Raw genomic sequence first — 60,948 nt, 5'->3', positions numbered from 1 at the left:
ACTATAGAAAAATTTATTAATTGCTCAGAATCCTCCTTTTTCTCTTGGTTCTCTTGAAATCCCCTTTCCTCCCACTTCATTTTGTGCATGCATAGCCTGAAGACTTGTATTGTCTGATGGCCTTATGGATCAGACGTGTGTCAATGTATGAAATCAGACCCTGATGTTCTTACAAAATACAGAGAATGAAATATCTGAGCAGTGAGATTATGGGGACAGAGCTGTCTTGTCCTAGGGCTGCAGCAGACACTGTCACCTGCTGAGATGGTCCAGGCAGTGGAGCCGGCTGGCAAGGTAAGGTACAGAGGGGGAGCTTTACCTGTTTTATGGCATTACCAACCAAGCCCTGGGTGATAAGCAGTACTTTTGGTCATCCCACACTTAGTCTGGAGAGGAGGACTTCTGAGAGTTGTTTTGGAGTCCCATTGCTCCCCCTGTGCTAAAAGACTTTCACCTTCCACCACGCAGCTGTATCACTGCCCCTCATTGCCAGGCCCTCCCTGGCTCAGGTGGGGACAGCTATTGCCCTGACCCAGGACGTCTATTGTCCTGACCCCACAGCCTGGGTGACAAATGCTTGATAACAGTAGTGACAGGCTGCTGGAAGGGTCTGGGGAGTGGTGTGTAGCCAAAGAGAGGGTCTGAAATTATCATCTTGATAAATCATTTCAGAGCCCCTCTGCTCTTTAGTAATTTCTAGATATGCCCAGAAAAATACACTCAAATCTATTTTGGCTTCTTTTTCATCCTATTTGCCTCCCTCGCAATGACCTCTGTTTCCTTTGGAGTGAATGCATTTAGCACAGTGGGTGATATTTTCTCTTCTACTCATCTTTTCCTCATTTTTCAGCCTGCCCTGGAATGCAGGATTAGAGCTTGTAATGCAGCATTAGGAGCCTAAAAGGTTAATATCCTGCCTCCCCAAGTCACTTTTAGGCTCACAGGATTTAATGAAAGACTCCTATGCCCCTCCCCTGCTCCCCCACACCCCCAAAAATAAAGGATTTAGGAAACAGGTCAGGGTCTTGTCAAGGGTGAGAAAGAGGGAGGAAAATAATGATAAATAAAGTAAATAGAGGCCAAGCCCTGTTCTTCCATACATAGGATTCAGGACCCTTTTTGCATTTGAGACATCCAGCAATTATTAGTTAATCCATTTGGCAAATGCAAGATGGTGCATAGATCAATTCTTCCCAGCACATTTTTGTATGTGTGTGTGGGGGGGGAATGTTTGCTGACTGAATTAAGGGACAAGCAAAGAAAATACCCTCCTTGTTTCCCTCAAGACAGCAGAGTAGCCTGACAAAGCCACTGCCTGCAGCCTTGGGAGATGGAGGCTGCTGGGCCTCTGGGTGTCTGGGAAGGCTGGAAGAGTAGTGGTGCTGCTGGGGAGAACGCCTGTCTGCACCTTGGTCCCACCTTGGCCACCTCAGTGTCCGACAAAGACAATTTCTTGCCATTTCATCCACCACTGGCCACAGCTCTAGGCAGGCTTAAGTGGAAAGCAAGGGGAGAAAAGGGAATGTGTTGTAAAGGAGGAGGGTGGGAAAGCACGAGAGGAGCTGCTGAAGCCACCTTGAATGGTAACTTATGGACTTGATTCTGGAGGGCTTTGGACTGGCAAGGATAGCTTTTACATGGAAAGCTGAATCTACACAGGTGAGATTTCTTTTCCTGTTCCCTGGGGGTCCTGGGAAGGCCCATGCTACCCAGAGCACCCAGAAGGGACGGGCAGTGTCAGATTCCCTGCTGCTGCTGCATCTTGTTGCCCTGAGGTGTGGGGTGGCACCTTCACCCTGCTTTGCTGCTTCTTTCTGTAAAGGAGCCCTCACTCACTCAGGACCTAGGACTACAGTTGTACATGTCTTTTGGAAAGCACATTTCACACACTGTTCTGAGCCATATGTTAAAATGAAACATTGAATTTGGAGCTGGCATGCTGGTCTGAATCATAGGAAATACAGCCCTGAGTTTTTTCTCTCTCTCTCTCTTTTTTTTTTTTTTTTTTTTTTTTTTTTTTTTCCCATCCTACATAGATACTTTTAGTGTGGTTTTGTATAAAATCAAGAAATTGAATATTTCATTGTCTAAGGAGCTAGTCAGATGAGCCTTGCAGTAAGCCGAGGAGCTGTACAGACCAGAAGGTATGAAGGAGAGAGAGGGATATGGAATACAATTCTGCTCCATGGAAAATATCACAGATGGGTTGCTGACTCTTGTTTTTTCATTCAACCTGTTTCCCCAGGCACTAACACACAGCAAACTTACTGGGAAACTTTTTCAGACTCTGATGGGGAATTTTACTGTGAATTTAGCAGACACTTAGACAGTAGCTGCCTGGAAATGTAAAAGTTTTTCTAGAATAAAATGACATTTTCTCATTAAAACCAAACAATCAAGCAGCACTATGAAAGGAGAATGTGTCCCACCAGCAAATTCTCAAACAGTCCTGAGTGGCAGGCAGGAAAAAGCATTTTGTGTAGGTTTTATATGGTCTACTGGGAAGTTATGATTCTGCCAAATCAGACACAGATTAAGGGGAAAATCTCCAGTAAGTGACAGTATCTCCAATGCATAATAATTCCATAATAATAATTCAGATGGCTGTGACTATTTCATGAGCAATTTCATAAAATAAGGAGTGTCCTTTCTCCTCCTCTGGACTAGATAGCCTTTGTGCCTATTTTAGTATTTGAATTCCTATACTATTCTCAGAAAGATGGATCTAAATGATCAACATCTATCTGAATATGTCCAGTAAAGTTTAACACTAAGTAAGAGTAGGTGTTTGGAAAAATCTTAAGCTGATATTTCAGGCTCTTTGCTTTTTTTCTCCTCTTGGTACATTATTTTAACATGGAGAATATCCTCTGGCATAATCCCTAAATTCAGCACTGATGTCTAGAGCTTTATAAGTGATAGATAAATTAGTAGATAGACAAATCAGTAGATAGACAAATCAGTATACTTAGAAGTGCCTGAGATGTTAGATCCATGTCCCACAGACTGACATTTATCATTGCCCTGGGTTTTTATGTAGCATGCATTTCTCCATGAGAATAGTCCACAGTCACATTTAGTTATCTGAGTTATATGTCAGCAGGTACTGAGGCAGTTCGTTTTACACTAATTCTAGATTGACTTGCAATATTCAGAGTTGGTCGGGGCTTTTTTTTAGTTTTTGTTTGTTTATTTCATTTTCTTTCATTCTCAGATTTCCACAGTCCTCATTAGGTATCTGCTGGAGGCACCCCGCTGGGTATTAAAAATAACTTAGCACCCAGCTCAGCAACTTCAGTAAGCTGCAGTGATCTGGTGGGAGTGACAGCGTTTCTCCTACCCAGCTATGGGAAGTGCCATAAAAAGTAGGGAGAGTTTGAAATGAAAATCCATGATTGATGGTGCTCATGAGGGCCATATACCTAGAATTACTCCAGTGTTCATAAACTTAGGACATTCCACTCAACAGCTCAGAGGAAAGGTGTCCCTTTGACACCTTGGCTGTCCTCCAGCTTAAACTCCAGAAAGACCTCACACAGGGCCACAAAGAAGGCAAATGAACATGAAATAACCTGAGCCCGAGGCCGTGGCATGTCAAGACCCGAAGGAATGACAGAATAGTTATTAGTCTTGGAGAATTACTTTTTTCCATGAATGTTGTATACAGTGTACATTTGTGAGTTCTATGCTATTTGTAACGTGAGATTATAGTCCTGGATTGAAGGTTTGGAGACCTTATACCCTCTGATTAGCCACAAGACTAATAGACCATAACAAGAGCAAAGAAGCTCTCCCCTATCCTCCTCCACTGTGGGCGATTCAGTTCTGCTGCAGGGGGCCTGAACTGCAGGCAAAATTCTTGTTATTCTTAGTTTCTTCTGCCATTGCCTGTCAGCTTGGATTTCCTGGCAAGAGCACTAGTAAAATCTGGTCAGAGTTACTAATTGGGCTAGTAATAACTAAAAAGTTACTACTTATCTATTGGGAGCAGAAGTTTTCCCCATATATTTTGTCCCTCTAGGTCCTGGATTTAACTTACAACCTGTTGTGGTTTATTTACTTTTTCTCATTGGGAATTTACTAGCTCATTTAGTAGAAACTTCTGAATACAAATACAAATAGCCCAGATGTGATGGACAAAGGTGAGACCTTGAGTGGTTTTCCAGAAGCAGGCAGGGTAGGTTAATGATAGTTCTTTGCACAGGTTCATCTTTCTCTGCTCATCTTTTGTTCAGCATGAGCCTAACATGCCAAGCAGTCTCCTCTCCTGATGCTGTATGTTGAATAAGGAAGTATTTCTGCAAATAGGAAATAACAGTGGGAGAAAGAGAGAAAAAAGACAACGCTATGTTGTGTCTTCACAATAAATAAATAAATAAATAAATTTGCAGGATTTTTCCCTGAACTTTTCAGACAATGCTCATGCATTTTTGGAACATTAGTGAATCTTGAATTGATTCCAATAAAACTGCAGTGTATATAAATTATATAGAGGTGCACAAATGATGAGAGGGTATATTGAATGTTAGAGGTTTACTGATACCAGAATACTGTAGGAGAGAGTATGACTTAGTGCAGCATATCCTGGTGATGATGTGCACACTTTGTCTGGGATGTTTTTAGGCATGGAAAGCCATATCTGAAGAAGGAGGGAATGGAAAGATCCTGAATGGAGATGGGAAGGATGGTCAAAATGAGATATCCAATAACATGAGCAAAATTGGCTCATCAGGCACAGCTTCCCTTAAGGGTCTCTTCTGTTTCTACATTCTCCAGACAGCTCCAGACTGCATGTATCTTGCTTTTACTGCAGTTCCAAGTACATCAGCACACACAGCACAAAGCAGGTGAATAAAGGTCAGGAATTTATGCTGTTCTCCAGTCACTTTACGTGGAGCTTGTCACAAGCCTAGTAGTTTCATTGTGGGTAACAGAGAGGGTGAGGTGAAGCTTTTGCTTTCATTCTGAATGGTCCCACGGTTCCTGTCAAATATGGAATTTAAGAAACAACTCTATGTAATGTTTAAGCCTTTCATTTGATTTGCTTGATTGTTTTGCTCATTTTTGTTCCAAAACTATTACATATTACACAAACAGAAAGGATTTTTTTTTTTCCCCATTGTTTTATAGAAAAAGGCCCAGTTGGGGATTCAAGGGCTAGATGTGGCCTACAGGACTATTTCTTCTTCTACAATTCTGAAATTTCCATGAAGAAGAAGGCTGTGAAGATAAAGAATGGAGCCCAGGACCTAAATAAGTCCTCTTATTTGGAATATAATTGGCCCAGACCGTAAAGGTCAGCATTTGTTGTTATCCCACCTACAGAGCTTCTGAGAAAGGGTCCCAATATTGACATCAAGCCCTACCATCTAAGAAGTTAGATCCACTTGTCCTATGGAAAATATCATGCAAAATACACTGCTTCTATTTCTTCTAGGTATCTAGTTTGAGAGAAGCCTATTTTGACTGTGGTGGTCAAAGGCTTTAGTGTGCTAAGGGTGACTGATGTGAGATGAATTTGTGGTTTCAGCCCATTTCCCAGTACACACAAGGGCTGTGTCATCCTTAACAGCTGGCACTAATTGTCAGGGTATTTGGTAGAGAAGCCAAACCCTGCTCTGTGTAGGGGGTTAATTAATGGTCTGTGCAAAGGAAGATGCAGTGGTTGGGAAGTGGGAAGAGGTAAGATACTCTGACCCTGATTAAGTGTGGGTTTGTGGATAAAGCCATCTCCATTTCTGAACCTCTAGGAAAACCAAGTCAAACCAAATAAAACAAAGCAAACATGGGGAAAGCCACTATTTTTTATTTTTTTTTTAATCTTTACAAGAGAAATTTGTAGAATTCAGAATTTGCCATAATAATCTAAAAAAAATATTCCAAGGTCAGGCAGTAACTAACCCAGAACAATCAGAAACTGAATGTCTGTTTGGCTGTTAGTCCTCAGCACAGCCTGTGTGTTACCTGTGGACACAGGATTTTTAGTCTTAGGTGAAGCCTGGTGAAGTTGATGAATGGTTCTCCAGTGACTTCAAAGGACACAGAGGTAGACAGCTATCTACGGCCTAGGATTCCCATGAAAGAAAATCTCCTTAGGAATGTGCTCTGTAAGGCTTTAATAAGACTTGAGTGTCAACTCAGAGAGAATAGAGAAAGATGTATATTATCTTGTGCTGTTTTTTTATACCTACATTGATGACAAAGTACTTTTCCTTTCCACTTCTCCCATGCCTTTTCACCAAGCATTTGACATTTTTTGAAGTTTAACTGAAGAAAGAGAGGGCCAACATCTTTTCTTGAAAAAATGCTTCAAAATGCCCATCTCATCTAGCAGATGATATAGTAAAAGTGCCATTGGCTAAATTAAACACTGGAACTGAGAGGATGGAGCAGAGCGCTATCCACTGGATGCTTGACAGGATACAGCCAGTAGCATGTCTTTCCTTCCTTGACTCTTCCACTGATCTTGGCTTTCTATCATATCCCTTCTCACATTCCCACATTCAAAATGCTTCAGAAAAGGACAGTTTGGGATTAACATATCACAAAGAACAGCTGAGATCCTTATTTTGAAACTCATTGTTTCGGCCATGCCTATTTGTGTTAAGTTGTCCACATTTTGGTCAGAGCAAAAGCTATTTCCTAGGACTTTTGTCAATAATTAGTCAAGGTATAATGTGTCTGAGTGTTGCCCCATACGGTTGTAAGCTGTGGTGGTTGGGTAAAGCTAGAATGTAGCTGTTTAAGACTACTTTTGGTTCTCAACCCAGACTAGGGTGGGTTTTTCGTCATTGACAAGAGTTGTCCTAGATTTACCCCCAAGACAGATGAGATTGGATTTTAGCCTGTTTCTCTTTGGATAGATGAAGTAGTTCATAGCTGATGAGCTCAGGCCATTATGAGGTCATGGTTGGTTATTAGGACAACCACAAGACTTATATGACCTGTCTGCATTATATTCATTTTGGAGGGCTTCGTACTGCTCAAACTACAGCCTTGTAAAGGCAACATCCTTTATCTGGCTCAGATTTTCCCAGGGGCTGTTCCAATGGTGAAATTAAAGAAGGTAAAAGCAATAGCATCTCTAATACATTTGATCATTTGACTTATAGCGAAGCTGGAGAACGTGGTGGAGAGATTTTTAGTCTCTCAGTAGGTATCACACCTGTCTGATAAATCAGTTGTCTTGCCTCATCTTCCTCAACACACGCAGATAATAATAATAATAATAATAATAATAATAATAATAATAATAATAATAATAATAATAATAATAATAATAATAATAATAAAGACATATGCTTTTACCCATATTTTGTAATATTGTCCATGGTTTTAAAGGCCTTTATTGTCCTTAGCAACCTGCATGATGTGGCAGATAACACCGAGTGCTTTAGCACCTCTGCAGTATACCACCTCTCCACACTTCATGGTGACAAACACATCTAGCAAGTTGGGCTAGAGTGTTAAAATGCCAGAAATTTCATTGATTCCTGTCCCAGCATTTCAGATTTCAGGAATTATTAGTCTGCTGCTTAGTACGTTTATTATAACCCTGCTGCACTGGATGCCAAAGGCTTCCAGCCAGTGATTTCCAGTGGAATGGAAGGAGACAGCTTGACTAGGAAGATCAAACTCAAACCTGGGAGCTGATCCAATATGGAATCATATCTATTTTGAGAATTTGATTTCTAGTTTTAATTAAGGAAATCTTTGGATCATCCAACAGCCCTGTGGCTTTGTGGAAGGCACAGGAAGCTCTTGATTCATGGGTCAGAGACCTGACCCCCCACCTCCCTAGTGCAGTGGTGGGATAGGGGATTCTTTTGGAGAAGCATCATCTACATGTCCCGGGGGAGCTGTTTTTTGCAGAATGGTTCTGACCACCAGCTGCTGATTGAGGGGTGAAGGCTTTCTCCTATGGTGTCGGAAGGGGGAGGTTGACAAAGCCGGTGTGACTTGCATGAGCAAAGACAGTGATTTATCAGAGCTTTAGTGGAAAGGGTAGTTGATAGGGATTCTTTGTGCGGTCAAATACCAGCTGGGCTTTGCCTCAAAGGGGTGGTATTCCGCTTGAGAGGGAACCCAACAGCATTAGTAATGTTGTATGACAGTATGCACAAATCATCCGCTGCTGGTATGAATGGTCCTGCAACCCTTGACAGCAACGTGCTGCTGTATTTGGAAATGATCTTACTCATGCCTCTGGGATGCAAATGATCCAACTCCTGGCTCCCCCTCACCCCGTGTCCTTACGCCACATAGGGCCAGAGGCCAGGCCCACACTGTGCCCCTGCCATGTGGGGCTGGTCTAAATGGCAAGCAGCATTTGGAGCGGCCGAGGATGTGATGCGAGAGCTATAGCATGTGGAAGTGGTGCCGGCAGTGCAAGGCTGTGCCTGTGCCAGCTGTGGCTGGGGTGGATGCATGGGGCAGCCAGCTGTGGCTCCGCTCAGGAACGTGCCCTCCTTTCCCTCCAGATGTTCCTGCTCACCAGCACGGACAAACCCACTCCCTACCCTCCAAATGGATCAATATTCCCCCGACACCAGCGCCCTGTTCCCAGGGCCCCTGTGCCAGGGTGGCAATGGGGAACAGAACAGGGTGTATATTTTATTTAATAATTTATATGTATGTATATAATAACATGATCAGGTCTCAAATAATGAGCTCAGATTTTTTCCCCCTTATTCCTGCTTTCCAGGGAATGCTGGCAGGTTTGGCTCTGTGCATCATACCACAAAAATCTCACTCCTCCAGAAGAGGGCTAATACATGAAGGAGCTTTCTACCAGGCTGATGTATCACACATGCTTTATGTATCAGCGTGGATTTCTTTGGTTGAGACAAATGGATCAAAGACATAAGACAGGGCGTGGGTTTCAGGGAGTTTTAATTCTTGCAGACATGAAGAGCAGGGCAGCATATCATGACTAGAAAGGCCCAGGCACAGCCAAATGTAGGAAATGGTATTTATGAGCTGTGCTTAGAAACTGCCTCTGGAGTTTTCAGAGCAGCTGGTGTCACTTTCAGCTGACATTTGTGCAACTGAAATGCTTACAGTGCAGGCAGGAGCAGGAAACACAAACTATAGACAAAGGATTGATGGATGCAGGACCAAGAAATATGTGTCGTGTGGTCCAGTTCCCCTGCTTGCAGATTTCTGTCATTTTATCTTCTTGAAATTGTGGTGGGGATTAATTCCAGGGTTGAAATGCTGCTGGAGACAAGAGTAAATTTAAACATCTTCAACTAATCTACTCCACAAAGACAATCTATTATAGATTGTGCTGAAAGTTTCCAACTTTCAGCAGGTGAACATTTGAGATCCTGACATCATTCTTACTCTCTGAGGGTGTCCCCACAGTCACACCCTTGACATGGAGATGTTACTTGTGGAGGAAAATGAGAGGTGTATCTTTAACAGCAATGAAAAGGAGGATGTCTATAGGAGGAGATAGCTAATTACAGTAATTTCAGAACTAATTGCAAGTCTCAAATATGTTTATTTTCCAAACATATTTTACTATGGTGTTCTATGCATATTAAATGCTTGTTAAGAAACTGCAAAGAGCCTTGACTTTGAGTTTTGACTAGGAATTATGAATACCCACTCAGTGAGGTTTCACATACCTGGATTTTATGTCAGTTTAATACCTTTAGGAAAGTCTGGGAAAAAACAGGTATGTAACCTGCTGTCAGCTAAACTGATGAGAAATTGAGACTTTTCCATTTACACACATGCCCACCTCCTGTAATTGTCCTCCAGTGTGGAAAGTCTTCTTCCTAGCCTCTCAGAAAACTGAAGAAATGGCTTTTTCTTTTTCTTTTATTTTTTTTTTCATGGTGGAATATGGTGTGGAGATGAAAGACCCAGCAATGTGCAGGGGTGCTCTCAAACTAGCAGTGATGTGACATCAGCAAGATTTGGAAGAAGATACTTCATTTGTTTCAGTGTGATTGATAGCAGTTCCCAACCTAACCATAAAATGGCCAGTAGGATTTTAGACTGGACTCAATAAATTTGCATAACTTTGCATAGCAAAGGGCAGTATTGCATGGACATACTGGCTCACCTCAGTGATCGCTCAGGCCCCTCTGGACTGTTCCTCACTGTGTAGACACCCCCAGCTCCAAAACTGCCACCAAAATCAACCATGACTGAGTGTAAGGGTAAGCCTGAGCTAAGCCATGGCCAGCCTTCAGGGTTGCTTGCCCTCTCATAGGTTGAGCAGTGCTGAAGAACACCCTCCAGAAGGTCACGGGGCTTCTGTGGGGCCCTTGCTTTCAGGACCTATTCATTCCCTGTCCCTGAGAGCAGTAGAGTCCTTCCATGCCAAATCCTGTATTCCTCCTTGCTGGGCCACCCCCTGGTTAAGACAGAATATGAAACAACAGCACACATCTGGAAAAATCCTGTGGGTCTCTTGACCTGTTGGCTGTAGAAATTGCTGCTGGCTTCTGCTGAACTGCCTCTTCCTCCCCATCCTTTTGCACAGTACTACATTTGTCGAGCTTTCACTGGGGACATGAGGCTCACTGGTGAACAAATAAGTTTTGCCAAGGCCAAGAAGACAAAGACAGACTTGTGTTAGTGTTATGGATAGAGGGGTGGTAAGTCCTGTTCCACCCCATCCCCATCAAACCAATGCAAGTTTTTCTGTTCCTTGATGATATATTTTCACTGCAGGAATAGCTGGAGAGCATGGCACATATTTTTGTTCACTCTGCCACTGCCTGGATTGGCAGGAGATGTTGCTAGGCAGTCATTGTGAGTGTTTGTATACACAGCACCAGGTTACTGTGAAAATTTGGGAAAGTCCCATCCCAGAGGTGATGCTCTCACCACCACGTGAGAGCAGTTTTCCACGGGTACAGGGAAATGGTCACTCTCCACAATCACTGATCTGATTTTTTTTTTTTTTTAAATAGTGCCAAGATTTTTGTTGCTCCTATAGCTAACCGTACAGTGGAAAGCTGATGTGATGTCCATAGGGATAGTGGCAGCCCTGCTTGGAGTAAAAGAGGGAAGTAGCTGTGCCATCAAGTGCTACAACATTGTCATGATGGATGCATTAACAACATCACCCAGGGACAGGGAGTGTGCTTGGGATAACATTATTCCCACCATTGATGAAAAATTAGGAGAGGATACAAATATATCACTTCTCTTGGGTGCTTTCAAGATGGGAGGAACTGGGCCCCCCAGACCTGAGTCAGTTTTGAAGGGGTATCTCCCCAGATCATAAAATGGTCAGATGTCTACTGAGTTTGGAACTGGAGATATCAGGATGGGAAGGGATTCTTAAACCAGAGGCTCCTGGACTCGTGGCAGAACAACTGAGTGTGAGAGTGGTTCAAGGGAAGTCTTAACCAGTGGGAGGCCAGAACGACAGGCCTGGTGCTGTATCCTGATCTTGCTTCAGTGGATTTACAGCTGGTTCCTTTCCTGGAATGAAAAGATTAGAATCACTGGAGCTGTGTGTGTGTGTCTTCCAGCGAGGAGAACTAGGTATGCAGCAGCTGTAAAAATAAAGAGCCCTTGCAGGCCATCGTAGTAACAAGGTTTGGAAACTGTTGAAAGTGGGGTGGGGTGGGAAATCCTCAAATTTCCTACTTTTTTTATTGTCAGTGTTCTGAATTTCAGCTTGTCAGTTTGGAACCTGATTTGAAAGAAATGAGAGATTTACATGACATTTTTGTTTAGGGAAGCCTCAGGAAAAAAAAAGTCTCAACACTTCCTTAAAATCTCTAAAAAATTCTTATTGGTTCTTTCTAGTTTGTCCTATCACTGCCTTTCCCAGGAACACTGCTGATTTTGGAGCTCCTGGCTAAAAGAAATCAGTGATGTAAAGCCTGATGAGAATTTCAGAGCGACTTGACAATGTTAGACTGTGTGCTTAATTATGATGTTAGCTCATTGCATTTTCATGCCTTAGGGCTTCAGTTGAAGCTCCATCTACATGTGGGTGACCACATGTGACACCAGACTTGTGATTTCCACTTACTCATCACTTACTGAAAGAAACAGAGTAGAAGGACAGACAAATAAGAAAAATACTCACTTAACAGAGCCTAGGAAAAGACTGTATTAGGAACTGGAAAAGTAAAATGTCATTTGCTTCTTCTGACAAAATGTTGTGTAAACAAGATTGAACAGAATAGCAAATTGCCATTCTGCTGATCAAGACATGTTGTTGCAAAACTTCCTATTTGTTTTAATAACTTAAAGGTCTTATGAAAGCTGAAGTTTAACACAATACTAGGGTGAAACTAAAGTAGGAAATATCTCTTTTTCTCTTTCTTTGCTCTGAACTCAACTGGACTGTGGGACCTGTTCAGAGGAGCTTTTATCTCATACTGATGACAGCAGTGACATCAGTGTGAGTTATGAGACCCCTTTGCCTTTCCTTTGAGTTGGGGCTGTAAAACTGCTAACTCAGAACTAACCCCTCCACCACAGATGTCCTTCCTAGCCCTGGACTGACTGAGATACTCTCTTCGGGCACTCTGGTGGGCAGGGGAAGGAGAGGTGCAGTCTGGAAAGGTTCACAGCCCATAGCAAAGGAATCATTAGCTCAGGAGAATGGGATGATGTTAAGCATTGCTAAGCAATATAGGTCCACTTAGAATAACTAAAGAACTATGTTCCCATATTCCTCTGCTAGTTGTGTAGGGGTGTCTGAATTATCTGGTATAGAAAAGCTTGACGTTGCTGCATGTGGGAACCTGACTATACATGCTTAAATCTCAGCTTCTGAGTTTGATCATCTGTCTACGTTGGAAACCAAAGCCAGGCTGAAACTGCAGACAAAATTGTAAGGAATGAAAACGTCGACTTCCCAGAGATGATTTTATTGTGGAATTATGCCCCTTGCCTATTAATAAATAAAATATGTTAATATCTTTACTCACTAAACTGAAATTATTAATTGCAATCTCAATAGCTCATTCCTTCTGACTATTTTTGGGCTTCTTGACCTTTGCTTTATCTATTTCTTTGTTTAATTCCAGGCATGCCCCTTAGTTTGGGTGCATGTGGTCTGTCCTTCCAAAAAGGTGCTCTTCAGCTCTGAGCCCTGTCAGGCTTCTTGTGGGCAGGAGGGCATGTCACCCACTTAGTTTTTCTCATCTTTGTTCTATTTGTTTTCTGGTCACAGAGGCTGCTACCCTGACCCAAACTAATGATCCAGAACTTGTTCTGAATCTCAAGCAATGGCAAGTGCCATCTACTCCTGAAAATAAATAAATAAATAAATAAATAAAATAAAATATAAAGGCACAAGACACTTCCAATAAGCAATTAAGAAAAGCTGTCCTTGGAAAGTTTCTTCTTGACTTGCATTAGTAAGAGATCAGTTTATTCTCTAAAGCATGAGAGTTTCCATGCCCTCCCCAAAGTACATTTTAAAATTCCTTATTAATCCAGTTACAAGGTCATTATTGATCAACATATATTTTAATTATGTAAAGACAACACTAGGATTTGCAGAATTATTTGTTGTGGAAAGATGTTTTTTCCCCTTAATATCTTTCCACAGTCCCTCAAAGAATTTGTTGAGCAACCCTTGAGATTAGAGGCTGTTCTGGACTTGGTCCTAGAAAACAAGCCAAGTATGATAAATAAAATAAAACATCTGGAGGTCTAGCCATCAGAATATCATCAGATATCCACTGGTTCTGAGGGAATGTTATGTATGAAAGGTAATAATCTGAAGTATTGTGCTTTTCATAAAACATAACTCTCTGAAAGAATGTAGAAAGAGACAAAAAATAATGTTGATCAGAGCTGATTGTCTAGAAAATTTACTATGGAAAATCATGAGGTCTGTAATGAATAGTTGGATAGCTTTAACAAGCGTCTGTGCCAATAAAATCTAAACATATATTTAAAAAACAAAGATAACAGAAGTCAATCTTGCTAAGCAGAGATGCAAGGAACAATGCGAAGGATAAACACTGTTTAAAGGGGAAAAAAGGCAAATAAGGTTCTAATTAGTGGGAGGGACTGAACAGATTACACAAAGAAGATAAAAGCAAGGAAACCTAATTGGAAACACAGCACTGTAGTATCAAACAATCCGAAGTATGTTATCTAGCACAAATGGCTTTTCAGCTCTTTTCACAAGCAAGTGGTGAATAAAAAGGTTGATGCTCTTGAGGTTAAGAGACAGGAAGCAAAAGAAGAAAAAATATTAGTCACTATTAAAATGCCCATTGCCCAAATCAAGTAAGAGGCATATGAACCACAGTGGAGACTGCAGTTTCAGTTTCATCCCTCATGGAAATATATGAACACAGACTGATGTCAAATGTTTGAGTTCACCAAATTCCTGCTGTCTCTTCATGGGTTCCAGTACTGGTAGAAGTACTGCAACTTAGAGCTTAGCAGAGATCTAAGTTCAGTCTGAGCATTGCTACCTTGTCATATTACTGTGGTGGCCCATGTAGTTATTTCTCTGATTTTGGCCCTGCCACTGTAGATATCAACTGTAGACTTTGTAGTTTGGAATCAGAAAGCATTGGTGAGTCTTCTCACTCCCTAGCCAGAAAATAGAGGGTTAGGTGCTTCTTACAGTGTTGAAATGGTTGCAGAAATACCATATGATCACCTTGTAATGGATTTTCTGAAGAGCTATCTAATGAAGGCCTTTGATGTTATTTTGGGGAGTTAACTTGAAATCCAAATTCTAAGCATGATGGAGAACTAAAAGGGCAGGAAATCACTCTCCTGAGTTTATGATGGCTATGTCTACATTATATGCTGTAACTGGGGGCTGGTATATGACCTTTGGTTCTTAATGCACAAACATCCTCACTGAAAAAAGAGCAATCCTCATCTGTTTGTAGAACTGCCATCCTTCATGTCCTTGTTGTCAGACTCAGAAATACATGCACAAGAGGAGTGGCACTTCTTTCTTTATTTATTTATTTTCTTATCACTTTGTGGTGAATAACCTACTGACTACCTTTCAGTACTTTCTCTCTTCAGGGATTATGATTTTCTTGAATGGATGCCCTCTCTCAGTACAGTTCTGTGAGTACTTATTATCTGGGGTTCAACAATCCTGACAGAAGAACTGCTTTGTTTGGGTGCCTGGGTCACACAGCAGTGGTTTATGTTCGTTGGAGTGACATGCACACCTTTTGCAAGTGGCTTTGTGGAAGGAAGATCACATTTTCAAATGTCTTTCTGCAGCATTTAATGGATGCAAGGAGATGACTGGCAAATTCACCCCTTTACAGAGAGCACAAGGGTGCCTCGCTGCAATTATATAGATTTGGCTGTTCTTTTCCAAGCAGTATACAGCCAGGCAATGCCAACTCATTTAGATTTTAAAATGCCGGCGTATTTGTGGTCATTGTTACTTGTTATTTTGTAGAGTTTTGCTCAGCATTATTTGGAACACGTTAGCCTCATGAGTTTCTGGCAGAAGATGATAGTGCTGTGATCCTTTCTGTAAACAGAGTGTCTGTCTATCTATCTGTCTATCTGTCTTCTCCTCTTGTAGTTTGAACCCTTAATCATGAAGCAAGTTCACTGCTTAACCATGATAGTGAACCTAGACAATTCCTTATTGGTGACAAAGGGAAGCTGTCTGCAGGACCACACATTTGTAGGAATGATGATTAATGACATTTTTTTTTTTTTGTTGTTAAAACATTATGATATTTTAAGGTGAAATAAATTTCTGTCTGGTTGACAAATTGGTGCAAGAATGCCAGGAAATATGCTGAGGACAAAGGAAAAAAGTTGCCTTAAGTGAACCCTTAATGGATAATTCAGTGAGAATATTTTACATTTATAAATTTATATTTATATTTATATTTATATATTTTATTTTGTATTTATATATTTTATTTTATATTTATATTATATACATATATTTTAAAGAGTATATATATTTATATTTCAGGGGTTTTAAGAGGGTATATTTAGTTTCTGTAGTGTCTGTAAAGAGCTGAGATACTGCTGAGGCCACTGTGAATAACAGAAATTAGTCTCTGATGGGAACTATAGCATGACCCTTTGTTGGCCAGAGGTGGCCATGTCTTTTTTTTTTTTTTTTTTTTTCATAATAAATACACCAGAAACCTTTGAACGAGTTTTGATCTCCGGAGCTTATTGGACTTTAAACTGGAACAAAACTGGAACTGAGCTTCTGGAATGGAGAATTTCAGATCTGCCAGTAGACGTTTTTCTTCATTTACAAATAGGGGTTCACAGAGAGATCACCTGTCCCCCATGTCCTTGCAGGAAAAGTCCTTTCCTCTGGGTTATTCACAGTCTAGACATTTCTAAAGGGTCTTTAGGCTGCAGTCACATCCACACAGTCCCCGAGACTTTAGAAAAAATCTCCTTCTTCCTGTTCCGTTTGAGTTTTTAAGGGTCAGTGCATAACTTAAATTTGCCAGCACCATTCACAGCACCTTTGGTTCTATAAAGAGATCGAGCATCTCTGATTGACAACGTGCAAATAGTTTTACAGCCAAGGGAAATAGATGGGTGCCTGACTGCTTGCAGTATGAGCCTGATGGTGTAAGTGACCTGATCACTCAAGTGCTGACCAAGAAAGCAAACAGCCAACTGCAAAATATAGCTCTCTAAATAAGGACAGGAAAGATGGTTTCAGAAAATGAGTGCTGTCTCATGTTAACATGTGGTAAAGTTTTGAGGTTATTGCTGGTGGCCAAATATATATATATAAAACAGGTCTACCATATGTTCTCTTGATAAATTTTAAGCAGGGGACCATGCTGTGGTTGAGGTTTGCATCTCAGATATGGAGTGATAGAGTACAGGAAAAATTTTGACACAGTGAAGGTCAGGAATGGTGGTGCAGACACAACTGGAAAGCTTTGAGGCTGAACAAGGGTTATAAAGTTAGAGGTGGAATCAGATGGTCACAGCAACATGGCTCAAATGCTGAGTGGACTGACATTCATGCACAGTTGTCCCTTGAAGGAATCACGGTGGAGTTTGTTCCCTCAGGGTTCAGTCTAGCCAAGCTGAGCTTTGCTGTAATGCTTGTGGGAGCTTGCTCCTTTTGTCAGGCTCCCTGACAAATCATTACATGTGGGGAGCTCTGTCTGCTATGGTGGTGGAAATGTGCTCTTCACCTTTCCTCCCCATTTCCAAGACAAAACTTCCCCTGAAAGCCATACCAGATCACAGGAAAATTCAGGTCATAGGGGATTGCATATTATCTTCTCCAACCTCTTGCTTAAAGCGGTGATGGGGAAAACTCACTGCTAATGAGGGGGGTGAGATGAGCTTTCACCACAATCTCCATGGTTAACAAAAGGCAATGAACTATCTTTAATATCTCTCGTGAAGGACAACCTTTCATGAATCAAACAGGACGGCATTTTGGTTTTCTTCTCCAACCCTGTGACAAATGATAACATCAATCTGACAGTGTTCCTTTTCTGGCTAGCAGACCCATTCAACCACCGAAAAAGCCACTGGTTTCAAAATGACCCAATGCTCTAAAGAACAGCCCTGTTCCTCTGAGTTTAGGCTTTCATTTGAACGGGGTATTATTCCCTATATAGACAGAAAGAAATAAGGATGGACCTCTGTAAGCAGAATGATCTAAAGCTAAATCAGGCTCCAAGCTCAAAGAGAAAGCACAGAAGACAACACTGCTTAAGCCTGGCTGCTATAAAAAAGTATTTTCGAGGTCTCCACTGGCACTGCGTTATTTTTATGGCTTGCACCCTTTCAGTACACCATCTTAAGTGTGCCTAGGATGATCATTTTGCACTTGGGAACTGAAGGGTGATGGAAAGGAAAGACTAGGGCTCAGTTCAACCAACATTAGCAATCTAAAATTTGATATCTTGTCAAAACTGGACATTTCTTTTTTTTTTTTTTTTTTGGTATAGCTGACACTAAATAAGCATGTTTAGAGGGCAAATCATCCAAATGATTTCACAAGAACCTATAAACCTTCAGATGGGGTGAATCTTTGTCAGACTTTTTCAAATGATTATTCTGATGATTAAAGATGAAATAGAAGATAGATGATAGAAAGTGAGTTATATCCTTTATTTTAAAATATTGCCTCTGATTTGAAAGACCGGTTTTGCACAGAAAGCCTATTTTAACATTGAAGAAATAACTACAATAAATAAACAACAATTAAAGTATAATAATTAAATAAATAATAAAGTAATAATTACATTAAACTCCAAAGTATTTAATTAGTCTTTGGACACTCTAGATTCTGATATAAACCAATTTTCCAATGAAAAACTTTGAAGTGTATGATTTCCCTTTTCCTGATCATGGGCTTTTCTCAGGGGACAGATCAGAATATAGAACTCTTTACTAGACTTAGTATGATGTGTGCCCTTAATGACTGTTACTCAGTGATTTTTCTAACTTCCCTGACTCAGCTTGACACCCTGACCTTCTTGTACCAGAGCTACAAGGCTGCCACATCTTCAGGATGACTTTGCAGATGACTCCTTTAGGGGTTTATTTAAAGCTGGATGTTCAGCTGTTTCTCATCTCATCTAGCTTTATTGTTGTTATTATTCCTTTACTTTTTTCCCCCCTCTGATTTTGTTTACATCCATAAAATCAACAAATAACCCAGCAAAAAGCATTCCTGGAACTTTAGGGTACGTGCAGCCACATTAGCCATTAAAAGTGTCTGTAGGGCACAGTTCCCAGTCAGTAGATGTGGGGGTGGGATTTCTCTCATCTTAATATCAGATGTCTGAAAATTATTTAAGTCTGTGCTAGTTATTCAGTTCTCCCTTTAAAGTGAAGGCAGCCTACAGACACCCATTCACTCCCTGGCCTCCAGGATCAATTTCATTAAATGCCTCTATAATCCTGTTCAAAGGAAAAAGAGCAAATCAAACAAATAAACAAACAAACAAAAAAAAAAAAAAAAAAAAAAAACAGGCAAGTGGGGCCTCTTTTGCATCAGAAAAGGTAGAATTTGGAGACTCTCAGATATTAGTGTCTCTGAATATCTCAGGGATTTTTTAAGTCCATTTTTACCTCCAGCTGCTCTCTCCTCTTCTCACCAGAGACTCTGTTAACCCTAATCCATTGCAGCTGATCTACAAACCCTGCAAGTCAAATAAAGAGCAGCTACATTTTCAGCAAAGTAGAGGTTGTTACGGTTTCATTCAAAATGCAAAGCCAGGTGCTTTAAATACACTTTACAATAGAGGGTTAAGTTACAATAACAAACTTACTCACATTGGTGTTAACTCACACAGAAGAAAAAAAAATTAAAATTATGTTCATCCAATTCTATACAGCTTGGCAAGAGATGGGAAAAGCAGTGCAGGGTTTCTAGGAAAGCACAAGGAAAGTCACTGCTTAGAAAGCTGATCTGGTGATTTTTTTTATTATTTTTTTTTTCCTGGATTCACACAAAACCACACAGGCCAGGAGGGATTTACTTCAGTGTCTGCCACAGTGCACAGTAATGAGCACTGGTCCAAAAAGAAGCTCTTTGCAGATGATCTTATATGTGCTGCGCACTTCTGTGGCTCTGTTCCATTAGATGAGAAAGAAAGACCTGAAGTGCAAAGAACGCCACACATGTTGTTCTAAAGTATCAGCCATGCAGAAAGCTAGATGGTTAAACACATATTTAAATTGTGACCTGAAAATCAGTGTCAAAACTCTATATAACTCCTGTAAATTTAGTCTCATTTTATTACTAAGTCTCATATTACTACTAACTTATCTAATTTATCTATCTATCCACTGCCCATATCAGGCATATTTACTCCTATAATAACATTCTCTTATTTAACATAATCATAGAATCGTAGAATATCCTGAGTTGGAAGGGACCCATAAGGATCATTGAGTCCAACTCCTGGCACCACATAGGTCTACCCAAAATTTTAGACCACATGGATAAGTGAACAGTCCAGATGCTTCTTAAACTCTAACAGGCTTGGTGCAGTGACCACCTCACTATATGCCAGATAAAACATATACCTCTTTGCTGCTTTGAACAAGATGGCTTTCTGATCTCTGCCACGGGAATATTCACTTCCCATCTTCACCAGAGATATATTTGTGAGCAATTATTTAATTCATTTAATTTAATCGCTACATCCAACCACAGTTTCTCTGCTTAGAATCTTATGGTTTACGTAATTGTCTAACACAGCTATATTGGCAGCAGCTGAGGAAAGCTCCCAGATTTGTCTGAAGGGGCTTGGAAGCATTTTCACAACAAGAGAGGCATGTCTCCTTTGTTTTGATATTTGGGAGAGAGAGAGACAGTTCTGCTGCAAAAGTTTCACAGATTTAAATAGAGATGATTATTTAGCCAAAACACCACTCCAGCAACCACATTTTTCTGGAGACATTGGGCAAAGACATTGGATTGTGAATGGTTTAGTAGATTGTCTTGCTATCAGCCAAATTGTGATGACTTGACCAGAAATTAATTGTAATGAGAAGTACTAATTTGGTTAAGCCATCTTCAGAGACATTTCATGGTCCTCTCTGCACTGGAGCAAGGGCACAAAGTTCTCTAAATATAAATGTCTAGTGTCATTTGAGCCTCTTGGAAGGCTGAGACATCCACATGAACCTCATAGATAATAGAAATGTTAGTAGAATACTTATGGTTCTCTAAATGCTGGAGATCAGCTGGAATCCCTGAGAGCATCTCAAAGAGCACTGGATGCCTATGTTTAGGCAAATGAATTAAGGTCCATAATCATCATGGCCAACTTGGATGAAGGCAGAATGACTCCTTCTGGAAAGACTGAAAGCCTCCAAATTGCTCCAGCATACACTTATGAGGGTAAGACCGTGACCTCAATCTGACTGCCATCCCAGTTGGGAAGAGGAAGCAGTAATCACCGTATTTGCTTACTTGCATATTCCAAATAATGAAGGAAAACCAGCTAAGACCAAATGAGCTCAACTGAAATCTGCAAATCCAAGCATTGTATGTGCTTTTGTCTCAGACTTTGCTGTATCTGGAGGGTTTTTTTTATGCATCCCTCACACTGAAAGACCAGTAATTATGAAGAAATTCAGGTTTGTTTTAAAAAGAAAATAAAGTAATAATCCTCAGAAGTGCAGAAAGAAACCTTAAAAAGTCAAAATGGAAAATTTTCCAGTACTAGAAGGCAAATGAGCCTACATTTATTTTTGTAAAAGTCTGATGGATTTTAATTCGATAATATGCCTGGGATGGGAGGGAAAAGGCAGAGGGCTGACTCATGTTTTTTGAATGTTTGGGTTTAGCACCAGTGTGTTTGGCAAATTCTTATGTGTACTTAATATGTGTGAAGGAAATTATAATTGGTCCATAGATGATTTGTTAGCTAAAAATAGGGCTAAAGCTGTAAAAATATTTGTAACATAAAATTTCACCAACTCTTCATCATTCTTTAGCACTTTTTTCAAAACACATTGCTAACTATGGGGTCTCTAAACACCTCTCCATGGTAATTTATTTGAAGGTTGATGGCAAAGCTGAAGATGCATTTCAGCACGTTGGGTGAGATCTGCAAAGGCCGTTAAATGAGATGAGGACCTACCAAGCTAATGGAGCAACTCCTTCTCAATCACAACATTGAACTGCCTCACTGATTTCAGTGCCTATATCCTTCCAGTGCCCCTTGATTGCTTTGGTTCTGTATTCATAAATGAAAGTGCAGTGACTCAGAGGTTTGGCTGTCTGAGCTGTCTGTCCTTGATGGCTGAAAACATCTCCAAAGCAGGTAACTGATCTCAGCTTTTGCTAACCACTGTATTACTTTTCCAGCCCTAATTCTGCATGTTGTCTTCATATTTTGAACATCTTCATGCCATTGAGCTTCTCCTGGCCACTTTTTCTTCTAAGACAACAGACACCTGCTAGAAGATGCATTTTGCATTCTCCCTATAGGAATGTTGCCAGGTGAATTTAGCAAACTTGACGTTAGAGAGGAATCCCAAGCAAGCCCATGAGGTGGTCCCACTAATTACACAGCATGTCACCTTATTTTCTTAAGCGTATGCAGGAAAAGTCTCCGTCTGTACATAGAACAGATTGAAAGTCCAGTTGAAGTCGGTGGAAATAATCCTCTCTTGACCTTCGTGAGCTTTGGCTCCCCTCCAGACTCATGATGTTCACACCTCCTTAATGTAACCTCTGGCACTTGAGTAATGCAAAGCTGGGTTGGGGAAAACGTCAGGTAATGCAGCGCAAGCAGCCACCCCGGAGGAGACGAACTGGTTGGATTTTCCCAGCTCTGCCGTGGTTGAGTGCAGAGTTTATGAAGTGCTCCTTCTCTGAGTGCATCCAAGCTGAGCAGCGGCATTTGCTGTGCCTGTAAGCAGAGGCCACAGAACATGAGCTGCTGCTGACACCTTGCCGGTGACCTCAGTGCTACTCGCCTCTCTCTCCTCTCCGCAAGCTCTGCCCCCTCCCAGTCACCCCCCTCCTCTTCCTCTCCCCACCCCCATGACAGCACTGCAGCTGGCTCCAAAAATCTGTCAGCTTTGAGTTTCTACCCCCTGAAATTATAGGTGACGTTTTGCAAAATGGTGGAGGCCTGCTCAGTGTTATCTCCCTGTCACTCCGTGTTTGCCCTTGTTTAATATGTGGATGAACTTGGACAAATCCCACAAATTCCTCTGCTTTCCTCTTTTTCCCTTCCCATCTCATCTTTCTTCTTCAGCCCAAGTTTAACAGCAAGAGTAAAAACTGTCCTTTCCCCAGGCTGTTCACCAGTCATTTAATCTTATGTTTTGTTCACAGCATGAATCTAGAAATGACATGCATACATATATGACATACATGTGCAAACACATGTCTATGCATGTGAAGATATTGCTCTTTCACATCAAGATTTTATCTTGATGTGGAAGGAGTGGAGAACCTGGAAGGAAATCCATTTGGCAATGGGAATGAAGTGCAAGCTTTCAGTTCATTTTTTTTTTTTTTTTTAATTATTTCAATTTTTAGCCCATCTCTTGTCATTCAGTTATGTACTTTCTCCTCAGTGAACAGAGTTCTGCTCTTGACAGGCACTATCCAGCCCTCTGACTAGCCATCCCCCCCTTTTTTTTGGGTAACCATTTGTCACTTCCCTACTCATACCACTGGAAGATGCCAGAGGATGTGTAGCATGGTCTGGTTTGAATAGGCCTAGGCCACTAATGTCAAAGATGGGATGCACAGTTTGGAGAAGAGAAACCAGGATGATATTTGAACCCATTGCCCCATGGAATGATTATCACAGCGGTGAGGGGATAGCATGGGAAGCCAGTATCTGTCAGTGATGGACCATATGTCAGAGTCACTGTTTTCTTTAATTTGGATATCACAGTAAGAAGCGAAGTCTTCCTTAGACAGACCCAGGAAAAGCTTTGTCATGACCTTTGGGCCACATCAGTGCTTATACTCTAGCATAGGTAGTGAATGTAAAGTAAAAGTAAAACTTTGAAGCAGTAGCTCCCTCCATGAAAGTTGTGTCTTATTAGTTACTAGTATTCAGTGCTAATTAAATAGACTTGAAGCTAATGTTTTTAACTGAGAATAAATGAATAGTTTATTAGATTAAAAATGTCACCTGGGGCTCTCTGACTTTGAAATCTTATATTTGACCTATTTTTTCAAGAAGGAAGATTACCATTGGCTGTGCTTTATGTGTTACACCTCCACAAAATAAGATTTTTCCTTTTTCTTTAGGAAAGAAATATCACCTAGCCATCAGCAGCAACAATTTCAAGTTTGTCTCAGTGGAGGCAGGTCAGTGGTCTATACTCTTTCCTCTACATAATGGTTAGGCAGAGATGAGTTTATTTTTATACTTCTGTGACTGGAGCTGAAAGGACAAGCTTAACTGGAGGTGATCAATGCTCTTGTTCATATTTCCAATTGGAGGTGCTTTGCCTCCCGGTATGACAATGAGATTCACCCAGACTTTGAACATCAGGGTTCTCCTGGATTGTTGGGTTGCTGGTGGGTGGTTGGATTAAAAATAAATTTTGCACTGGCTTTTTGGAGATGGTCCCTGGAGGGAGACGCTGATCTCTCCTAGTAGACCACTACAAATCAAGGGCCAAGGGATTAATAGACACTCCTAGGGGATTAATAGACAAGCTACTGTCAGCTGCACTACAAGAATGCAGGAGTGATGCTTTTCTCTGGAAAGGAAACACACAGAAAACACCCTGCATATTTTTTTCCTCTTTCCTTCCAACTTTGTCAGTGTGTGAATGCTGAGTTTGTGCAAATTCAGGTCACTGCACACAGCACAGCAGAAAAAACAAAACAAAAACCCTAGGGAACTCAGCATGGCAGAGCAGTACAGGCTCCAGTAGCTGCCACAGCAGGTGGGCAGTGTGAACTGGGCTTGGCTGTCTTCAGCTGTTTTGAACATTTGCTAGTAGAAGGAGATGATCAGAGGTCATGTCTGTGTTATACGGCAGCACTGTTTCCGGTTGGGGATATTAGTCATTAATTAAGAGCAGGTGTTGGTTGTCTAGACAACTATTTGGGATAGCCAGAAAGAAGTGGGTTTTCAAGCACTTATTGGCGCAAAAAGTTGGAAATTAACCACTTAATAATCTTCATTTTATTTACTTATTTATTAACTTACTATGTTTAACCATGGATTTTTTTATTATTATTATTATTATTATTATTATTATTATTATTATTATTATTATTATTATTATTATTATTATTATTATTATTTTGTTTTTAATAGTGAGTTGATGAATTATTTTATAAATACAAAACATCATCTTTAGGATATGCTGTGATTCTCCCTCATGAAATGCAGATCAGAGCAGTACCTTGTAGGATTTCACTCTGTTTGAACTTTCAGAGAGAAACATTACATCTCAGAATGATCTTGTCCTCTCAAACACCTTGTAAGTCCCCACAACTTCCCAGCAGTGATGTGTCTGTGTATATGTGTAAAAGTATAGCTGTATCTGGGTAGCTGCATACAAATATGTATACATGTACCTATACTTTGCCCTGGAAGAGACTACTTGGCCTTCTGTTTTGACCATCATAAGGTAGTTTCTGTGTTCCTGCATTTTACTTTGTTGAATCTGTTTGCCTATGTGGTACTTGAAGACAGATTTCTTTGGAATCCGATCCCATTATGTCTTAGTAGGTAACTCGGTAAAAAGAAAAGTGTTAAAAGTATTAGAGACAAAACAAACAAACAAACAAAACTCCTCAGAAAACAATCCTTGGAGGCATAAGAATATGTTCAACTAATAATCTTGGAGATATGGTAAGGGGGTGGATGAAATATCCTTCTGAACCTCCTTCCATTCCTATATCTTTATGGGACCCTGAATCAGCATCTACATGCCTTTTAAGTAGAGGTGCTGATTTGGAAGACATTTTCTCCCTTCTGACCCATTGCTTCACCCACCTTTAAAGATATGCACATGGCTGATGCCCTAGTCACCATATTGCCTGTTATGCATGCTGTGGTCTACTCCCTGTGGTTTTGTTGACACAGACTGAACTTCTCACCTGACTCACAGATAACACAAGTAGAGGAACAAAGCATCACCTGCTTTACACCAAGGAATGGCTCCTATTGCTCCATATCACTTTCTGATGTAGAAATAAGTTGTAAAACACAATTTCTAATAGGTTATATTAATGATAGTGCTCTGGATTCATCTTCTCTTGAATTCAATTCTCCCTTGGTGGTATTTACATGCTGTCTTCACATCCTCCTTAAATAAATTCATAAGAGATATGTGAATCCTTTGGTATGAAAGGTGGTTTTTGAGTACAATGCTTGGTTCTGATTTTCTGCTGTTTTAACTTATGCAGGATTTCTATCCCATCAAAGGATCTCACCACTTTCCATATCGGGAGGAAGGGGGAAATGCAGGCCATAAGGTTTTTCCTGCTCAATGAGCTAGAGGTTGTTGTCCTGTTGTCATGAATCTGAGCTCACTGGATGGAGGCCACCAGGAAATCCATTTGATGCTTATTGTTGAATTTATGAGGGGTTAGTAACTCATCTGGGTGGAAACAAAAGTTTACACTATGGTTGGGAGGCACTGGAATCCGCTTGTTTGGATTTTTAGATTTGTGTCTTCTAACCTTAGATGTTTGAAAGACCGTTGTCTCAGTTGAGCCTTGCCACTGCAGGTTGCCTTTATACTGCCTAGCTAGAAGACACTTTCCCCAGTGCAATAATACACATTAAAGCTGCTACCAAAGACCAGAAGCTATAATAATAACATGGTTGTGAGAGAGGAGAGAGCACCAATATTCCAGGACCCTCTACTAAGTTCAAGTTGGGATCTTCATGGAAAAGGCTGAGGCTTCTAAATAAAGTGCTTTCTCAGTGGGAATTACCTTCAGTTTAGACATCCTGGCAGAAATTCTCAGAAACCTTGGAGACCTCTTTATAGTGGAAGAACATTTTTGAGATGAGTCACTCAAAGCTTTCCCTGTGCTCTGTCACTACAGCTGTTGGCGTCTGATGTGATACCAGGGAAAACCAATACCTGACCTGGGCAGGTATGGCAGATCCTTAGTCAAGTTCCTACTTGTTTTCTTCTGCTATGTATAAATACTATGTAAATATATTTCATTTTCTGAATGTTCAGACTTCTGAACTACACCTCAACTGCATGAAAGCTGACGGAGGATTTAAAAAATAATTCTTAATCGAGACCAACTATTATGACAATTCTTTAGCAACGTGAAATTTTGAATTGTAATTAAGGATTGTGCTCACTTTAGTTTTTTTTTTGTTGTTGTTTTTTTTTTTTTTTTTTTCTCCAGAAGGACTTAAGAATGTGTTCAACATGCCATACATTTTTAGATTCTGTGTTGAAAAAGGTCTTTGATCTCTCTCTCTCTTTTTTTTTTTTTCTTGATTTCCCTTCACCCTCTCTCGTCCCTTTTCTCATCTGCTACTTCTAATCTAGGCTTGTATTGTATAAATAAATCCTAAATTGACGTCATTTGTCTGTGATATGGAACACTGTTTATGTTGAATCAGTTTTGCTGTTTTGTTAGCACGGAAGGCAACCTGAATAGTCCAGGTGCAGAAGCCTGAAGCTTAGTGGCTTGAAATGAACATGTAGATTGATCCAGTCAAATTCTTACATTAATTAACTGTACTTCTTAACTGTTCTCCTTCTTCTTTCTCTCCCCTCCACCTTCCCTTGCCCCCAGCTCCTTTGTAAATGAAAACATAATCTTGATTCATGTTGCATAGCTTTGTTTTTGGTCTGACACAGAACTGAAGTGGGTTTTGCTTGGCAAAGCAAGGTATTACAAAGGTTGCTGGAAACACTGTGTGATTGCTACGTGATTTTTTCCCTCTTCTTTGTTTCTTGCCCTTACAGATGAAATCAACATAGATCTGTAAATGAGGTGTGTCTAATTTGAACTACCGAGTGCTTTATAGGTGATAAATTCGCTGTAACTATTTCCTGAAGATGTTTTCTTTTCCCCACTTATGCTGAGAGTTGTGCTATTATTCTTCTATAGAAAGACCGTTTAAGAAGTCTACTTCCAGCTGAAACAGCTCTAGTTTTTACTAAAGTATATATTTGTTTAAGGGACTTCTACAGAAAAAGAAATAAAAATAACCTCTGAAAATACAAGTCTTCAATAAGAACTTGATTGCGCTCAATTAAAAGTTTTGCCACAAATTTTCTCTGTTTATTTGTGAAATGGTAAAATATAAAACCACTCCTTTTGTCTTATTTCTTGATGCTGGTTTTTCTGAATAGCAGATTTAGCATACAACTGAATGTCACTTAAGGGTCCCTTTACAGTGCCAGAATAGTTATACATTTATATGTATATATAAGAATCAAGCCTTTAATCTCTCAATGCCTTGATCTGTAAGGACCCTGATAATACTTGCTTTGTCTCTAAGCTCTTTGATGCAGTGTGGTTCCAAACCCCATTGCTTTTGGGACGGCCTTGCTGAGTGAGGACCTTGTTCTTTGTTGGACCTACTACAACATTTACTATTTACTCAGACACAACATATGTCTAAACCAGAAGTGACATGGCAAAACCATACACTTGCCTGCTAGGTAGGGCTAGAACAACTCCTGTGCCATTCAGTGTCCAAAACTGAATGCGTCCCTCTTAGAAACTGGCTATTCAATATTATATATTATTGCTGTAGTTTGGGTTGTTGCCTCTGGCTAATTTTCTGAAAACTGTTCAAGCCCAGATCTGACAGTAGAACAATTAGCATCTCTTTTGACTTTTCTGTGACACTCATATTTCACAACAGCAAAGTAGTTGCTTTCAACCCTTTTACATTTGTGGACATAGTGAGAATTTCTGAAGCTGAATTATGTCTTAAGCAGAAAATTCCTCTGATAAAGTGGATATTTTTGTGCACAAGAATCAGAAGCAGAAATCACATTCAACTTTCTACAGAATTTACAGGATGAAGGATGCCCAGTGGAGAAATGAAGGTCTGGTTCTTAAGGGTTGTCACTCTACTATCATTACAAAATAAGAGTAAAGATAATAATAATGAAAATATTCTGCACTCATCTCATGTAAATTAGACTAAAGTGGTGGGATACATCTCCCCTCAGAGAGGACAGGACCTGATCTCTTGTGTGGTTCTAGATGCCTTCCTTTTTCAATGAGACTGGTGGGAAGAGCTTGGTGCAGTGATGGGCCAGTGGCAAATGACTCTTCTATGTGAATTTTAGATATTGATAGATCAATAGGATTTGGTGAATTAAATTCTGCTCTAGTGTGCAATTCCCTGAGGTGCCTTTGTAATGACCTGTTACCTGCCTTCCTTAGGGTGGTTTGATATTATCAGCCTCAAAGGACCTTGGATGGTTTCTCAGCCAGGTTTAATTCTGCCTCCTCATAACCCAGTCCTCATTTAATTGAGAAATATGTAAGGGGTTGGTCCACCAGCTATCTTGCAGTCCTCCTCTGTGTCATTGTGCTTAATCTTAGGGTATATCTTAATCATAATTGCACAGATTCAGACAAGGAAAGATAGTGTTTGTACATAAGTTAGCATAATGACTGGATCTTGAAATTAGTTCAGTATCACAATGCTGCTGAAATGCATGGGAATTAGTCGCTCAAAGATGGAAAAATCACAAGCTTACTTTTTATTGTATTTTTTTTTCCATTTTACCTAAATATCAGAATATGAAACAATAGTTAAAATGTATCAAATAATGGAAAAGCAGCTAAATAGAAGTTATATTTTGGTTTCCTATGCCTTTTGATGCAGAAATTAGGATGCCATTTGGGGAAAGAAGGGAAGGAAAGAGATAAATTTTTCAATGAACTTTCACCAAGTCAAACTACATTTTTTGGAGTAGTTGGGATCATGTGACACAGCTGGAAGTTATGATGGTGAGGAAGATGCTAAACATCACTTTGTTATGCAGATGATAGAAATTTGGCCTGTGGACATGGCCAAAATCCCTGTAGCCTGATGCAAAACCCAAATGATGGTATGCTAAAACAGACTTGGAAACTATTTGGCCACAGACAAATTTACATCTCCCTGGGTTAACGACACAAGGGAGAACAGTCTCGTCCTGTTGCCCCAGCTTTCTAACTACTTGTGATTTACCTTCCTCGCTGGGATGTTATCAAGCCAGCCCAAACTCCTCCCAGATTCCTGCCGACTGCGGTCCCTTTACTTCTGATGCTTAGCAGCTTTTCTGGAGAGTGTCTCGATGGGACAGTCTTTGTACTGTAAGACGATCCAGCCGTCAGGCAGGAGGTTTGAGCATGCCTGAAGAATTTGGGAGAAGGGTTTCTAAACTTCACCATGCATAAGCCATGTGAGCATATGGTCATAAATCCTCTAAGCTTGGGCACTTAGTGGTGATACAATAGCACTTGATGGACTCCTCTGGATAATGCTGCTGTAATATACGTTGGATACAGCAGGGAGAGACTGGAGCCTCAGGGTCGGCTCTGCGGGCTTTGCCGACTTAGGCAATGTGGCAAATGTCCACTGTACACACAGACAGCTCCAGAATGCAGCGATACCTCTGGGCAACTGCTTATTGAATCCCCCGACAGAGACATAATGCTCTGCAATGCCTGCCCAGAGGAGTTTTCAGGAGAGGAGACCTGATTTCCTCACAGTGCAGCTGAGAGCTTTCCCCTTCCCTCCCTCTCATTCCCTGGCTGAAGGCAGAGAGCATCTGTGTTGCCATTTGTGAGTTGTGCTTCAGGGAAGAGACAGCAAGATTCTGGTTTTCAAGCCGGGTGCTGTGTATCCGTGAGCATCAGGGACCCAGAATACCTGCCCTTGTGTCAACAAAAAGATATTACTAAGGATTGTTCTGATTTGCTTCTATCTCATTACAAGCTGATCACGGCAATTCTTACTAGGGTTTTCTGAGTAGCACCACCCCCTTCCTCCCCTCTCATATGTCCTGGGGATGAAGGGGCTAATCCTTTACATTAACCAGCCCATTAACTATTGTGCCTGTAAAAACACCCAGCCTGTCACAATTACTCCTGGCTCTGTTCCCTTCTGCCCATCAACTTGATCGAAGATAATGTGTAACGGGATAGCACAGCGCTGCGTGCTGTTGACACTAGGAAGAAAGATCCCAGGGCTGAAGTGCCACTCAGGTTACAGATGAGCTGGAAAATCCACCCACTCATGAGGGTGGTGACAGCTTTGTATACAAACTCTTGCTGCCTGTGATACTGAGATTGCCGAGGCTGAAATTCTGCAAGTGCTTGACGGGCAGGACTTTGACAAGAGCCAACAGGGAGAGGGGCTGGGTGGATGTCACTGGAGGTCAGCTGGGTCATCTCTTTTTTAAACCTTGATGCTATAGCATAAGTGGAATAAGTTATCGGCTTAAGATAAATCAAACAAGGATATCTGCTTACCATGCACCTCATCCTTTTTGTCACTCAGTACAAAGGGCAGACTGAGAAGCTAAACATACAACTACTTTGTAGTGACCACAGGTTGTGCGCATCATGATGCGGTTAGATGAATTTCTGCAAGCCATGACTGAGATGCCTGGCAGTCTACTGCAGGAGCTGGGGAATTGAAGCCAAACCACTGGGCATCAGCCAAGTCATGCCCAGGAGCCCTACCCTGTCCTCTTGGTTCTGACTCTGGGGTCACATACACCATTGTGTCATCTCATATTGATACTTCTATAAATGCTTCAGTGCAGGACTCAAATATTGAAATTTCTTTCTCTCTCTCCTCTTCCTCTTTACGTTGTCCTAAGAAGTGTGTTTTTCATGGGAAAAGGTTAAAATGTCAACTTCCAACCTGAGGTGCCTCAGCTCAAGGCAGAACATTTCAATTTTATCAGCTGGCACAGAGAGGTCTGTTTCAAATCATCTTTGACAACATATTAAGCTGCATTTCTACCTCAGATCGGAAATGGTCTCCCCACTGGGTCATTCCCTTTCTCTGGAAATGAAAGTGCTTTTCTCCACCTGAAAACCAAGTACATGTAAAACAGGAGAGTGGGTGAATCACTGGGGCATGATCTTGACTCAGGGGGGAGAAAGAGGCATTTGGATTTTCAGAATATACCAACAAAGGAACAGTTAAATTCTCACTTGATGTGAAAACTGGCATTGCAACTAGCTTTACTGAACTGAAATGCAATGTTACATCTTCAGTATTAATAAAATATTTTGTTTTGAGTAAAAGCAAGCTTTTTAGAATTAATGTTCTGTGAAAAGGTTCAAAATGTCCCCTATTTCATTTTTGGAATAAAACAACTTCAGGAAAGCCAGGACTTTCTTGAAGGACAGAAATACTGCAGTGCACTTAACTTTAACATTTATATGACAGCTGACAAAGCATGACTTTAATGTTGGCTGGGATTATCCATGAAATTGTAGCAGTAATATAAAATAAAGGCTTCTGAAGTACTCTGGGCTGAGGTTGCTTTCCTGGGAGGGATGAAATATGCTGGGATTAGGTGTAATTTTTAGAGTATAAACTCACAGAAAAAAAGATTATCCATATTTGGATAGAAGAAGTCCACCCAAACTGCCTATAACTTTTTTTTTTTTCTTTTTTTTTTTTCATGCATGCCCATTCATAGCTGGTATTGTACAGCACAGCACCTCTTACTAATGCAGAGTGAATTGGGCAACAGAAAATCATTTGTCACTGGGTTTCTGGGGACTCCGCACCATCTCTGAAGGGTCATTCTATGATCTGTGCATTTCCATTCCTTTTTGGATTCCCCCGAACATTTGAGAACTCTTTCTTATTGCCGCTATCCTTTTGAACTCAAAGTATTCTGAGATTAAAGGAAGTGCTACAAACAGTCATAATGCCAGCACAGAAGATGTTAATGGTTTCACTATGAATGAACAGTCATAATAATAATAATTCTTGGACTGAAACAGGTTGAAAGGTAGGGTTCAGCAGGCCAGAATGAGTTTATAGTGTCAGGAATGCTGTCTGGCCTCAGAGAGGTTATTCTGCCAGAAATAGTTCTCCCCATCTCTGGGGTCAGAGTAGGGGGAATATAAAATTCAGAGCACGTTTTGTAAAGAACTGCTCAGCACTTATGTGTTCTGGTCAATAATTTCTTACTCAACAAAGGCAGGTCCAAATGTCTGAGACAGTGGACTCTAAATGAAATCCTGTGTTCTATGTCTAACCAAGATGAATAACCAGCAGTCCTGGATTGGTGGTATCTTTTCTGCACAACTATCTCTGTTCATAGTAGGGAGGTATGTTCCAGCTGAAAACCTTTAGGAGCATTTGTGAATAAAGCAGCAAATGCAGTGAGAAAACCTAATAACCTGACATATAAGCAACCCTATGAATAAGAAGGAAAAATACAATTATATAACTTAGTTTTAGCACTTTTGGAAGCCTGTTCGAAATGACACTGGGTTACCTTCTATTAAGCTAGCACACCCAGACTTAACTAAAAGAGTATGGGGACTGTTGTGACTCCAAGATATGACAGATAGGATAGAAATTATTTTGAGATCTAAGCTTCTCAAAATCTCAGAAATGGCTTTGTATACCCTAGTTAATATCTATATTATTTTTTTTAGTGATGCATATGCAAACAGAAGGGAATGTCAGTGAGTGTATGACTACCTAAAACAAGATGTCTCTGCTTTGTTACTCCTAACTTTATATCAAGAGCAGGAACCCTGTTTTCTTGCCCCTGCCCCATCACCCATGAACAGCTAATGGCTCATGACACAATGCCAAACACTTCTCTTCAACGTTTTGGCTGCCAACCAGCTGCTCAAGTGAAGTATAGTTAAAGACTCAAGCACAAACTTGCTGGTTTTGTTTTATGTGTAAAGAAGGGCTTGCCTTCCTAGGAACTTGTCTTATTTGCTTTTCTGTATCTGTATTTTTCCCCAGCTCTGTGTCTCCAATCTAATAAAACCCACTGATTTACCCTTCAATCTTTGCTGATTGCTCTGTTGCTGTGAGGTTGTATTTCTCAAAACGAGCAGAGATGTTGCAATACAGCATGATGAAACATCTGGAAATTGAAAACTGAAAAAGCAGCTATTGCAGGTGAGATGCACCTTGCTTCCCTCTGTATTGGATGTATGGAGAATTAAGCTCCTAGAATGGACATCACAAAACCAGAATTACAGGTGATAACTACTCTAATCAGAGGGAAACTAAGAGGAGAGATGCAGGGAGTTTGGTGCTGTTTCAAGGCTGTAATTATGCATAGGAGCTTTGGAGGAGCTATTTGCAAAAGATATTTATATTTTATTTTTGATACCAGAAACAACTAAACAGTGGGTTATGCATCCAGAATCTGCTACGCTGTCTGTTTTACAGACCCCATAAATCTTGCAAACTTGATGCAAACTAGCAGGAGAGATGAGAAGCATTCACTTTCAGACTAGAGCTTAACTTTTAGGCTGCTTTTCGAGTTTCTGCAGTGATTAGTTCAAAGTTACTTGTAGGAACTTGTTGACCACTGTGTTGGTCTTTGAAAAGGGTATATTCCAAGTGTGGTGGAGGCTATCTGTGGAGGTACTGCTGCAGAATTAAGTGCTAATGTGTCTCTTTTCTTGCTATGAGGAGGAAAATAGGTGTTGATCACTCTTATTATTTACTTTATCATTTGTTGTTTGCAATTCTGGTGAGCTAAGGAACAATGGGCAGTGCAGGTATAAGTAATAAAGCCAATTTAGCTCCAGAGATCTCAGTGTGCAAAAGGAGAAGGGTGAGTGTGTCCTTATGTGTGTGTGTGTGATGGGGGAATGGATTTGGAAAAGAGAAATAACACTGAAAGCAGTAGCATTGCATTACAAGCCCTTCAGCCTGGAGACTGTAGAAACATGGAACCTTTTGCTTCTCAGCTGCTGGAATTTAACTTTATTGTTGTTCATTTCTATTCCTTTAATAAAGAATCCTGAGTTGAACTCCTTGCATGCTTACTGCACTCTGCCTTTGGCTGGCTTACTCAGGCTTTCCCTTGTAAACTCTGGAGTGAATTGTTTAATCTGCTGGACTGGAGTTAGAGAAACCCTGGAGCAGCTCATTCATTCACTGGCGAGGCTGCATTTCTGCTCTGCAGTGGCTGGGACAGCCTACGCTTGCTCCTTGACTCGGTAAGCTATCCGTTTCACTGGCTGGTTCAAGCCGCGTGCTCCCTGCATTCTTTTGGTCACAGGGGCGTAGGAAACGATCTTACCGCTCAACTTATATAATGAAATGTCCTGGCAAAGCCAACCGTGATTTTGTCATTAAACTTCGATGCCTCCTCTCTCAGCCCTCCCCTCCTCCCCTTTCCTGCCTCGAGTCTATGCTTGTAAAACGGGCAGTGAGTCTGCCACAAAATCATTAATCCAGCAAGGTAGGGAGGTCTGTACACATACATTGCTGACGTGGGCTTTCATCGGTGTGTTTGCATGGCTTTGCTAGCCTGGGCTTTCCCCTTAAGGGCTTGGGAATGAGTGGTGGTGGACCCAGGCGAAGACTTGGCCCGCCAAAACACAGGGCTTTGTGGTTCCAGTAACCACTGGCTCCGAGTGAAGACAGAAAGCCAGGGGGGAGGAAGGAATTTCCACCGCAGCACTATGTTGGTTTTGTGATTCAATACAATCAGCGTGTGTTTTTTAACTAATTTATTTATTTATCTGTCTAGAAAGAAAATGGAGGCGGTTGTCCTACAACGGAGAGAAGCTTTGCTCTGCAGAGCCAAGGACAAACTGCACTGAGGTTCCAACCTGCCACGGCAGGAAATGGGCAATTGGGAGACCCATAGCATGACTGCTGCTGAGCTCCAGATTACTCAAAAAATGCATCCCACTTGTATAGTAGAGCCAACAAAACCATAGGGTTAAGGAACAGATAGGCTCCCTTTTCTCTAAAGCCCAAGTGCTGGTGATGAATCCATATATATATATATATATATATAAAAAAAAAAAAAAAAAAAAAGCTATGGAAAAACTGTTGCCTCACATTACTTTAATCCTCCATAGTTAGTGCACAGTAACTTGAGTTTTGGGGTGGTTTAAACCATCTAGAACATCACCTTATGGTGGCTTTACAGAACAAACAGGATTATTTTCTACTAGTGCACTCCCTTGTGGCTGGAAGCTTTCTGAAACTTTCTGAACAGACTGTTTCTGCCTTGAAAATACATTATTTTTTTTCACAAATAAAACTTTTGAAAAAAAAAGGTGGGTTTTAGCAGGTTGCAATTTGCAAACATATGTGTGAATCTGTGCATATGCAAATGTAGCATTTTGTAGGATGGAAGTGTTCTGTCTTAATCTTGTCAGAAAAAAGAACTACCACTTTTCACACTATCATGACCTTTTATTTTGAAGATTGCTTTGTATGTCATAATAGTCATTATAATGTTTTAAATTATTATAGTAGATTTTGTCTATTTCTTACATTTGAAAACTTTTGATTTTAATCCAAATTGTTATGCCCTCTCCCACCAAAAATAAAGTATTTTTTTTAGATTATTTTGATATGATTGGCAATGATTTCCTTTTTGAACATTATGAACTATTTTATAAATAAAAGTTCATGTCTTCATGCAGATGTAGCAACAGCTCAGATGCAGACAAGACATATGCCACTTTTCTGCTTATGGTGACCATCAAAACCTCATTAACTATGGGGTGGAAATTACACCGCATGACCTAAGAATGTGCACTTTTGCCATGTGTGCGTAATAGAAGCCTTATGTAAGACGAGTGGACGGTGAGGGTTGAGAACTGGCTGGGTAGCAGAGCTCAGAGCGTTGTCCTCAGTGGCACAGCCCAGTTGAAGGCCTGTGGCTAGTCGAGGGGAGGGATCTTATCAATGTGTATCAATATCTGAAGGGAGGGTATCAAGAGGATGGGCCAGACTCTTTTCAGTGGAGCCCAGTGCCAGGACAAGAGGCAACAGACACAAACTGGAACACAGGAAACTGCAGCTGAATATTAGAAAATACTTTACTCTGAGGGTGACAGAGCACTGGAACAGGTTGCTCAGAGAGGCTATGGAGTCTCCTCTAGAGGTATTCACAACCCATCTGGATATGACCCTGTACAACCTGCTCTAGGTGACCCTGCTTAGCAGTGGGCTTGGACTAGGTCATCTCCAGAGGTACTTTCCAACCTCAACCATTATATTGTTCTGTGTTTCTGTAAATACTGATGATATTGAACCTATGAGGTCTTTCTCTCAGCAGCATAAAGTAGCAGAGTCAAGGCTAGCAACTAATCCATTCTAAGGATAAAATATTCGGTAGGAAGTAAGATTTTACTTAATGCTACAACACTACCGAGAGAGGATATACAAACTAAGGTCAAAGGGTATGGAGAAGGATTAGAGCTACGCATAGCTGTGAAATATGGAAATCCTGGTCTACTTAAGGGACCAGAAGCAAGAGGATATTCTAAACATGGCTTGTTGCCTGGATGGACTTCTTCTGCATTGTATCAGAAAGACACATCCTGAAGAACACAAATAAGGACTTAGTTTCAATGCGGGATTGTGTGAGTGAAGAAACTGAAAACTAGCTTCCACATGATCATATCTGAATACAATTTTGTGCCTTTTGGGATATTCCATGCTGTGGAAAAAGGGATTGGTGTCTGATGATTCTGGAGTGTTGCATCATGTATCTTATGGAAAAATATGTCTTAGGAAAGAGATAATTAACTAGCAAGTAAATAGACAAAGAAAGAATAATGCAGAGTAAGAGCAGAGGTGACTTTTTTGGAGAGATGGAAAGGTAAGAGAGGCAATAAATCAGGACATGAGAATAATGTTCTTGATAAGTCTCTAGATGGAAAGGAGTTGAAATAGTCATAAGCATTTCAGCTTTAGCAATTGCTGAAGTGCAGCTTTAGATGGAATGCAAGCTTAGCTGAAACACTGAAACTTCCCAGAGTACATTACAGTACTGATAAAGACTAAAGAGGACGGGGAAGTTCAGGCTCAAACCTGTCATGTATTTGACACTGCCTCACTGGCACAACTCAAGTCAGTACTAATAACTAGCCTGATGTGAGGCTGAACCCAGCCTGCTTAGGGCTCTTGAGGAGAGTTTAAACATCCCATATGATCTCCTGAGAAGACACTGCAGAAACTCACCCTTTTTTCTTGGCCAGCAGATACAGGAAAACAGCTCTTAATAGTGTCTCTGATGAATGATGGTTACTCCTTCTACTGACAATTTCTGTCTAAGACACAAATGCAGAATTTTTTCAAGCAAATATAATCCCATCCAACGTGCTCTATTACTGCTCATGGTACATTACTACTCATGAGGAGAGACATTGACGATGAAAGCTCCCATAAAAAGCTACATTATGGGCAGATTAGTGACTGGTATAAACTGAAATCTCCAGAGATGCTGATTCACTCAAGCTGAGGATATATCCATCTATTTTCTGCTTGGAAAATTAGACAAATGGCAATGTACATGAAGGCCCAACCTTGTCTGGAAATGCCATCTGGTAAAGGTAGAGTAGCGCACATGGCAATAGCTGAGTGGGTGATCACAACCACACAGTGATTACCAAAGGGAAAAAGGTGGCCTTCCCTTAGCAAGGATCTTCTGCTGATTTCCTAACTACTCTCTTATGTGTCTCAAGAGGAAAATGACTGTGAAAGAAAACATTCATGCGCTTGTCTGTTTGTTGATCCTTTTGGGTAAACAAGGATCTCCAAATTTTTCATCTGTAGCACATTTCCATGTAATTTAACAGCAGTCAAGCCTGTTTGTTGAAATTGTCTTTTTTTTTTTTTTTTCCTTCTTTTTTTCCCTCCCTACTATTTCTCTCCAGAAACACTCACAAAAGCTCCAATCCTAATTTCCCAAACTGCCTCAGTCATGATCCTAAACTGCAGCACTGCTAAGCCTCCTGTTCATATCAGCACCTGACTTGGAGCCCAGGGAGCCAGAAAGCTTTCCTCTGGCTGCAGACCCAAGCACGGGGCTGGTATGGGCTCAGCAGTGACAGGGTCCTCCTAGCATCCCCTTTCGTATCCCCTCACCACCGTTGGTACAGGATTTGCCTCCTTTCCTTCTAGTAGCAATGTACAGGGTTGCACCATCCTGCTACCCCATAAACAACAACACAATGAGCTTATAACTTTAAGCCTCCAAATGAAATAAGAAGCTAATTTGCCCCATCTCAGTGCTTGCCATCTGTAAGAATTAGTCCCAGGGGGAAATGAATAGAACCATTATTCCTACTGTGCTCTTGGCTGTGTAATTCCTACAGTGGTGAAACAGTAGACAGCAAGAGGAAAAACATAATACTTGTGTGACCGGCCTGCCATTGGCTAGGCGAGGTTGTGTGTATCTTGTTCATGAAACGAAGAGTCGGGCAGACAGCTTAAGGGGTGACAGACTTCAATGTCCAAAATGCTTCTTAGGCACCAACTAATTAAAGCACTGTGTGGAACGGATAACAGAGCTAGGAGGCAAGTTAAAGGTTCATTTATTGATGTCTGAGGCTTGTGAATGACTCCGCTGCAAACCATGGAAAATATCGGCCTGTGACTGCAATTATATTTATGCTCCCTCAGAAAATCTCTTGCTCCCTTTCTATGTCTCCTGTGTTCTCCTTTTGTTGGAGATGATGTTAAAAGTGAAGCATGACGGCCCGTTAACCCTCACTGGTCTCCCCGAGCAGCATTGTTCTTGCCAGGAGAGGTTGGATTCTCCTCTGGTGGAAACTGGCCCCATTCCCGTTTTATACTACGTGAGGATGTGGCCTCTAATTTTTCAGCTGAGTCGAGCCCAAGCCATGAAGTAAAAGGTTCATAAAGTAAGATTTTCCAGTCTTAAGTAAACGTTACTTTATCTGAGAGGAATGAACAAGAATGAACGAAAGCACAAGGAGGAGAGCAGTGTGTGATACTCCTCTCCTGGGTGGCTATCCGAAGAATAAAATGGTTGCTGTCCCTGAACACAACCAAATGAATGCTGCCTCTTGGAAAGGCAAAATTTGTGACCAAGGGAACACTGAGGAGCTCAGCCACAAGCAAAACTTGCTATCCAAGCAAATAGAAACACATTTATCCCTTCTATTTGAGTCAAGGAGTGAGGCACAGGGAAATTCAGTCTGTGTGGTACAAATCTTCCCAGTATCATACCAGGAGTCCCAGTTCAGGGACTTTGCACTAAAACCACTTAATTTTCCTTGTCTTATTTATTTTGATTCTGTTTGGACTTTGGCAATGAAGAAAGGTGAGTCTACTCATGTCAGGACCTTCCTAATCTGGGGTACGTGCACCAGTTCTGTATTCAGAATGAAGCATCAATGAGCCAGGAGAAAAAAAAAGAATAAAAGGGTCCTGGGAATGTCGCCCCTGCGTATGAGGGAAAGGCTGCTGTAAGTAGGAGTGAGGGACTCAAATCTGAGGGCCAAGTAAAGTAATAAGCAGCTTGATAAGCAGCTTTTCTTGTGCAGCCCAGCACCACTCCATGCAGGCACTGGTTCGTGCCAACTTTTTGCTGCTGACATGATTTTTGTTATGATTTTTCATTATATACATGTATGCGTACATATATATAACTTTTTTTGTTGTTGTTTGTTTGTTTGTTTGTTTTTAGAGACACCCTGTTGCTGTTCAAAGACAATAACTTCTCCACCTATGCTGCTCTTACTATGTCTTTCTTCCTTTTCTTTTCTATGTCTTTGCTGTTCCCGTTTGGCTTTATACCTTACTCTGAGATACTTGGAATTATCCATCTCTTCTCCCTTTCTGTCTCCCTAAATCAAAGCCTTTGAGCATCATGTGTTCATCAATACCCTTACCTTCCTGTGCAAATCCTGAACCTCTCTGCATCATGCTCTTAGTATTTGCTGCGGGTTTGTTCTTTTGCTCCTCTAATTCCAAAAAAAGTACTGGAAGTAACAAATCATCTCAACCACCTTGGCGATCTGAGCAAGAAGAGGAAACAGAGACTGTGTCCTTAAACAAACCACTTCACCCCACTGTGTCTCATTTATTCACCTCCCTTTTTCCCTTGCACTGTTTTTGGAAGCTTCCAAAGACAAAATTGTACATTATTTTTTTTCCAAATGAGTCTTCATTTTACACAGGAGCTCACTGTGCTTCAGTGCTACAAGTTGCAATACAAGCTGAAAGACTCTGAAAGATAGGAAAGTGTATGTCTGAATGAGGGCATGCCAGCCACCAAGCCCACAAGGGCTTCCTGGTGGAGAAAACAGACAGGCAGAGCATCAATATGTCCTTTATCTACAGTGGTCTGTAAATATTAGTTTAAGACCAAACACCTTATATTCTGAAATAAAGAGGATCCCAGTATTTACATGGAGAATGTAGAATAGTAGCAGCAGAAAGGAGATTAGCAACTTCTGATGTGTTTTACTGAGACATAGCATATTTGGCACTTTTTTTTTTTTTTTTTTTTTTTTAATCCGGTGGTGAGAAATCAAGTCTGAATTGCAGTAGAAATGGATCTGCAGCATTATGGTTCCTCGGAAAAGGTCCAAATCACCTGCCAACCCTGACTTTTCCTGCTCTAAAGCTCAGCAGAAGAATTACCTTCAATGAAGAAAAGGCTTCTTGAGCATAGTAGGCAAGTCAACAGGACTTGCTAGCTTAACAGCTGATCTTACATCACTTAGATTTTAGCGGCCAAGAGGCGAGGTGGTGGTGTTTTGCGTGAATGATCTGGTAGGGGAGAGCCACATTTAACATCTCCTCCAAGACCAGCAACAGCTTCAGAACCTGAAAATGGAAGCCTTAGCCAAATCGGTTGCTTATCACACTGAAAGCTGGTAAGGGGTGTTTGAGGGGTGCTAGTGTATATTGGATGTCTGGAGAAGGAAAAAGTATTGTGTTACTGACTGAAGAAAAGTACTTTGCAGCCAATTTGCACAGTTATAGCTGGTTGCCATGGTGTTCCTGCAGGAGTGGGAGTAGATAGGAACTTGCTGTGGGATTTGCAAGTTCTGACGCCCTGAGGTCTCTTTCTCCATCCACCCCACACAGCCGTCCAGCTACTAATTGTGCAGGAGAAGCTTACCAGATCCACTAATGGTGAGCCAATAGTTTACTGGGAAGGGACCAAGACAAAGCATGGATTTTATAAAAGACAACACCAGCCCTATTGATTCTGTACTTGCAGCAGAAACCACATGGATGTGCACATGCACACGCAGTGGAAAAACGGAGGCTGGATTGCTCTGAGATGCCATTACGTTAACAAGATGGCTACCCGCAAACCTGTGACCCAAAGTCATATGTTCCTACTGGGAATATCACAGCACAGAACATTACGTCAGCCCCACACAGTTCTTTAAGAACAGCACTGCCTTTCCGCTCGGCACTATATATTCCTCCCTTTCGTCTCTTGGAGAATTCCCAGAACCGCTAGTTCTAGGCACGAAATTCTGCATCCAGATCCTAAAGCCAGCTAACACATTCCACAGAACACTTGCGTTCAGATGGGTGGACAACATCATAGGTCATGGAAGTCCAGCATAGCCTCCTCTGTGCCAACCCGGAATGTTGACGGCAGATAGCAACCTTCACAGCTCGAAACACAGTAATGGGAAGACGTGGAGGTGGAGCTGAATGAAAGCTAGGCATTGATGAAACCTCCTGCAAGAGTGAAAAGGTTCAGCTAAAATGGGAGATATGGGATGTAAGCAGGCCTGTATTGCCCGGGTTATTTTAAAATACACTGTTTGCAACATACGGAATAATAAGGTTGAAGGTATCAGATAAAGGGAACCTTGTGCCAGAACTGTCAAGAGATGTGATCCATTCCTGTTGATGAATTCCTTACCCTGATCCATACAATGTGCCCAGGTGGATGGTGTGGACCTATCCAGACCATTTGAGTCTCAGGATCAGTCTGCTGGGCTGCATTGCTGCCAAGTCACAGCACGTTTTCCTGTCTTGGGCCTTTCTTTGACAAACCACTGCCAAACACATGCTTGTGATAAAGTAACCAAAGCCAGATTCAAAATCTCTGATAAAAAACTTTGCTGAATCTGAATCTTTTACTAAATATCCACATGCTATTTGCAGTGGCCATTAGGTCTAGATTCAGACATTTTCAACCCATGTTTATAACTGATGCTCCTGACAACACCCTGACTACCTCTGTTGAGGACTGATGTGAGGGGACAATGGAAAGTGTCCACTCCCACCCCATAGGAGAAAACTTTCTTTCCCTTGGCAGACTTCTGTATCACATGCATGAAGAATCATCTTCTCTCCATGCACTGGGAAAGGATTCAGTCTCTGGTACCGTTGACTGCTAGATAGCTTGAGTTATCATCACACTTTTCGTTATCAGATTAGGAGCATGTATCTATGAAGGACACTGCAGTGAGATGACAGCATTACCTTTGGGGAAACTTCTCTGCCACCTCTGAGTTTCTCAGACTGATGAGGGTGGTGAAGCTTGTCAGCCAGCACAGATAGAAAATCAGCCATTAGACACCCCATGATTAGGGCCCCTCTCATTATTTTAATTTTGGTTTTGCAGTGAGACAAGCTGGCAGCCTTGTGCTGTGCTTGGCACTGCAGAATAGTTTAATAATCACCTAATAAAACTTTTCATCTGGCTTCCCACATCCCCTCCATGCCCCAGACCCCTGCCCTTCCCTGCACTCTCTATCAAGGATGCATAGTCTTTCATAAAGCACAGCACTGCTATAACAGCCTTCCTCTCACTTGCTAATGTTGCAAGAATTCAGGTATTTGAAGGCATTATCATAACTTTACTCTTGCTAATCCAAGTGCAGATAAAGCTATCAATAGTAATTTGCCTTCCTGAATCTGTACTGATTCTATGGGGTTTCTGCCTGTGTCCAACAGGAAAGGAGAATCTGGACCTTGATTTTGTGTTTGGTCTACAACACTGTGGAGTAGTCCTGTGTGAGTGATACTTGTACTCAGATGGCTTGAGCTGACTTAATAACCTTGACTCTTCTTGGTGGTGATGTTCCAAATGAAACCCCAGACTTCACAGTCTGCATTCTTCTAAGGAAGACATGAAAACAAGATACCAGGCATCAGATGTTAAAGAGTGCTTAGCTAAATAAATCCCCCTCCTCCAAAAGGACTTTGGATCTTGTTTGTAAACCATTTTCCTACACTACTACAATTTTCATCTCTCAATGTTTTGATTGAAATTAGTGTATATTCTGACCTTGAACAAAATCACAAATTTGTAGTCCGGAATACAGAACAACTGCAGCATGGGCTGAACCAAGTCATAGTGCCTGCAACCATGTCTCCTATCAACTGCATATTACCTTCTCTTTATTACTCTCTTAATTGAAGACAACAGCCCAAGGATAAGTCCAGCTAAAGAGATAGGCTAACTGAAGAATTATTATTATTATTTTTTTTTCTCTCTCTCTCTCTTTTTTTTCTTTTTTTTTTTTAATAAAAAAATAAAAAATGAACTATAGAGATGCTATAACTTATGCTCTTTAAAATAACTGCAACTGAACAGCAGGAGACAAGACTGCTTGTTTGTCTTGTATCAGATGCTACCCTTTGGGCCAAATAGAGGAAATGGAAATTCTAACCTTTCTGACAGCAGTAAGGCCACCCCTATGAAAAAGGCACTTAAGAAGGGCAAGGCGAGGATGAGATAAGGATACAGACGGTATGGAGACTGCAGGAAAGAGCAGAGCCCTGGCTGAGAATAGCTGTGAGCACAAGGGTGAAGCTTTCCAGCTCGACAAACACAAATTTCTGAGGGTGCCAAAGGGGACAATGCAGACATGTTTGCCATTCAGGCTTCCTCTGAGAATTGCTGGACTGAAAGCAAGCTCATGCATAGGAACTCATCGGGCAAGTGGAGCCAGAAAGAGCAGGTGGAGAGACTTGTTTACAACTCTTTTTATTTCTACTCTCACCCAGTCTGAGTTTTACTCACTTAAAACTAGAATGAGTAGTTAATTCTTTTTCACGTAATGAGAAAAACTAGCTTTTGGGATGGAGAGTTCTTTTGGTGATGTTGGAGAGAGGTAGTGGCATGGGCTGAGGGATGAACAAGGCTGATTCCTTTGTGCACTGTGCTGGTTTAAAGCATTTATCAGCCCCAAACCTGATGCTACCTCTGAAGATATGCTAAAACTGGCTTCAGGGCTCCTAGCAGCAAACAAATAATGCTACAGTTCACTGAACCCCAGAATCAATCTGGCATAAATTTACTGAATTCATTCAAAAACTTCTCCACATTTTAATCTTCATAAAGTGGATGTAGTTACCAAATTATACAGATCTTGTCCTAAGAAGACCTTTTTCCACTGAGAGCTAAGTAGACACGAGGGTTATAAGATCAGGTAGCTTTCTACAGCGCAGACATATATTTATGTGACTTAAAGCCCACTGAATACAGTTTAAATCCTGAAATGCATGTGTGGACATTTCCACAAATGCCCATTTTAAGCTCTGCTGTGGAATTTGATAGCATTACTCATATGCTGAAAGCATGCAAAAGTTTTACTCGCCAGGAACACTCTTGATACTGTATCTGCTCTCTAGCAGAGGGAAGACAGAGATGGATACTGGGTCTAGATTTTAATTTGTCAAGGACATTGTAGAGTGGTGGCAGGTAAGTTACAAATAAATTTGGCCAGGTTGTGCAGAATACTCCCAGTGGTGTCCAAAGTGTACTGAGTCCTTAATGGATGGGCAGTCAGAAGGCCACAGATTTGACCCATTTTTCAGAGGAACACCTTCAGCTTTTCCCAGCACTGTAGTAACCTTTGACTGAAAAAGAAGTTCATTGCCAATTGAGGGAATAGCACCATTTTTGATGGACAGACGGGTTTTCACTAAGAGGAATCCTATCCAACCTCTGCCCTGGACTGACCCTGCTTGGTTTGTGAAATCGGAGAGGATCCCAGACCTAGATGGCCCAGCATGTGTTCAAGTGCACTTGAGGAATGCCAGCAGGCAGATAAGCTGGGTAAATGTCTAATAAGGCAAAGTTTCCTGCTCTGTTATTGTTTAAAACATATCTATAGGATCCCTTTTTAAAAAAAGGTCATTTTGATTTGTTTCCCATGTGCTTTTTTAAAAGTCAGTGTTTGGCATCTGATACCTTGTGCAATGTATAATCCCCATGGTCCAAAGAGCTTTAGAGCGCCAGGAAATCCAGAATCTTGGCATGAATCTGGGGCCAGCTCCCATAACACACGGCTGCATGACTTTTCTCTGTTTGTGGTATCTTTGTGACAGCATGGTACGTGGTGTACTCAGAAATCAGCTGTGGGGTTTGCCTCAGAGACCGTGTGAGAGAATCCCCCCACCCCTCCCATCTAGTGTGACTTGAAGGAGCCCCAGACAAAGAGGGCTTGTTCTTTCAAAAGAAATAAATGATGACTGGAAAGAATAAAGCCCTGAACACTGCCCCCCTGGAGGGAAGGGGAAGAGAGGTGGTGGCCAAAGGAGTGATTGATTGACCACAACCCCTTGACACCTAAATGCATTATCTACAGTGGTATGTGTGTGTATTGATGCACTGTGCCGAAAGACAGGCAGTCCTGGAGGGACAGCCCCATGCAAATTGTGGATCCAGGGATAAATTGCATTTATTATGCAACTTCACTTACATGAGCTCACTAATCCATCTTTTCTAGACTGACAGGCCCTCTTACATCTCAGCCTCTGAACAGCACGGCAGCTAGGGACATATTTAAGTTACTGCTCCTCTCTCTAAGCTTTCCCAGATAAAGCTCTCTCCACCTATTCCTCACCAGAGTGACCTGAAGCTCAGGACATGATCCAGAGTCTTTGCTTAAATGATATCCATGTGTAAGGAACAGCTGCACCACACAGGTAGTATTGAGCAATATTACTTTTGGTTTAGGGAATACACCCTATTTGGGGAGAGGATAAAATGCTGGAATTATTTGAACAAATGCTATCTCCTGTTCTAAAGACATAATAAATTTAGCTGTCAATGTTCTATGATCTGGTAGGAATAGACAATGGAAACTCGGCTTTGGGCAGGTGGAAAAACTTCTGATTCCCACAGGTTGAGGATCTGATCACCAGAATTTTCTACTGAATATTGTCTTTGAGGGAATCCACCTCAGAAGTATGCAGTCCCTGTTGATATTGCTGTGAGTCCAGTCAGGCATTCCTTGCTGGACCTAGAATGTCTTTAAATACTAATGGGCAACATACTGGATTTCATTTGCACACACATAATAGCATTTCACAAAAGAAATATAAAAATGTCACTAGGTTCCATCTGTGCTTGAGATATCTGTTCTTCTTACTCTAAAAAGATTATAAACTTCTATATGTATCTTTTTATTATTTTATTATTGTTATTATTATTATTTTCTTCTTATTTCTCCTCTTCTTACAGAGATCGAATTCCAGTATGGAGGAACTTTAGTTTCCCACTGTAGTAACAGCAATACAAAAAAATCCAGATTATTGATTATCTCCTTCCTCTAGAAAATCCTCTTGTAACCATGACATATGAAGAACACCCTAGAAAGCAATGTGACTAATAAGTTATTGGTGCACACTGTGAACTCTCAGTTTAATGCTTTTGAGTAATAAGATCTTAAGATATTCTCATATATATATTTATGTATTTATTTTTATTTTTATTTTTTTTCCCCACACTATATATACCTCTAACCAGAATTAGAGACAATTCTCATAGAACAGGCCTGGCATTAAATAGAGGTGAGACTGGCAGCTGCCAATACTGACAAGAAACTGGTAATTGTTAAGAAAAATCAACATGAACTGGTCTTCTCTGGCCAGTTAAAAGTGGCAACTTGGGAAGAAATATGAGTATAAAATCTTTCCTAATTTGGGAGACTTAAGAAGTTATTGTAGGAGAATGATGAAAAACCGTGTTGCTTAAATGAGAAAATGGTCAAAAGCCAATATCTCCACAAATGTTCATCTCAATATGTGGATATCATTTAAAATTAAACACATCCTCAATTTCTTTTGGGACTTGTATACTAAATGTGGGATTCATCTCATCTGACTTAACTATTCATCTTAGCTGGTCAACTGAGGTTCATTTGATAGTCTATGGGATGGAAGACACATCTCTAAAGGGTGTTCCCTCCTTTCTGGAGGTGCTGTTTTCTTTCCAAGGATTAAGAAGAATGCCAAGACTGACTAGCTAAAATTTAAATGATTACATGGTTAGCATCCGAAGTTTCTAGACTTCCAGTAGAAAAAGTTGGGCAGTAATATTTCTCTCCTCAAACAATGAAGATAACCTGGTGAATAGAAAAGTGAGCATCTGGCATGTGGTTGAAAATAAATCAAGATATCGTAGCAATAAAGGTTATTGTTTGTACTAACAGTATTCAGGTTTCTAGGACATACTGATGATAAAATATTGGAGATAAATGTTAATATACGTTCCATTTTTGCTGAAGTTGCATAAAAAGTATATAAATTCATATTGCAGTTTAGCTGCTCACACATAGGTATTTCTCATCTACTAAGATTCTCTGAAGTATCTTTGACATAGATTTACTGGGAGACCTGCAACTTCTGGAGTGACAATTAGAGCTTGGTTGGGAAAATGTGCAGTAGTCAAAATGCCATTAAATGTGGCACCTAAATCTAATTCCTGCAGGCATATTCCCAGCCTTTTTTTTTTTTTTTTTTTTTCCTCCCCTGTAATATTGCCAGGGACATCCTGCGTCATGTAATAAGATCTGGAGAGGCCTCATGCTGGAGAAGCTCCCTGAGCATACCAAACAAAGGAATCAGGAAACACATTTAATTAAGCAGGTGAATTCAAAGTGACAAAGTTTTAAGTTAAGGGAACCACATTATCTGTTATTCATTTTCTTGTATCTAGTTTGCTTTGAAATAGGACAAAATGAAGCAGTAGAGTGAGGAGTAATCAACAAAATTACAAAAGGGAGAGAAGTCTCTTGTGAATGAGCATCTTATACTTTAGTAAGAAGTCATAATAACTTATTTTCTATGAACACCACCTGCTCCAAACTCCTACCTGCCTTAATTCTGTAAAGCTGCCATAAAAAAAAGGCTCCTTAGCAAGCCCCTTGCTCCCTGTTACAGGTCTTTCCCCTGATTTTTCACATTGCATTTTAATTAGAAGTGCACCTGTGGTCAGAGACCACCCAATTGCAGCAGCTCCATTTTGCAAGGCTTAGAGTGAGCCCTCAGAGAGGACTTAGAGTGCACCCTTAAGAACCAAATGTAATTTTAAGCCCTCCAGATGTGTCTGCTGCACTGCTAAGGTACGACTTGTAAGACTTGTGTATGGCAACCAACTCAGAGTACACCTGATTTGTGCTGTCAGAAAATTTTCTTTAGGAAATGGGGAAGTCTTGTTCCTCCTATAGAGCTGCTACGAACCACTTTAGCTTGCTGATAGATGTTCAGAAACACCGAGCCTGAGCCCTCAGCTCTGAAATCCAAAGAGCTGCACTGAATCCACTAAAGCCCATTTTTCCCTTCCTCAAGAACAGACATTATATTTTACAGAACTCAATATCCCATTGAAGGCCAAACTTTATACTGTGTTGAAACTATTCTTGTCCTGCTGCGTGTCTGTACCCCCATGGAGGACTTGATTACAGGTTCCTCACTCCTAGGCAGCATCTGTTCCAGCCTCAACCTCCATGCTTTTCCTGTTCTCAAATGTCTGAATACCCTCACTAGTAGCAGTTGCAGTGAGTCTCCATTAGCACACGGGTGGGATGCTAACATTTTTAGTGTCAAGTGTTCAGCAGTTCCAGTATCAGATTCCAATCTCCTGCTCCGTGTCCATTGTTTTCAGGATGTGGCTTTGTTACAGACTGTGAAGGGAAGTGCAGAAGCAAAATACCTTCAGAAAAGCCATCCCAACAATGCTTCCTGCATCCTGAGAAGGAGAGACCTATCTTCCTAGGTTCTTCAAGTGATGCCAGTAACTGCCATGGAAGATTCTTAGACCGATTCCAGATAACTATATTTTCACGATGTTCCAAGCTTTTGCAACTTTGAGTTTTGTTTGGACCACTAAACTCTGTGGAGACTGAAACATGAATAACAGCCCTGGCTTTCCCATGGTGGCCCACTGCTGCTAACAGTATGAGATCTGTGACATTTCCCAAACAGGATATGCCCTAATTCCAACAGTTGCAGCAACTATTTCAGGCAGTCCCAAGCTAAAGATAATCCTTACTTTCCTTGCTCAGGTATGACCAGCTACATTTTCTAACTGCAGCCAATATCTGTAGAATCATCTAACTTTATGCTGTCCTTCAGCTTTCAACAAGGAAACACAAAGACCATGTGGAATCCAGGAGATGAAAATTGTACCTCAAGGCAAAAGAACCAAAGCCTGTCCTTTTAATTCCAGTTCAACTCAATTCACATTAACATAGTTTCTGTGCACAAGTACAGAAATGTACAAAATATTTCCCATGAAACCACCATATCCAGGCTACATTAATCTTCCTTTTCCCATGCAGCCAACCTGGGGCTTCTTTGCCCTGGGACTGGACATTCTGAAGCTGCTGTGTTCTGGTGGGAAGTCCTGGCTAAATGGTCAAATTTTCCTTTTCCCCTCCAGATGAAATTTCAGGGCAGCAGAAAAAGCCATCTTCATGGCAAGTGGACCTGTCATTGTCTTACAAAATGTTCTTTGTTACCAGGAATCAATGGGTAGAACATACGAGATGGAGGGGTTTCTCTTGCCCTACTGTAAAACTGCTATGTGGAATGAAAGTTACGCCTTCTGATGCACCTTTGTCCTTGGTGGCTTGCAAGTGAGTGTCATTTTAGGATATGTGTCTGACTACCTGTGTCTTTGGGCCATGAGGAAGGAAGATTACCAGAATGGCCAGCAATGCAAATCCCTTGCTACCCAAACTATGGCAACACAGTGTCTAAGTGGTCTGCAACACAGAATGCTACACTCTTGTAGTTGCAGATTTAACTTTGACAGCAGAAAAAATCAGTCCATCTTGACCCAATCAATTCAGGAATGAACTGAAACATTTTTGCAATATAGCTCTCCCTCTGTGCTATGATTCATATGACTATGAATCTCCCTATGCATGCTAGGACGAGGCAGCTCTGTCAGCAATGTCAGAATTAGTAGCAGTTGCAGGAAGAAGGGATAAATGTGCATTAGCTCAACCACAAGTCATTGGTAACATTCCTCCAGAGGAACACAGGAACCGGTCCATGACATCCAGCGCTCTGCTATCACAGGCAATATGATACCCATAATCAGTTTATTAAGCTGCATCTTAGAAATGTACTCACATAGTGGGGATAATTCCTTCCATTCCAGGAATCACTGGGTAAAGTTTCTAGACTGAGTTAAGAAAGGTCAGGTTAGATGATCATAGGGTGTCTGCTGGCTTCAATGTCTCAAAATCTCTGCAGGGATTTAGAAGGAGCCAACACATTTTCACTTGTAAGTTAGGATTTAAATAGAGATTTGTTAATGTGTTCCCCTTTCTTTCTCTCTCTTTCCTTTGCACATCAGTTAATCAACATCAGTATAGAAATATTTTTCTTCCTTCTCTTCCTTCTCATTGCTGTGCCTCCTGTTCCTTCTTCCACTGTATTTCAGAGCTGTAACGACAGCACAGTAAAACAAAAAACTCAGCTACAATAGGGAAAGCAATGCAATTTCACTGCTTCCTTGCCTGTCACTCCCCCCCCATCCTGAAAAAAAATAAAAAATCCACCCTACAAAACAACAGAAGATTAAATATTTCATTATGAAGCAAAGAGCAGAAAATTGCAGGCTTGAAGTGTAATGCTTACTAGTACTTTCCTGCACAGTCTGTACCACATTGCAATCCTACCATCATTCCCCCAGGGGAGGCATGGAAACCATGGCAAGACTGGGCTGGATTAGGGAGTGATGCTACTTTTTTCCCATGTATCCAAGAGCAATATTGCAATGGTGCCTTGAAGGTGCTTAGCTATGTAGATGGAGATACTGTTGGAAATTCCCCTCTTTGTTGGAAATTGCATCTGGGTATGGAAAATCATAGATGGATATGGAAAAACTTTCTGTAAGCTTTAATTGGTAAAGAACTGGAGAGTTTACAGGTACCTTCACAAACAGCCACTGAGGACTGGGAGAGGGCAAAACTGCACAAAATTCATTTATGCTGTGTAGTAGCAGTGTGCTCGCAGTCAGAGGACTTCTGGGGACACAAATAAGGGATGTTGGTAAAACGTTTGCACTTCTCGTTAATAAGGTGAGTGCTAACCTGCCTCTACTAAAAACCAGGTGCCTCCTTTAAAGGAGTTTTTGTTGTTGTTTTTTTGTTTTGTTTTGTTTTTCTGAAATTAGCTAAATTTCCATCTCATGCTCATATTGGGAAAAATAGCTTCAGTTTGATGCCAGTGACACTATTGAGCAACCTGGCAAAAGCCCATGGAAAAAAGCCAAAGCCTTCAAAAATAACAACAACAACAATAATAATACAATCTTCCAATTAGATTGTTGTGCCACTGATTGACATTAAGGTATTGGCCATGAGGTGCTGTGAATTTATGAAGTATCTAGTTGGTCTTGTCTGATTTGTTCAGCAGATTAGCCACAACCACTCTATGACTGAACACCAAGTTCTTTGCTTGCCCTCGATTTAAATTATTATTGAGGTCAACAGAGGTATACTGATCCAGGCCAAGTGAGAATCTGGCAGAGCAGTACCTAGTAATACAGTTACATTTTCCATTCTCTTTTTTTTTTTTTTTTTCCTTTTTTATTTTTATTTTTCAATGGAGAGTGCAAGTTTCAAAAAAGAAGAAATAGTTACTTCCCATTAAAAAATAATGATTCAGCATTTTAAAGACAGATAGACAGATAATATGTTGGAACTTTTCTCTGTCTTAAATCAACACATTTTTGGTCAGTATGACACAAACATTATGAGCTGACACTGCTGAACTGTTTACAATGGAAGCCAAGGGGAGGCAAATCCTTGTTGCAGATGTTCAGGTGAATTCTCTAAACATTACGTTACAGATTCAGCCTCCTTTTTCCTGCTGTAGATAAACCTTTCCTACTTTTCCCTGCACAGCTACACCCTGACCTGAAAGGGCACATAAATAATTTCTTCACCTTCCTTTTATCCAAGTCTGGTGCTTGGACTGCAGTTTTTAATCTTCCATGTTGGTGTGGGAGCTGAACACAGCTCTCTTCCTTTTCCTATGGCAGATCCAAAGACTACACTTTTGGTATATCAGGATCGTGTCCTCTGGTCAGTCTCTTGCAGGCAGCAAACTCTTCCACTAAATTTCACAGCTATCAGGCAAGGCATGAGGACATCTCTCAGACCAAGTCCTTAAAGAGGTTTGTTCAGAGGAACAGCTACCCTCCAGACATGAGATGAGCCATGGTGGGACTTCTGGTCAGCCAGGAAGATGCTTGATGTAGAAGGAAACAGATGAACAATAAATTTTAGCACAGTCATTTTTGATGTGGGTATCTGAGAGTTGACCCACTCGAGGGGAAATTCTTCCTTGGAGAAAGGATCACGTAAATATTATGCAGGACCATGTACGGCTTTTGCATATGGGGTGTAATTAATTTCTATTATTTTGTTTCCTTCCTGCTCTATTTCAAGAAAAGAGGTTAAGTTGGATTTATTATTATTATTTTTATTTTTAATCTGTTTTGCTGTGAATGGAGAAACAGAAGATGACAAACACCTTGTGTTTGTGTTTACTCCTCCTTTTTTCACACTTTTCAGTCTCATTTACCCACACTGGAGGTGTACATAAGTGGAGAGAATCACAGATTCACACAGAATATTAGGGATTGGTAGAGACCTTGAAAGATCATCTAGTCCACTCCCCCAAAGAAAAATGCAGTCTGAGATGGACAGTCACATAAACTTTGAAATCTGCAATTTTTGTACCGACTGTTACATTGACTGAGGTTGACTAGTTTAGATTCAGATGTCTAGATTCTAGATGTATAAAAATAGGGCAGATGAATGCCAGTCTATGTCTGAAATGTGTGTGGGGATCAGCAAGGTTATGAAATGTACCATCTGCTTTTTGTCTTCCCCCTTGGTGGCAGTTTGAAGGAAGGATTCTTGTTCCAGTCTTCAAGCTGATTTTAAAGAAAATAGGTGTAGCTATTGGCAGAAGGAAGGTGTTTGAGGGATCATGAGAAAAACTTATTTTAATAAAAATGTTATAACCTTATTAATATTACTATTGAAAATGTTCTGCAAGTAGTTATCAAGGTATTTAGCTTCCTGAATTTTGGATTTATTGAGATTTTACCACCAAAAAAAAAAAAATTAGAAGTGAAATTAATCACTATATTAAATTTAAAGTAATGAAGGAGAGAAATATCTGAAAATTTAGAAAAGAAGAAACAATAATCTCTATTAAGACCTGAGGAATGAAAACAATGGGGAAATGTCAGCATTGCTTCAAGAATCCTTTTTCAAGCCTCCTTAGAACAAAAACTAGATTTATTTTTAAGTTTAACTAAATCACCTTTTGATTTTAGACTTCTCAAAACCTTTACCACTGCAGGTTTTCTGGGGGATCTGGAAACAGGACAATTCTGCAGGAGGGGCTGTTTTTATAGTATATTTGGACTTGGGAAATAGAAGTCTCCAAATAATCTGAGCTCATGTGGATTTCTCATGTGGATTTCTGACCCACCTTTCAGTACAGCTAAGCCAAATTCTCATCTGGTCTATATCAATGTCACAGGGGTACCTCCAACTTATACCCACAGAGGACCCGAATCAAAATATTCACACTCTAAAATGCAGATTAATCATCCAGAGGTGCATTAGTTGGCTACTGGTATTTCCCAAGAAGTTCAGTACATTTAAAACTTGAACAAGAAGATATATTTCCTCAAGTTCCAAGTCCTCTTTCTTTCTATTATCTTAGTGTGTCACCTAAGTGACCCTCTGATGGTAATACACATAAATACATCAGAGAAGTGCCCAGTCCATGATTAAATACCCTGATAATTCTGAGGCCCTCCAACATATAGTATTTCATTCTATCGCAAACACTGATGCAGTCAACCAGTAGCCACAATCAATTACTCAGAGCGGCTGCACTCATGTTCCTTCTCCAAAGTTTCTTGATTAGGTGCCAGCTGCTTTAAAGGACTATCACTTTCCAGAGCAAGAGAAAAAAGAACACTCCTACAGCAATATCCTCTAAAACAGATTTAAGCACACTGCCTGCACGACAAGCTATGAAATAGCCTCATACTGAGCTCTCATGTCCAGGCCTGCTAACAAACAGTTAACCCTCTAACCCATTCCCCACCCCACCGAAGGGCAGAGAGAACAAACTTGGATAAAGCAACCAAGTGACTGGGAGCCACAACCAGTTCCAAGAACACTCCGGGACCAGAAAGCCCTGGCTGGGTAGGATTTCAAGGTCTTGTCCACAAGGATCCACAATTAAAATTTCTTGTGCTAAAGTTTCATGGTGAAATAAAAACCCTGAGATTCCAATGCTTCCCCCCCCACACTCCCCAAAACACTACTCACAATACAGCACGATGGAAGGAATAGAAAACCTCTAGCATTTTGGCAATCATCACTGCTCTATTTTACATATTTCAATACCATCTTTTGGAAGAGCTGTAAATCTTTCCTTGCATTTTTTTTTCTCTTGTTCTGTCTTCAGCTAGCTTGGCGACATAATTGCAGTGGTCATGTTACTTGCATGAGTAGGAAATGATGCTTCAAGGGAAGGGAACTAAAAGCCTTTCTCTTCCCTTTTCTCCTCAGCCTTTGGGGTGTATTGATATACACAGCAACATGATAATGTAGCATAGTTTGTTTCCTTCTCTGCACCCTAGTTTCTCATATACACATATATATATATATCATATATTTCATTGTGGCCTTCAGCTGTTATGGGGTGTTATCTGACAGGCGAGAATCGGTGATTCTGCATGCTATGAATTCAAACATCATTCCCAGCTGGATATCCTATGCTGCTTCCAAAGATCATTATCTGTTCAACACCCCAAATAGAGCAAGCAGAAGGAGCACTTGGTCTCATCCTCCCCAGTTCATGCCTTGGGTAAGAATGAGGTGGTTTCTGGTGGAAGGGTTGAGGCCTGTTGCTGTCATTGTGGCCATCTTGCTAGTGGACAGATAGGACATGGTGCCTGTGCTTTCTTCAGCCCAAACATTATGGTTCCAGAAGCATGAGGAACACTCAGGGAGCAACACCAGAACTGGAGCTGGCTATAACTCACTACTCTGGGGATGAGTAGTGAGTGTCCAAATTTTAGGACAGCAGTTCAAGCTGAAAATGGCTCATGTCTGGTGATCCAGAAGGACACCAGAGGGTGCAGGTCAGTTTGCCAGACAGCATAATCTCAGAATTTTTTCTTCACTTATAAATGTATTTGCACTTCTTTGAAACTCCATAAGTGTTCTCTGCAGTCAAACCCTGTGCAAGTTGCTTTGAAAAGTCAAACAATGTTTCTAAAGATTTGTGGTGATTAATATTCAGGATTCATGAACACTACTCGCCCTCCCCTCAAACAAACAAACAAACAACAACAAAAAAAAAAAGAAACAAACAAACAAAAAAACAAAAAGAATATATATATATTTTCCTTCTCAGTTGTACAATGAACACACTTGAATCTCCTCTGAAAACATGATGGGATTTAATGCTGATTTTGGCTTTGCTTTGTACTCATACATGACAGCTTGACAAGAACTGTTGATGAATTTTCTTGTTTGATTTCATTTAAATGTCAAAAACCAGAAGATTTTCCCCCAGAAATGTTCCAGTCTCTCTGAAGTTTTCAATGGGAAACTCTCCTGCAGTGTAGGATGAAGTGGCTGAAGAGAGAGAATGAGTCATGTCCCCTCCAATTTAGAGAGAGGGGTCAGGTTAATCCCCTGTGATGCTGAAGAATGAATTTAAAGTTCCTCATTAGCATAGCTTGGATTTGTGACCCCAAAAAATTTCTTCTGTACCCTTTCAGTAATGAGTTCTTGGGTACCGTAGTACAAATTCTCCCCAAATACTTCTCAACCTGTCGTGAAGATACTACGTGTTTTGAGGAAGGTACAAGCACGGTGTCCTTTTGAAAGCAGACAGCTTTACTCCCACATTAGCAGTCCGTGGGAAGCTCATTCCATAGCCTCATCCCTCTTTGGCAAGACCAGGAAGATTTCTGGCCAGCTCACTTACTAAGTGGTGAATCCAAGGTGTTTGGATTTGCTGTTGGCCTTCATTTCACGCTGACGTTCTCTCCGCTTCCCTTATTAGCTGTGTAATTAGGGAGGGTAAGAGTGCCTACAGCTGCAAGTGTCTTTTGAGATGTGATAATTATTTTAAAGAAAATCATGACAACCCATAGCTGGAAACTGTCTTAGATGGAAAGAAAATCATTGTAGCCTGTTTCACTGAGCATGTAAACATGTGCTTTGCTGATGCCCTTGAGGACTGTCCTAACTTTAACCTTGCTTAGCCTTGAAACTTTCTTTTGACTTTGTTTGGGACAGAAGCCTGTGGTGCAACACAGAATACCATGCCAATGTGTTTTGTTGAATGAAAAATCAAATAAATGGGCCGAGGAGGAAACCAGAAGGTAGGAGAAATCAGACATCACATTGTCTTGGGTCTTGGTTAAAATTTATTTTCTGTGACAAGCAGAGAGTTCTTCTACTGGGGAAATTAATGGAGCCATGCTTCTTATAGAAATAAGAAAAGGATTTTTTGAGTGCAGTGTTGCTGTAACTCCCCAGTCATGCACATGGTCTTCTGGGCTTGAGAAACTGTTCCATTTGAGCCTGTTTTCAGAAGAACTGAACAGGCATACTGGATGTCATATACACACATAGGTAATTGTCTCTGTCCCTCCTTTTGAATCAAAAGGTCAATAACATGCATGCTTAATAGAGGTTTAGAAAAGTTAGCAGCATAGAATAACTATAAACAATGAAATTAGGCAGCTTATCCCAGGAGGGCAGCTTCCTATCAATATCTCTACTGAGAAAAAAGCTGCTATTTGAATTCAACTTTTTATTAGAGACCAGAGATCTCAAATGTGGTGGCATAAGGACAGACTGAAAGCCTCTGAAGTCCCACATAGAGCCAACAACTTTTTAGACTCATCACCAACCAACCTGGTATTGCACACCTGAAATTATGTGTGAGATTCATTGGGCTTCTGCATCTGAGCTTATCACTTCAGGCTCCCTTTAAAGTCACTGTCACGAATGGAGTCTGATATAAAATATGCCTCATCTTTGAGCAGAATCCTGCAATCATTCAGAAGAATCATGTTTAAAAACAAAACAAACAAACAAATAAACAACAACAAAAATCATGTATTTCCATTAGGTATAAAGGGAATATGAAAGGACCTAGAGGTATAAATTGTGAACATTCAGTATAAGGTGAGATTTGTTTCATCTTGTGCTAAAGACCATCCCTGTTTCCCCTTCCATTTCAATGTTCATATCTTCCATCCAGGGTATCTATATGTAGATAGAGCTTCAAAAGTGAAGGGAAGAGATGATGGATGTTACCAGTCTCATTCTTGGTAGCAGATGATACTTCCACACCAGTCATAGCAGAGCTTTACCTAATCTGTCTCTCTCTCACTTCAGCCACATCTGCCACAGCTGGTGTTTTCCATCCTGCTTCCCTCTGGGTGGGGTTTATTCCCAGAAGAGGATAATCAAGACTTTCCAGCCTCTTTTCCCAGCTGCATTTAGCCCTTTTGGTTTATAATGGCTCAAAACTCTTTCCAGGTCTTTATCAGGGCTTCCCCTTGTTTATAGCTACAGTCTGAGGTAGCAGGTCTTTCAAGTCCTTGCAAAGATTTTGCTTCCCAGTTTCATGCTGCCCTTCTCATAATCTCTTTATTAACTCATAGCAATCACTCACGCTGAATTTACAGACATGCTTTTGTATGACTCATGTCAAGTGCTGGGATGGTTCACCACCCATACGTGGGAAAACTGTGCATCCCCCTGTGTAACAGCAATGTGCAGATGTAGTAATCACACTGCCTTAACGATTCACTTGCCTTAATTCCTATAACTCATAAGTAAACTGTTGATGAGCTTTCTGGATGGCCCTGTAAAATAAGGAGATTATATGTCCTAAAGATATTAACTATTTTCAAAATCAAACATTCATAAGCAGACAGAGATTAGACTTTAATGTTCTTGTGGAGGATGCATTCCTCTGGTGAAAAACTGTGCTTTTTGCAAGCATTTTTACTCATTTTACTCATTTCCTCATACACCCAGGACTGGGTGAGGGACCATGGCAAGTATTGTAACTCTCTCTGTATGAAATAAAATGGCAGGGAGTATCTGCCTGCCTTCACTTCACATGAACTAAGCACTGTAAGAAAAGATCTCTGCCCAGGATTTGAGGCTTGGCTGCTTTTCACTCCATGCAGATCTAAGGGGAATCCTACTCGCTGGGCTTAAGTGTCAGCCCAAGCTTGCTGAAGGACCTGAACTCAAGCACTGGACTCAGGTTTACAGAGAAACGTTTATGTGTGGTCACTATTGTGTGGCATAGGGCACATTCTGGAGGCTGAGGTAAGCTAAGCTGCCATGTAGGCATCGGCTGTATTCCCAGCAGGCCTGATTTCTTAATCGCCTTCTCCAGTTATGTGACTCTAGGACTCCTTTGCATTACCTGTGGAGGCAACTACACCTGAGCCAGGTCTACCTGTGCTGCAAACTCCTCAAAGAGCAAGCTTGGTCCAAGACAGCAATCACACCTCCCTTCTAAGGTTACTGTCTTTGTATTGTTGGCAGGGAGAGCCTATTAGGAATGTAGCCAATTGTAGTATTACATGTGCTGTTTGTCGAAGAAGAATTTTCTTTGCTTTCTCTAGTTTCTCTAGGAAGTAGCCACAAATGTCCAGTGTAAGGTTACTGGGCCCACGTGAAATTTTATCAGATTTTAGCAGCTATTTCTGGAATTACATTTTTAGGGGGGGTCTTTTTTGAACTGCAATGGCAGCAGCACAGGCATCAATTTTCATATCAGGGTTTGTTTTTTCCCCAGGGCTCCTTGAGGGAGTTTAAATTGTACTGAGATGCCAAAATTAGAAATGAAATACTGGGGAGAGGGCGTTGAATGGGGGCAGAGGCCCCATTTTTTCTCTTGGTCATATACCACAAACATTTTTTTTCTAAATTTCAAAGCTGAATAATGATTAGGGTCCTCTGGGAAAAATACTAGAATCTGCTGTAACATTATACTGGAGTAAGAGATCAAGAAAAATAGAAATGTTGGCAGTGCCTATGTGTCCATTTGGATGCACCTATGAGTACTTTCATGCTGGTGTTCTCTGCAGCACATTCGTCCAAGTGATGTGGAATTGCAATTGATAATCAGGTGCATTCTTCTCCCATGACTTTTTTTTTTCTTTCTCTTTTTTTTTTTTTTTTCTTTATCATATAGGAGTTAATTTTACACTAGTTATTAGAAAGCTCTGAGAAATTACCAGATGAGCTCTGAACTTTGTAAAACCTATCAGTCTTGCTGACTCTTTCCTAGAAATGAAGAAATGTCTGCTGACTTAGTCTCCTTGCCTGTATCAAAAGTTTTATTTCTTTGCTCTGTTAGTCTGTGGGGTCCCTTAGGCCTTTTCATGGCTGAGAGAATAAAACACTGTCTCTTCTGTCTGTACTATGGTACTGGCCCCAAAAGAATATACTTTTCTGAGAGGCATTGCTATGCTTAAAAATTTTGAGGCCAGAGTTTACCCACAGAGTCTGTGTCTGCATTGCCTTCTCTTATTCAGACTTTTTCCCTATTAACTCACCTCTTCTGGGAGCGGCTGGGGCTTGGTCTGTTTTCATTTCTGTTGAGATAGAGCACTTCTAGCTCCTTCGATGGCACTCATTCCACAGATGAAATGTTGACAGAGCTTGAGACATGAAGTGGAACTCATCTCACCTAATTTTAGCCATTTAGCCGTAGAACACCTAGTCTCAGATAGACCAACTAAAAACCTAGTCCTTAGCTAAACTATGTTAAACTTAGCCAAAGTGATCTGTCTCATTAGAAATGTGACAAATCACCTTCTGGAAGTTTTTGTTTCCATTTATACAGAGGGATTGTGGACAGTTTAGTTTAGGGCAGATGCCTACTTTTAGATGACTGGGATGTATCCCACTACAGGGGTAGTTTATTTTCTTGCATCAGACATATGTTATTTTTAATATTTCTCTAGGAAAAGAAGCTACATTGTACATGAATTACTGCTCTTGTGTAACCCCTCAGGAATACTTCTGAGATGAAGTTTATGCTTTTGGCCTAATTGCTTTGCTTCTCATATTTTGATAAACAAATTTATCATTGATTTCTAAGAGATTTTATGCTAGACAGGGCCAAAATGAAGTTCACAACACTGTAAATTTTGATAAACAGCTGTTTTGTTCAGACAAATTAATTATCTTGTTTGCTTGGGACACACTCTCACACAGGTATGTCTTGAGTTCACCCATTTAACTGCTGGCACAAAGCTTAATTGTCATCATAAGAAGCTTGTTAGCTGAGACTTTCT

At 40.8% G+C, this 60,948-nt stretch overlaps 3 long non-coding RNA genes across 3 annotated transcripts; all 3 read left to right on the top strand.

Annotated features, from left to right (window-relative positions):
* The first annotated feature begins 14,957 nt into the window (after positions 1–14,957).
* On the top strand, positions 14,958–23,966 carry LOC137852016 (uncharacterized). The gene is made up of 3 exons (XR_011093623.1): positions 14,958–15,036; positions 21,465–21,725; positions 23,681–23,966. It is a non-coding gene; the product is annotated as an uncharacterized lncRNA (long non-coding RNA).
* Positions 23,967–32,528: 8,562 nt separating this feature from the next.
* On the top strand, positions 32,529–35,354 carry LOC137851640 (uncharacterized). The gene is made up of 2 exons (XR_011093312.1): positions 32,529–34,552; positions 35,089–35,354. It is a non-coding gene; the product is annotated as an uncharacterized lncRNA (long non-coding RNA).
* A 13,165-nt stretch (positions 35,355–48,519) lies between these two features.
* On the top strand, positions 48,520–49,988 carry LOC137851639 (uncharacterized). The gene is made up of 2 exons (XR_011093311.1): positions 48,520–48,667; positions 49,210–49,988. It is a non-coding gene; the product is annotated as an uncharacterized lncRNA (long non-coding RNA).
* The last annotated feature ends 10,960 nt before the right edge of the window (positions 49,989–60,948 follow it).

This window comes from Anas acuta, chromosome 2, assembly GCF_963932015.1.
Source record: "Anas acuta chromosome 2, bAnaAcu1.1, whole genome shotgun sequence".
Taxonomy (NCBI): Eukaryota; Metazoa; Chordata; class Aves; order Anseriformes; family Anatidae; genus Anas; species Anas acuta.
Note: the sequence above shows the minus strand (reverse complement) of the source record. Positions and strands in the feature narration are given on the sequence as shown.